Here is a 72089-nt window from a genome sequence, read left to right as displayed (position 1 = left end):
AAGTTGGATCCAACTAAAGCCGCTATTATAGCTCCCTTCCCCTTTTGATCAAAGGGAATAAAGCTAAAGCCATACCAAAATGGCCAGTCTTCAAGGTGCTACAGACTAACAGGGTTACCCAATGGGAATCTAAGCCATGAGTATTCATGGCCAACCTGGACTTAGATTTGCAGTTTGCAGAGGTATCCTTCTTGCGTTATGTTCTTGATGGCATGATAGTTACTGCAGCACAGCTCCATGAAGGAGTAATGACAGAACTCCTGAACACACAGGAGGATTCAAGTGATGTATCTTTTCCACAGTCTTTGGCCAGGCCCTATTTAAGACTCTGAAAGGGCCATGAGCAATGTTTAAGGAAGGACCCTCTTAGCACTATTTCACCATTTAAATGGGGCAGGGGGCGGGTGAGAGAGACAATGTGTATATAAGCCTCTCTCTCTCTCTCTCTCTCCAGACATTCCTTTTATCAGAAGAATTTGGTTTAAAAATCACAACCCATTGCCAATTAACTGCTTAAAATACCCAAATGTCCCATGTATTAAGCCCCCACCTGGAAGCATCCTTCAGATTTATTGATACATTCAAGCTTTTTTGAGATCTGGGATAGCTCACTCAGTAGAGCATGAGACTCTTAATCGCAGGGTTGTGGGTTTGAGCCTCACATTGGACTGGGGCATTGGACTAGGTGACACTCTCAGTCCCTTCCAACTCTACAGTTCTGTGATTCCATGACTGTAAAATATTGGTCTTTCACTTCAAGAAAATGCCAGAGGACACCTTGGGAAATAGTAATGCAGTAATAGTAATCAGTCTGTATTTAGCATTCAGATAAGTAGATTTCTCTTTTTAGTAAGCTTTTCTTAAATATAAATTCTGTGAAGCAGGCTGTCCAAGGGCAGCAGTATCTCAATTCCCCCAAATCTAGAAGAGTAAAGGTTAATCTTCTTTTGAGCAGTAATCATCTGTGCACCATGGTTCTTTAGAGACGGAGAGTAAATTTCTTATTGGTGTGTGGGGTGGCAATTTCAGCAATAAACAATACAAATATATTTGGTCATTTCAAAATTGTGCCACCCAGAGTTTATTTCTGTCTTTGATGGTTTCATGACCAGTATATATCAGTTGCACATACTCCAATCTTATAGCGCCAAGTACTATAGCATGAAATAGAGAAGAAATAGTTCAAGGCTTAAGTTACAAGTAATATATGGATGATGTTTTGAAATGCAATAAAACTTTATGCTGAAAATGTGATGTGATCCTTCACTGCCTACATCTTATTACAAAGACAGTAGGACAAATTGTGGAATCATTATAGGGCTGGAAGGGACGACGACAACAACAAAGTCCATCTGTTGCAACTTTCTACCTTAACTTGGCAGGACCACCTATCTGCTGATCTCCCACTGATCAGCCTACATAATATTCCCTGGGCCATGAGCAGCTGCACTGTCGCATGGTGCTTACAAAGGAAGGAGCTCTCATGGTGATCCATGCCACATTGCAAATAAGGCTGCAGTTTTAAAAAATGAACAATCCCTGTCCCCTGTGCTTTGATAGAGTAGATCACCTGCTATGCAGCCTGCAGATGCTGCAAGAGCACCAAGCTTAATCCCTGCCCTGCTGCTGCATGCATTCCCCATGCCTCCAGGCCAACAGGTGAGAGCTTACTCTGTATTTTTCCTTTCACTGTAGTAGGCTCTGTGAAACTTCATAGCGTAGCGGGGCCTTTTCATTAGTTGAGCCTACGCTGTGGGATGCTAATGGTGCTTCACTTGTTGATGCTATATAGCATGGGTAAGCAAACTAAGGCCCGGGGGCTGGATCCAGCCCAATCACCTTCTAAATCCGGCCCACGGACAGTCCAGGAATCAGCGTGTTTTTACATGAGTAGAATGTGTGCTTTTATTTAAAATGCATCTCTGGGTTATTTGTGGGGCATAGGAATTTTTTCAACCCCCCCCAAAAAAAATAGTCTGGCCCCCCACAAGGTCTGAGGGACAGTGGACCGGCCCCCTGCTGAAAAAGTTTGCTGACCCGTGCTATATAGCAAGGGTGGGCTCGGTTCTGTGTGATCTCCTGCCTAAATTCAAAAGCCCCCTCTGCAACCAATCAAATCCGACCTCTGGCAAGACTAATCTCTTCCTCTCCCAGTAGCCCACTGGGTGGGGGGGGGGAGAGAAAGTGAAATAAAGGTTCTGCTTGCTCTGGCCCTATCTATTGCTGTCTTGGCCCCAGAATTGACATGTAGCCCCCAACAGATTACACCAGAGGGGAGGAGGACCTTGAAAGAAAAGGAGTTTTCCACCCCTGCTGAATAGTTAGTGTGTCATTTAATATTTGTTATACTCTGTGGTGGTTGCTAGTTTTTCTTGAGCTTTGAATTCGATTTATGCTATGAAATGGTTTTACGATATATATTCAATGTGATTCAAACATATTATGAATAAACGGGTTTACTTCAGAGTAGACCCGCTGAAATTGATGGACAGGCCCTTTGATTTCAATGGGGCTACTCTGAGTACAGCTTAGTTGGGAAGCACCCAAAGATTCTAAACACTCACAATATGCACTTAGAAGTGGAGCAAGCTTAATCCATGTTTGGAAGATGCTTTCTGTGCAGGGGATAGCTCTGGTGGAATAACTGAGGCGAATGTGCTCCATTCATTACTTCTGCTTTGGGAGAGCACATCAGTGTTAATAGTGCCCATGTCTATGGAATGATTGCTATGCCACCCTCTGCAAGTCATTTGTTTTCCTCCACCTACAGGACTGTCACAGTCAAAGTAGCTTACTTATCTTATCTTGTGGATTATTCCCCCTCCCTTGTATTTATTCTGTCAACTGACACCTCTCTGCTAGCCTGGCTCATGAATGGCCTTTCATTTATTTTAAAGATTTGGTACAGCAAAGAAAAATATTGTGGTCTGAGGGAATTTAAACTGTGGTTGTTTTGTTTTTAGAACCCAGCATTCAACTGTAAATCTCCCTGTGCTAACTCCAGATCTAAACGGAAGAAGGGAAAATTATATACAGATTTGATTCAATGACTTTCAGATATTGGGTGATTTCCAGTGTTAGTCATACTCAGAGAAAGCTCATTGAAATCAATGGATGTACGTAAATTGTAGCTTATTTTCAATGGTTCTGCTCTGAGTAGGACTTGCTTGTCCACCCACTTGCAGAATGGAAATCCATTTGTATAGCAGGGCTTGCTCTTTTCTCCTCTACCTGGAAATGTGCCAGAGTGTTTTTTGGGTTTGTTTTGCTGTTTTTCATTATTATTTTGCAAAGCAGACACATGAAGTGTCATAAGGTAAGCAATTCTGTTTTTCTCTTTTTCTGCCTTGGGATTTGACCGCTCTTAACCAGAATAACAACATTGGATGTTGACTGTATGTGATAAAGTCACATGCACAGAGATTCTAGACATGTATGTTGACTCGCCACCAATAAGCTCTTCTAGCTTAAACACCTGTTTATAATGCTGTCCTGTGACATTTTCCATTGGGATGTTGCTTAACCGAATGCTTCAAAGTTCTCCCATTGGCTAACCCTTGTTTCAACATGCCCTTTGGAAACCAGGCATAATACAGTGAAGGTTCTGTTTGAGGTTGTGTTTGCTATGTGTGTGGAAGGCAGAAAGGGATGCTGATAACAAGACCTTGCCTTTAACCAAAACTGCGCTTCAAGCATTTGTTGCCAATGGGATCTTCAGCTAGTGGGAAAGTAAGTCAAAAGGTTTACAGCATACCCTCCAACATTTCTCTGATGAAAATAGGGATGCCTTATTATTATTATTATTATTATTATTATTATTATTATTATTAAATACCCTGCCCATCTGACTGGGTTGCCCCAGGCACTCTGGGCTGCTTCCAACATATACAAAAACATAATAGATCACTGAACATTTAAAAACTTCCCTATACAGTGCTGCCTTCAGATGTCTTCTAAAGGTTGTATAGTTACTTATCTTCTTGGCTTGGCAGGGTCTCAACCTCCAACATTTATCTGATGAAAATAGGGGCATCCTAAGGGAACATTGCAGGATCAAATAAGAAACCAGGATGGCTTCTATAAATCTGGGATAATCCCTGGAAAATAGGGGCGCTTGGAGGGTCTGTTACAGGGGTATCTCGGGCTGCAGTGCTTTTAGAATTGGTGGGGCCCAACTCCACACATGTATCCCCTGAGTGGGTTGCCAGGCAACTGAGATGAGAAGGCTGGACTTGGTGCATAAAGGTAAAGGTAAAGGGACCCCTGACCATTAGGTCCAGTCGTGACCGACTCTGGGGTTGCGGCGCTCATCTCACTTTATTGGCTGAGGGAGCTGGCGTACAGCTTCGAGGTCATGTGGCCAGCATGACTAAGCCACTTCTGGCGAACCAGAGCAGCGCACGGAAACGCCGTTTACCTTCCCACTGGAGCGGTACCTATTTATCTGCTTGCACTTTGACGTGCTTTCGAACTGCTAGGTTGGCAGGAGCAGGGACCGAGCGACGGGAGCTCACCCTATCACGGGGATTCGAACTGCCGACCTTCTGATCAGCAAGTCCTAGGCTCTGTGGTTTAACCCACAGCGCCATCCTGAATCTCCAGTCTTCCTATCTTCCCTCTCTGCATTGGCAGCTGGAAGACTACTGTGAACTTCTTTATACACCATGCTTGCCTCAAGCAAAATTTTAAAATGCAGTCTCCTTGACACTCATTTGTGGTTCAGGGTGAGATCATTCTAGGTTGGCTGACAGTTGGTCTGTGCAGTGCTCTAGTTTCTCTCAACCAGAGGTTATTTGTTTTCCCCAACATCAGGGCAGCCTGCAACACTGTGAAACATATCTAAGGATAAACTTGAAAAATATAATATGTAGAACATAAACATTACATTTTTACATTGAGATTTTACCCAGTAGCACTATCCTTATACTGTTAAAGAGGTTTTCCAAATAACTCAGCATGGAATACAGAAAGAAACTTTGTGGAGCCTATGGGACCCTTCATACAGAAAGTATACATGCTACAAAACAGAGAAATTAATCCAGAAACTCTTGGGATTCGGCTAAAAATCCAGGATAATATAATGTGGCTGGTTGACTTTAAACAGGCTAGTGTTGTGGTATTTCCTCCTGTAGGCACCAGCTAGGCTGTGGAAAGAGGAAAAGATTAAGAAAGAAATTTTAATGTAACATTATTACTTCTGCTTATTTAATGAGATCTGGAGTAACCAGTATTGAAGCATTGTAATAAGTTTCAGTAGTTCATAATTGAACTTAATTAGGATCCAGTGCATTTTCAGTTGACAGAGATAATGACAGAAAATTCAGTGTAATAATAAATGTAACAATATTGTATCTGGAATGACACACACCTTGACTTTATGCTTGAGTTTAGCTATGCTAAGTTATGAGGAGCAGAAAATTTTCCATTGCCCTGTTAATGGGCAGAAATGTCCTGTTTCATAAAATGACTGTATTTTTTCATGTATAAGGTGAGGTTTTGTTGCTTAAATTACTTTAGTAAAAAATTGGGGGTCGTCTTATACACGGAACATGGGGATACAGGGGAGAGATTTTTTCATATTCAAAGAAATGTCTGTGATTTTGGCTTGGGTGGGCTGAGGTCCCTCCTGCCAGTGTCCCCTCATTTTCTTCCCCCACCCTGGCCCACTCACTGCCTTCCTTGGCTCAGTTTACTCGACAGCATGGTCTGGCGCAGAGTGGCACTGCCTTCCCCATGCTCTGCCTCACTATCCTGCTTGGGAGCCTCCTGCCCATTGTTTACAAGCAATGGCTGCCGCCGCTGCTGAATAGGAGCAGCTTCCACACCACTGTGTGCTAGAAACTATGAGGGCGATCTTGCCCCCAAATAGCTCAACAACTTTCTGCCCCCACCACCGATTGTCTGGATTTTCACTTCTAATTTAGGGTTTTGTTTTTCTTAATTTTAGATTCAAGAAAATAGGGGTCATCTTATACGCAGGGGAGAATTACAGTAATTAGTTAATGAATGAATATAACCATAGTCAAAATTGGACACTTTCATATTTAAAATGTGCAGTAATGGCAATTGACTACACACTAGATGTCCTGATAATTCTTCTTTAAAGGTAAAGGGACCCCTGACCATTAGGTCCACTCGTGACCGACTCTGGGGTTGCGTCTTCCTTACACAACACATAAACTCTGGAGTTTGCTCCCAGAAGGAAGTTTGGTTGACCACTGTGAGAACAAGATGCTGGACCTGATGGGCCATTGGCCTGATCCAGCAGGCTCTTCTTATGTTCTTATATCAGATTTACTCTCTCAATCACATATGCCACCCATTTATTTGTATAAAGGAGTTAACCAGAGGGTTGAATTAAAGTCCCAAATATGTATCATTGAAACGTGCTAAATCAGATCCCAGTTTGGCCATCACCCTGATGATTTGATTTGATCCCCTGCTGCTGAAATACCCACATTGTTCTGTATACCTCATGACTGTGTTTTTGTGCATAAAATATGTACAAATGAGAACATATTTGTAATACGTACAAATTTTAAAATCACCAAGTGGAATTATTGGAGTACTGCGACATATTTTGCCAGAAGGTAAAATATGAAGCCCCATAGTGAGGCTACTTTCAGGCCTCTTGCCTGCCTCTTGCCATTTGCTTGAGGGCTTCAAATGGAAGTTATATGTCTGTAGTCTCTTAAATGTGTCCACATTATGCTCCATTGGAAAGGGAAAGAGTTCCTTTTTGAATCTAGCTATTTTCCTTTCTTATAAGATTGAGCTTGAGTAATTTTATTGTGTTTGAGCTGCTTAAGCCAGACCAGTTAAGCAAGTTCATATTTCGCTGCTTGTCATGCTTGTCATGCTTAATTTTTTTTAAAAGCAAGAGATTGAATTCTGTCAAGTATGTGCTGTCATTTGATGACTGTGAGATTTTTGCATTGTGGTCCCAAAACTCCACATTATCTTGAGATGCAATATCTGACTCACACTTAACTCTTATTCAATGTTTCACCCAAATGTTGGTGTTTTACTTGAAAAACATTCCAGTTTCATATTACTCCTTGCCGGGCCTTTTTTTTTCCACCCTTGGGCTAACGCTTTCGACAACATGAGAGTTTAAAACTTTCCAAGGTGGTCTGAGGAATCAGAAGAATTTTCAGTTTAATGCCTCAAGAAATCCCAGTTATTGTGTAATTTGCCCGATGTGTCTAATGCTATATAAGGTGAAGGGCTGTAGCTTAGTGTTTGAATCACCCTGAGATCTTATGATGAAGGCCGCTATATAGGTCTAATAAATAAAATAAAATAAAAGAGCACTTTCTATGCATGTGAAACTCAATCCCCTTCTTGTCTGAAACCCCAAAGAGCTTCTACAAGTCAATATAAACAATACTGCACTAGCTAGATGGGCCAATGGATGCTATATAAGACTGCTTCCCATGCCCTTTTACTAAGCAATGTAAATTCAGCCCCATTTCATTGTGCTTTCTGGTTAGTATAAATGAATAAGAAGCCACATTTTGTGCCATTTGTGGTAAGTATATTAATAATTAGATTGGGACTTTCATCTCATCCAGGCACTGGTGTGAATAATGTGTTTATCTCACACCCGGCACTTGACTCTGGTGAACTTCTACAGAGCTCTGTGAATGATTGCACAATTTGGGATAAGAAACTTTTGCCAAGTGACTGTTGCTGTGGTGATGGGAGAGCTGCACATGCCATTTTCATTCTGCTGTTAAAAGTACAGGACCGCCATACTGAAAATGGCATCATAGACTTCTGATTTATTTTTAGATTAATGTTGGAAATTTATGGGTCTTGCATTCTACTCAATGGGACTATGCCTGGCATGCTCCGGTCCATGGGGTCACGAAAAGTCAGACACGACTAAACGACTAAACAACAACAAAGATATAAAATAAATGTTCATAAATGTACCAGGCAAACACATACCTAAATATATAAACCACATGTCTGAAACAGTACAGGAAAATAGTCCTGAAACCATTTTGACTCTCCCAAATTGACCTCAAATGTTTCTCTGCAAGGAGGAAGGAAATGGGAAAACCTCCCCATTGTCTCTTTGCTCACAAATCCTGTCTTAAGGGCATATCTGTGTATGAATAGGGTGAGCCTGTGACCTGGATTCAGGAACTGAGTATTTACCATCACAAAAGAATGGCCAGACTGCTCAGGTAATGCAATCAGAGACCATTAATCAGGTACCCTGGCAAACAGGATTTCTGCTGTTGACCGCCTCCTTCTGTGATGTGGTCTTGGGGTGGTGGTCTTGGACTACAGGGTGGGCAATTTAAAAAGTCTATGTAAGAGCTTGCACACCAATGTTCTGGGTTCCTCCTCCCTCCTGCGTGGGGGTGTGAGCACCCTGTTGCAACAGTTTAATAAAGATCAGGCTTACTAGCCGCTTTGCTTCTCAATATTCTCTGTTATTTTCTCCTACCGATAGAGAACCTACATAAGGACTCTGTACGGGCTCTTGGGTACCCCATAAGGGAAAGGGAGCAGTTTTTTCTTATAACAATGTGAAATGTGTATTTTTTGCCCGAACAGGCATCACCTTACACTGAATTCTTTACATTAAACTGCATTTGCCATTTGACCTCCCCATTCACAGTTTCAAGAGGTCCTTTTGGAGCTTCGCTCAATCTCTTTTTGTTTTAATGAATGGTATCATCATCGGACTTGGCCACCTCATAGAATCATAGAATCATAGAGTTGGAAGAGACCACAAGGGCCATCGAGTCCAACCCCCTGCCAAGCAGGAAACACCATCAGAGCACTCCTGACATATGGTTGTCAAGCCTCTGCTTAAAGACCTCCAAAGAAGGAGACTCCACCACACTCCTTGGCAGCAAATTCCACTGTCGAACAGCTCTTACTGTCAGGAAGTTCTTCCTAATGTTTAGGTGGAATCTTCTTTCTTGTAGTTTGGAACCATTGCTCCGTGTCCGCTTCTCTGGAGCAGCAGAAAACAACCTTTCTCCCTCCTCTATGTGACATCCTTTTATATATTTGAACATGGCTATCATATCACCCCTTAACCTCCTTTTCTCCAGGCTAAACATGCCCAGCTCCCTTAGCCGTTCCTCATAAGGCATCGTTTCCAGGCCTTTGACCATTTTGGTTGCCCTCCTCTGGACAGTTCCAGTTTGTCAGTGTCCTCCTTGAACTGTGGTGCCCAGAACTGGACACAGTACTCCAGGTGAGGTCTGACCAGAGCAGAATACAGTGGCACTATTACTTCCCTTGATCTAGATGCTATACTCCTATTGATGCAGCCCAGAATTGCATTGGCTTTTTTAGCTGCCGCGTCACACTGTTGGCTCATGTCAAGTTTGTGGTCAACCAAGACTCCTAGATCCTTTTCACATGTACTGCTCTCAAGCCAGGTGTCACCCATCTTGTATTTGTGCCTCTCATTTTTTTTGCCCAAGTGCAATACTTTACATTTCTCCCTGTTAAAATTCATCTTGTTTGTTTTGGCCCAGTTCTCTAATCTGTTAAGGTCGTTTTGAAGTGTGATCCTGTCCTCTGGGGTGTTAGCCACCCCTCCCAGTTTGGTGTCATCTGCAAATTTGATCAGGATGCCCTTGAATCCATCATCCAAGTTGTTGATAAAGATGTTGAATAAGACTGGGCCCAAGACAGAACCCTGTGGCACCCCACTAGTCACTCTTCTCCAGGATGAAGAGGAACCATTGATGAGCACCCTTTGGGTTCGGTCAGTCAGCCAGTTACAAATCCACTGAGTGGTAGCATAGTCAAGAGCGCATTTTACCAGCTTCTTTACAAGAATATCATGGGGCACCTTGTCAAATGCCTTGCTGAAATCAAGGTAGGCTACATCCACTGCGTTCCCTTCATCTACCAGGCTTGTAATTCTGTCAAAAAACGAGATCAGGTTAGTCTGACATGACTTATTTTTCAGAAATCCATGCTGACTATTGGTGATCACAGCATTCCTTTCTAGGTGCTCACAGACTGTTTGCTTAATGATCTGCTCCAGAATCTTCCCTGGTATTGATGTCAGACTGACTGGGTGGTAATTATTTGGGTCCTCTCTTTCCCCCTTTTTGAAAATAGGGACAACATTTGCCCTCCTCCAGTCTGCCGGGACTTCGCCTGTTTTCCAGGAATTCTCAAAGATGACTGCCAGTGGTTCTGAGATCACACCTGCCAGTTCTTTTAATACTCTTGGATGCAGTTCATCTGGCCCTGGAGACTTGAATATATCTAAACTAGCCAAGTATTCTTGTACTATCTCCTTAGTTATTCTGGGCTGTGTTTCCTCTGCTGAATCATTTGCTCCAAATTCTTCAGGTTGGGCATTGTTTTCTTTATCGGAGAAGACTGAGGCAAAGAAGGCATTGAGGAGTTCAGCCCTTTCTGTATCCCCTGTTTGCATTTCACCATCTTCTCCTCTGAGTGACCCCACTGTTTCTTTGTTCTTCCTTTTGCTACGAACATACCTATAGAAGCCTTTTTTGTCGCTTTTAACCTCTCTAGCAAGCCTGAGTTCATTCTGTGCTTTAGCTTTTCTGACTTTGTGTCTACACGTGCTGGCTATTTGTTTGAATTCCTCTTTGGTGGTTTCCCCCCTTTTCCATGTTTTGTACACATCCTTTTTAAATCTTAACTCAGTTAAAAGTTCTTTAGATAGCCACCCTGGCTTCTTTAGGCACCTTCCATGTTTCCGTCTCATTGGTATTGCCTGAAGTTGTGCTTTTACTATCTCCCTCTTAATAAACTCCCAGCCATCATGAACTCCCTTTCCTTTTAGTATTACTGTCCATGGGATCTCACCCAGCACTTCCCTAATTTTTATGAAGTCGGCTTTCTTAAAGTCAAGAAATTGAGTCCTAGTATGCTTGGCTGCTCCTTTCCGCTGTATAGTAAACTTCAGAAGAGCATGATCACTCGCGCCTAATGATCCTTCCACTTCTACCCCACTAACCAGGTCATCAACATTGGTTAGGACCAGATCTAAAATGGCTGTTCCTCTTGTTGCTTCTCCCACTTTCTGGACAATGAAGTTGTCTGCAAGGCCAGTGAGGAATCTGTTTGACCTTATGCTCTTGGCTGAGTTTGACATCCAGTAAATATCCGGGTAATTGAAGTCCCCCATTACTACTATCTACCTTCCTTTTGCATGCTTGGCCATCTGTTCCAGGAAGGCATAATCTATGTCCTCCGTTTGGCTTGGGGATCTATAGTAAACTCCCACAATGAGGTCACTGTTATTCTTCTCTCCCTTAATTTTGACCCAAATGCTCTCACTTTGGCTTTGAGGTTCTAAATCTTGGATCTCTTCACAGGTATACACATCCCTGACATATAACGCCACTCCTCCTCCTTTCTTGTCTGGTATGTTTCTCTGAAATAAATTGTATCCCTCCATTATTACATTCCAATCGTGGGACTTATCCCACCAGGTTTCAGTGATGCCTATTATGTCATATTTAGTTTGCTGTACCAAGAGCTCAAGCTCATCTTGTTTATTTCCCATGCTTTGCGCATTAGTGTACAGACATTGAAGTCCATTAATCATTCCCCCATGTCTCTTATTTAAGGATTTTTTCCTCCCACCACTAGGTCTGCATGCTGTTTGCTCCATTTGGTCTATGACATTTGGATGATCATCTTCATCAATTGATAGACTCCTACCTTCAGGAGCACTGTCTCCCTCCCCCACATTAGTCAGTTTAAAGCCCTCCTGATGAGGTTTCTGAGATTTAACATTCCTCCCAACCGTTGTGAGGTGCAGCCCATCGCTTGCCAGAAGTCCATCTTCAAGAAACTGCAGTCCGTGATCTAAGAATCCAAACCGTTCCTGTTTACACCTTTTGCGAAGCCAGCTGTTCACTTCCACTATTTTTCCCTCTCTCCCTGGGCCACGTCATTCAACTGGGAGGACAGATGAGATGACAATTTGTGCATTTAATTGCTTCAATTTCCTGCCCAGAGCCTCGTAGTCTCTTTTGATCTTCTGGAGGCTATTGCTTGCAGTGTCATTGGTTCCCACATGAACCAAGAGGAAGGGGTATTTGTCAGTGGGTTTTATGATTCCTTGCAGTCGTTCAGTTACATCTTGGATCTTAGCCCCGGGGAGATAGCACACTTCCCGAGACATCTTGTCAGGCCCACAGATCACTGCTTCTGTTCCCCTCAGTAGGGAATCCCCTATCACCACTACACGCCTCCTCTTAGGTCTGGTCGGGGTTCTTCCGTGAGCTGTTCGTTCCAAGGTCGCCTGCACATTCCCTGAGGACTGACTTTGCTGCTCGTCTTCATATACCTGATCGACTGTAATGAGGGAGAGATCCTCAAATGGAGTCTGCTCTTCGTCTTCCATGTTCACTGCTCACTCCTAACTTCCATGCTCATTGTGTGTACCACCAGGAGCAGAGCAATGTGATGTGATTGTTCATGCATATATTTTGATCTGGGCTGTCTGGGTATTGGGGAAAACTGATGTATTTTCCCCCCTGTAATGCTTGCCTAATTTCAAGTTAATTATACATTTCCCATATAGCACAACTGTGTATGCGTCCATAGATTTTATTCCAAACATTATACAAAACACAAATGCAGTACACATGTACACACATGGAGTTGATATTCAGCTTTCATCCACATGCTTGCCAACACCTGTTTTGATGGAAGTGAGAAACAGGGAGGGATTTATTGATAAACTTGCGTTGCAAAGTTGAGCATCTCGTTTTTCTAGCTTTGCAATTGCAGCATTTTTATGTATTTATGTATGAATGAGGTGAAAAACATTCAGGCATTTAACAAAATACGACTCTGGATTGAGGCATTGATTATATAATGGTTATACACTGAATTTGCAGCAATATTTGGGGCAAAAAATAATTTTTCCTGGGGTCATAATGGAGCTTACCCTGACCTGAGCACCATTCACAATCTTAAGCAACAGCATTAAATAAGAGAGAGAGAGAGGGTAGCTGAAGAAGTGTGCATGCACACGAAAGCTCATACCAAGAACTAACTTAGTTGGTCTTTAAGGTGCTACTGGAAGGAAAAAAATTTTTAGCATTAAATAAGTGCACGGATGCCCCCCAGTGGTGAAAAAAAAGACAAATAATGACTTCTCTCCCCTCCTCATATTTGCTAGGGTTAGAAAGACCAGCTGTTTGATTTGTAGATGCTGAAAGAAGTCTTTCTAATTTTGACTGCTGTGATTGGCCACCGTCCAAAGGCAGGGGTTTTGACTTGTGTTTTTTTGCAGCAGAAGTATTCGTAGACAGGGAAATTTTCCTTGGCATAAGGAAAGTTAGTTAGAAGCAAAGGAAGAGATTTTTCTTTTTTTAAGGGAGGGAAATTAATAAGAACTATATAGTACCCTAGGTTTTTTCCCCTATTTACAGGATAAATGCCCTGTTTGGGCAGCCCTGTTTAGGGAAGCTTTTAATATCTGAAGAACTATTGTATTTTAATATTTTGTTGGAAGCCACCCAGAGTGGGTGGGGAAACCCAGCCAGATGGGCGGGGTATAAATAATAAATTATATTATTATTATTATTATTATTATTATTATGGCTCTCATTTTGGCAGAATACTCACTGAGTGCCCAGGATGGTTGGTTAGGAAGCAGCTAAGAACTGAAAACAAGGCAATAGCCATTGAATATATAACAACATACAAAGCTATATTATACCCAGGTAGTTCCATCTAGCTCACTGACTAGGCATTTGTTCTTCCAGCTCAATATTAACACTTACTGGTAACAGCTACCCAATGTTTCAGACCCCTTTTACAAGCCTACCTGGATATCCCAGGAGTTGAACTCAGTTGGGGAAGGCGACCTCTTCCTCCGTCCCTTATTAGCTTTGTGTGTAAGAAACTGCAGTTTGAAACAGAGGCAAAGAGAAGACTGTGAGCTGAAGACAGCTTGTAGGGGCAGACAACCCACTGGGGATCTGATAGGAGGTTGAGAATCCATTGCCTTGTAGAAGCCTCTGTACACCCCCTCCCCCACCAAATGTGAAATATACTCAGAGTCCTGTAGTGATTTCATGCTCTTTATTGCAGCTTGTAAAACAGTGATTGAATTGCCACCCCAAAAAACCTCAGGCTTTTATATGCATTATTTACATAATGAGTCCCGTCTGATTGGCTGATTCTGTTTCCCTCCTGGAGCCTGATTGGTCTTTTCCTGCTTGCCAATCAGCTGTTGCATTCTAGGATCCTGCAGTGGTACCTCAGGTGACATACACTTCAGGTTACATACGCTTCAGGTTACAGACTCCGCTAACCCAGAAATAGTGCTTCAGGTTAAGAACTTTGCTTCAGGATGAGAACAGAAATCGTGCTCTAGCGGCGTGGTGGCAGTAGGAGGCCCCATTAGCTAAAGTGGTGCTTCAGGTTAAGAACAGTTTGAGGTTAAGAATGGACCTCTGGACGAATTAAGTACGTAACCAGAGGTACCACTGTACTTGCGTATTGTTCTAGGATCCAAGCTTAGTACATAACAAAATGCCTGTTTCCACACAGTGGTGCCAAAATGTCTGCTTTCCAATCACGATGCATTATGCTTTCCTTCTTTGTTTATGTCTCACACATCCTGTACCTTGGCACAGTGCAGCCCCTGGAATGGGAAATACTAATACTAGAAGGGCATGCAGATGTGCTTATTTGTTGACCTGTGGCGAGGATTGTGTTGTGCTTTTTTGTTTGTGTGCCTTGTGCATGTGCGTTTCAGTCGATAAAACTAGCTCTAGAGGGAAGTTTTGTTTTGAGGTCACAACTTCATATGCATGGGGCTTTTCAGTTTAGAAGGCGAGTAAAGGTAAGGGACGCGGGTGGCGCTGTGGGTTAAACCACAGAGCCTAGGACTTGCCGATCAGAAGGTCGGCGGTTCGAATCCCCACGACAGGTTGAGCTCCCATTGCTTGGTCCCTGCTCCTGCCAACCCAGCAGTTCGAAAGCACGTCAAAGTGCAAGTAGATAAATAGGTACCGCTCCAGTGGGATGGTAAAAGGCGTTTCCGTGTGCTGCTCTGGTTCGCCAGAAGTGGCTTAGTCATGCTGGCCACATGAGCCGGAAGCTGTATGCCGGCTCCCTCGGCCAATAAAGCGAGATGAGCGCCACAACCCCAGAGTTGGTCACGACTGGACCTAATGGTCAGAGGTCCCTTTACCTTTACCTAAAGGTAAGAAAGGAAGGACATGATAGAGATCTATCTATAAAAATACAATTGACGTAGAGAATGTATAAGGAGGCATTTTTCTCTCCTTTGCTAGAGCCTGGGATCATCCAATGAAGTTGAATCCTGGGAGATTCAGGACAGACAAAAGGAAGTAGTTCTTCAGACAGTGCATAGTTAATCTATGGGATTTGCTACCACAAAAAGTAGTGATGACCAACAACCTGGACAGCTTTAAAAGGGAATGAGACAAATTCATATCCAGAGATCTGCTGCCTTTTATGTCCCCATTCAGAATTCAAGGAACATTATTAGTGGATTTCATAGCTGTACTTACACAATCAACAGCTTATTCACCTGCACATTTTCCAACTTAATACATGTGATCACCTACCCAAAATGCCTTTCCACTGTCTTCATACGACAAACAGATCAGTCTGTATGCAGAACACTGACATATGACGTCAAAAGAGAAACATTTAGAAGCCTGTGGGGAAATGTTTCAGTCTTCCAAGATCCTCGGCTGCTGACCTCAAAGATACCAAAGATATCTATCAGCAAATGTAATCCATATACTGTATACTCCATATATTATCCAGAGGGGGACTTGTCCACTGCAATCATTCAATCAGGATACCTCAAAAATAGTGATGCAGAAACTCCCCTTCACTCAAATCATATTTAGGTTATTAATTATGTGCTTCCTCTGTGAATGATTACCTCCAATCTCTCCTCCAGGAATTCTAAATTGGATCAAAATGTTTTGTCACCTGTAGATTCTTGCAGTCTTGCCTGGGGACTGTAGTGAGGGGACAGTTAGCAGTTTTCTCAGCATCTCGTTGCCACGAGTTTTGTAGCCTTGATCCCTGATTGGCTGGAAACACAAGCGGGTGCTCTTGTGCTCAAATCCTGATTGTGGGTTTCCCACAGGCAAATGGCTGGCCATTGTGAAAACAGGATGCTGAACTAAATGGACTATTGGGGTGATCCAACATTGTTTTCATATGCTCTTAGAATGTGGGGGCAGTGACATGATTAGTTTCAGTAACACTGACAACAGCACTCTTACCTGCTAGATGGTTGTTCCTGGGACATCCTCTACATTATCCCCTGGTTCTTCCCATGATTGCCCTCTGTGTGCGCGTGTATTTCTTATCTAGTTAGCAAGAACACTTCTTGTAACTGACAAACTAAGCTCCTTGCACACAAAAGCTTATGTTCCAATAAATATGCAGGTTTCAACATATTCTATGTTGTTCTTGCAAGAAAACTAATATGGCTCAGCTCCCCATTGGAACTTGTGAATTTGTCTTGACTTCAGCGGAAGAGTCAGGCCACGTAAGTGCAGCTCCTGTTTCAAAATGTAGAGTCATGCCCCAAATGGGAACAGATTTCAGCCTGCTGTGTCACAAAAAGGCCCTTTGCTTGCCTCCTATGCTGAGCCTTGTGGCCTGAACATCAGAGCGGAATTATAATTGCATGGACTCATTCATTTCTCAAAGCGCACATGGCACTGTAAGTGTATTCACAGGGTGATCAATGGGCCATGAATTAATTAGAATGGGGAGGGTGGACTCTGTGGATGTAAACACAGCTGCTCTTTTCTGGGTATGAATTCAATCAGTGACTGAACAAACTTGCAGGCAAATAGACTGCTCTCGTTGTTTTCATGCTGCCTTAATTTGACTTGACAGCAAATCATCTCAAGTGTGAGCCAAGGTCAATATAGTCTCACTTCCTGAAAAGCAGCACCAAGGATGGCTCCTTCCCAATCTATTTTTGCTCCCAAGATGAGTCCTAAATTTAACACCTGAAAGTCAAATTATGTATAAGAGCCCCCACAAACAACGTGCAATCGGACATTTTTTTGCTAGTCAGCTTCCTAAGAACTGTCACCTGTGTTTGATCATTTCTTCCCCCATTTAAAGTACCTCTTGCTGCTTACCTGGCAATCACTGCTAGCAAATGCCTAGCTTACATGATGGCTTAATTAGGCCATCTTGTCACAGTTGATCTCCCTGGCAGTGGAAAATCTGTTGGAACACTTAAAATATCTTCCCAGTTGGTGTACACCCTGAAACTAAACACATTTGCTTCAATCTGGCAGTGTGGAAGGAAACAGATTTCTGTGCATATATAATTTTTCTGGGTTGGATTTCTTACTTAGGCCACAAAGGTGGATGCTGGGCAAAACCTCACATCCAGCCTGGCCAGGAAAATACGCTCTTGAATGAAGGAGAGAGGAAATTCTCATGTATTGGAGTGAAGATGCAGCCAGATGCTACAAAAGACCAACTGTGGATTTTGTGCAAGTAAATTCTATTGAATATCCGTGAGTGTTAGCTCATGTCACACAACTCGCACTGGGAGAATATCACAGTACAGAAGCCGTACTAGAGTTAAACTCATCACAAGTACAACCAGTCTCTGAATGGATGACCTGCTGCCGAGGCACTGGGGTTGCCTCCTGGAGGGCAAAGCTGCCTGTGAAGCCTCAAGGATGAGGACTGCTGGGTGGTGTAAGCAGGCATTTAGCAGACCCTGGACTCCTTCCCATGATGGTGACAGCCCTGGCTCACAAAAGAACAAATTGGTGGTGCTTTAACATGCTGAATTGCCTCTCCACCGTCTAGCCGGAGGTGTCAGAAACTTCCACTAAGTGACATATTTATATTGCTGGAAGCTCTCCTGTGCAAAATAATACGTTCCAGACGCAAATTATTTTTCTGCGGAGCCAAATGGGAAAACAAGAAATGGGGAACCGGGAATTCAGGGACCCAGAAGTCTTTATTTAACCTAAGATGAAGAATGTGTATAGTGTAAAATTATACTCAGCTCTCAATGAGTAGTGCTGCATAGGAGGAATATGTTATATAGTGGTACTTTGGGTTAAGAACTTAATTTGTTCTGGAGGTCTGTTCTTAACCTGAAACTGTTCTTAACCTGAAGCACCACCTTAGCTAATGGGGCCTCCTGCTGCCGCTGCGCTGCGGCTGCCGCTGTATGATTTTTGTTCTCATCCTGAAGCAAAGTTCTTAACCCGAGGTACTATTTCTGGCTTAGTGGAGTCTGTAACCTGAAGCGTATGTAACCTGAGGTACCACTGTATTTATAGCACATAGGACTATACAGGGCAGGGATCGATAGCCTTTCCTGACCACACTCATCCTTTGGGGACCAGTTGGTGTTACCAAAGGTGGGGGGACATGGGTGGTGCCGTGGTCTAAACCACTGAGCCTCTTGGACTTGCCAATCAGAAGGTTGGCAGTTTAAATCCCTGCGACGGGCTGAACTCCCGTTGCTCTGTCCCAGCTCCTGCCAACCTAGCAGTTTGAAAGCATGCCAGTGCAAGTAGATAAACAGTTACTGCTGCGGCAGGAAGGTAAATGGAGTTTTTGTGAACTCTGGTTTCCATCACGGTGTCCCATTGCACTAGAAGCACCAGAAGCAGCGGGCCACCTGACCCAGAAAGCTGTCTGTAGACAAACACTGACTCCCTCGGCCTGAAAGTGAGATGAGTGCCACAACCCCATAGTCGCCTTTGACTGGACTTAACCGTCCAGGGGTCATTTACTTTTACCTTACCAAAAGTGGATGTAGCCACCCTGTGCACACACACCAGACACACATATTGGACACCCCTCCCAGCTGATCAATTCAGATCACCTGGGATGTGTATGTTGCCTCCTCCCTGCACATCAAACAACTGATCTGATGACTGGGATGGGGCAGATCCATATGTTCCCGACTAAGCATTGTAATAGCTGTACACCTGATCTCACCCAGGTTCTCTGAGCCTCACCATTGTGTCATTTAGGTGGAACCCTGCTTGGCACTACTGTATACTGAGTGGTATTATAGGAGGATAGCAGAACTACTGCAATTTTGTTAAAGAGAGTTTTGGACTCCAAAGGTAATATTAACAGGGATTATCTATCTATCTATCTATCATCTATCTATCTATCATCTATTTATCTATCTATCATCTATCTATCTATCTGTCTATCATCTATCATCTCCAGGTATAAAAGCCAATTCTTTCATGGGAGCTGGTAGCCCCACTGACCCAAAACATTGCCTTGGCTACGGCCAAGGCGCATGATACCAATCTGACTTCTCTGTGACATTTCACATTTACAGGTTGCAGCACAGTGTTAAATATTGACTTTTTCAGGCGTCAGTTTAACATCTTGTTCTTCCCACAAAGCTCAAATATTGTCAGGTAAGGTAAAAGGGTAATTTCTGTTGACCTTTCAACTGAACACCCATGTTTTTAAAGTGCAGCGGTCAACACTTCTTTGTGTGTGCAAATATCTGAGTTTGTTGACATAGCTTGAGCCTGAGAGAGGAGAATGGAGGCTGGTGTTGACATAGTTTCAGTCGCAGGAAAAGTTCCGACCTGCAGAGATAACATTTGACAAGAAAAATGACATTAAAATAGGGTTACTTAAAAAGAAAAAGTTGGACAACTAAAAGTGTGTTTTAATAAAAGAATACTCCATGGGTTCCTGTAAATGCCATCTAAACAAATCCAGTGACTGAGTAAAGAGATGGAAGATGAGGCAAAGTTCAACATTTAGGTCACCTTTCTAAAATATAAAGCAGGTATAAGCAGATAAAAGGGTTCATGTTTCCAGTCCTCTTTGTGTTGGGATAGTTCATTTATTTTTCTTCAGCCCTTTGCTTAGGAGCCAACCTGTTTCTAACGGCTGGGCTATCAGTGTTTGCTGAGGAAGCAGGAACAGCTAAGTAAATTTTGTTTCTAAGTGACAGGATGAACAGAGGCAAAATTGGGTTGCTTGGTCTCTTTAGTACAATCAGGGCCACCCCAGTCATGAAGGAAGGTGAGGCGACTGCCTCAGGCAATAGCACCCATGGGGAAAGCCATTCAAAAAATGCATCACCTGCTGCCACTGACATGGTGGCAGTGATGGCTCTGGCATGCTCCTTGGAGGCTGGCTCTGCCACCTCCTTGCCCCCCCCCCCCACAGAGGCCTCTTGGCAAATAGGAGGTTCTGCTGGTTCCCCCTCCCCGTTCCTCATGTAGATCTTTATTCCTACCTTGTTCCTGACATAGATTTTCACTCACGCTTTCTTCTCTGGCAGCGGGGGGGGGGGGGAGTGTTTTATGGTTTGCCTCAGGTCAGAGCTGCCAAGTTGAAGAAAATATTGGTGCGAGGCTGAACAACGATGGTGATAACAAACAATATAGCAAAAAAATGTTTTTGAACTTTTAAAATCCAAAGGTAAAGCTGTAGAAAAAAGAAAGCCACCACTGGTGGAACGTGCTATAGAAGATCTGTTTTCAAAGGCATCAAAGTGAGGTTAAATGTGTGATTGCATTTAACTTGTCTGTTTCAGTGGTGACCTGGTGCTGTGACTTTTGAGTGTTTAGAGGTCAAGAACCATATTGAGAAGTAGTGAAAATGCACTGGATAGCCTTGGAAACTATGCACAAAGGTGCAGTCACCCTGCTGATTTATTTCCTGTTTCTCCACTGCTCTGTATATGCCCTAGGTTAGATCCTTAAAACTGCAAATGGGGAAATAATTATCATGGCTAAGAGTTGTGCAGTGATTTGTATGGAGTAATCTACTTTTATGGTTCTGTAGATTAATGAGAAAATAAATTTCCTTTACTTTATTGCACAGGTTTCTATATTTTTTCTTTCTTTAATACCTTGACATTAATAGAAAACAAAGTGAAAATGGTAGTACTAAATATCCCATAGTCCTAAATAATGCTGTCTTTTGAAGGCCAGTGGAGATTTCCATACTAATTTCCATACTAATGGAAAATCTGGCTCATTTCAAATGTCTCAATGAGACCATGACTAAATACCTAGGATGTTCCATTTCTTTCGCCTTTGTGTGAATTTTCATTTGGTTTACATGGTGACATCCTCAAAGAAATCTGTAATGTTGTTGCCATGTTCTGAACAGCATGAGGTGTAATGAGCTGGTTCTTCTCTAGTTACTAATATTAGGGGTGTGAGAGAACATTTACTGATGCCATTTTAAGACTTGAGGGCTCTATGTAATACAAGAAAGATGGAAAAATTCAGCAGCACTGTACACCCTGTAGATCTCATAACTGCTGACGTGGCTTGTCTTTATCAAGAGGCTTCCTTCATTCATGCTGTATAAAGAAATCACCTTTACAACTGCAAGTAGCCAGTAGGTTCAGAAACAGGCAACCGAAATGACTGAAGAGTCAGAACAAGTCTCGTGTGAGAGAAAGGTTGCGGTATTTATGGCTTTTTTGTTCGGAAAGAAAAGCGAGTAAGGGTGGACATGCTAGAGATGTATAAGGTTATGCATGGTGTTTAGAAAATGGACAAGGAGACGCCTATCTCTACTTACCTCTCGTAACGCTAGATCCCAGGAACAATGGAGCTGACTGTTGTAATGGGAGGCAAAGCACTTGTTCACACAGAGCATAGACAAACTGAGGAATGTGCTCCCATTAGATGACTTTAAAGGATTAGACACATTCATGGAAGATGTCATAGGCAGGATGCGTCAGAAAACCAGTTACTGGGAGAAGTTGGGAGTGTGCTGTTGCAGTCAGGTCCTGCATGCAGGATTCCCATAGGCATCTGCTACTCTGTGTGTGTGTGTATGTGGATGGCAGCTTGGGCCTGATGCTGACTAGTGTCCATTGTGCAAACATCTTGGGGACCAGTTGACTCCTAGCCTGGCTCAGGTGCATCCTCAACCCACCCTCAGAATGCCCTGTTTGGGGGCTTTCCTCCAGACTGGGAGGGATACCACCAGTAGACCATCGGTCAGCAGGTGGAGGTCTGCACTGCTGGAAAGCCAGCTGAGCTGGGAGGGGTGAGCAGAGGGACAAGCTGAGCTTTGATTGCAGACGCACTTACTGGAACAAAAAGAGGATAAGTCAATGCACTTCTCTGCTCCCCCCTAGAAAAGAGGTGAGAAGGGGAAATAATTTTGCTCTTAAACTGCTTTGTTCCTCTGCAGAGACAGAGGAAGGGAGTAGTTATATAGCTCTCCACTTCCTTCGACACAGTAAAAGGAGAGTTAAGCTTTCTCTAGAGCCCCTCCACAGTTTCTTCACAGGTATCCTATAAATTGTGTACAATTACCTTAGGAAGCCACTAGATGGAAACCCTTCCTTGCCATTTACAAGCCCGAAGGATGGCAAAAGGCTAGCGCTGTATAGTACAAATACATGGGGTTAAGATCCAGGCATGTGTAGGATATTCAAAATGTTTTTATTATCAGTATTTTGGAAGCGTATTTATGCTGACAAGCATGAGTTGCACTCCTCAGAATGCTCCATGGAGATTCAGACTAAAGTTTAGGAAGAATTTGCAACTCAGTGGCATGATGGGAATAACAGAACAATTGCCACATTGAGTTCCCATTTGTGCATATACAAAATAGCATGGGAGCTGTTTGTCCGTGGTGCAATCCCAAACCCATGAGTACCATGACCATGTTGGGTATGGGGTCATTGCTTTGTGTCCCCAGTTTAAGATAGCAAAATGCTTCAGTTGCCTGGCTTGTCTAGTCATCGGGGTGTAGCAAGCTAGTTCTATGTATATTTCCATTCTGTTATTGTGATTTCACTTGAAAGAAGGGATGCATAGGGGCATAACCTGTGACTGGGTGTGGAGGTAACCAGGTGTGTGCTTTTGTGTGGAACAACTGTGAGCTCAGCTCAGTTCTGGTATCAAAACAAATTCCTGGGTTCATAATTTTTTTATTCTAAGTGTATCTATTCTGCACCTGGCTCCTGCTGGTGGATGTTAAAATTCTAGTTAAAAAACAAAGGAAATGCCTCAAGCCTGACGTCTGCCCTTCCCTGGGATATAAAATATCAAGACAGCTGCTTGTGGGAAGAACTGTGTGTCAAGAGAAACTGTGTCCTCCTGATCCAGACATTGCTATTTACTCTGCTCCTGAAACAACTACCAAATCAGAAGAATCTGGGAATGGGGGAAGAAATTCACTTCAGTTCCCATTCAGGGGTGAATCTACCTAATTCAGAGTTTCTGAACCCCAAACCCAACTAGCCTACAAAATTCACACCATGTTGTTGCTGTCATTGTTGACTAACTGGAAATCACAAATCCATTTACCTTAAATTACTTAGATTGACAAATGGGGGTAGGAGAGGATGTCCACAGGCAAATGCCACAGAGTAAATTTGCTTATCTATGCCATGAAGTATATGGAAAAACAGTCCTACTGCACTAACATTAGTAAGACCCACTCTGAAGGAACACCATTCTTACAACAGGGGATATCCTGCCAAAAGCAATCTTCTTATAGATTTGGCTGAGCCACAATTTCCCTTCATATAGCCAAGCAGCTTTCTGTTTAGAACAAATCAAAATCTTATCTCAGCAGTGCATATCTACAAGTTTAGCAAAAAGGCTTTCCATGATTACCTCTAAAGTAGTCTTCCTCCAGAATTATCTTCATTTTAGCATCTGTGCAAGGCACAATTATAGCAGGGAATGGGTTTTTGCAAGTAGGCAAGAATCCAATCGGATAACTGGTTCCAAAACTAAACTTTATTAATGCATAAACACACAACCAAGTGGTTTTCAGGAAGCTTTGGGGTTGAAAGGCTGAATCAAACTTAAGAATTTTTGGTTTTGCTGTAGGAAAGCACCATCTTAACACAGTAAACACAGGAAAGTTGACTTGCAGTTAAATGAGCAAGACCACTGGAAAATTGTTTTAATACACACAGATTAGAAAACATAAAACTGTTTGGATGGAAAATAAGAAAGGAATTAAGGGGATCGAGTAGCAATTAGAAGCCAATGTTTATGTTATGTCACATCAACTTGTGCTGTATTATATCAAACGCTAAAGTGATGCCAAAATTCAAAGCAGGAAGGAAAAGCCACTCTTTTGTGTTGCTTGGGGCTAAGCTTGCATTCTCAAATCCAGATTCCAGTGTAAATCTTAACTGTGACTTCAGCTCATTCTACTACGAAAAGGAGTGGGGAAATAATAGCATTTATTAAACCCAGTCTTGAAGTTCTCACATTTAGGAGAAGTCTTTTTGGGCTGGATAGATGCCTTACACTGCTGTTGGTTGTAATCAGCCACAGCTGTACTGCCAGGTGAATTCAGGTGAGTTTGCTCAATGCCCCATCACAGCAGCGGTGTGTCAAGGAAAGCAGGGTGCCAGTGGTGCCTTCTTGGTGGAGGCACTGCAATTACTGGGGTGGGGGTAAAGAAGATAAGGAGGCAGTGAGGTCAGGGGAGATTCGGGTTGGCATCATCATTTTCCTGCACATTCACATATACTTTTAGGATGTCACTATGCCACCAACACAGAGGTCCTCCAATTTTGCTGTTGTCTTGTTCCATCCGTCCTGATGAATGCAACATCTCCTCTGTTGAGAAGGCACTGCTACTTCTGCCGCTGCTCTGTCCCCATCCTTCCACCCCCCATCATGCACTGCTGCTATTCCATCAGGCTGAAAAAGACTGGGAGATGGAGAGCAATGCCATTCCACTGGCTCTGCTGAGAAACCAGCTCCTTTTGGCTCCTCCTCTCCCTCTAAGACAAGCTGTTGTCTGCTTGTTTTCCTCTTCCTATATCATGGGTGTCAAACACAAGGTCCGCGGGCCGAATCCGGCCCGCCAGACCTCGTCATGTGGCCTGTGTAGCCACCAGCGGCTGCCAACCTTCACCTTTTATTCTCCCCTTTTTTTTTTGACACAAGAAAGCCGCCTCTTCAGTGCATGCGCAGCAGCCTACAAGCCAGAGAACGTCTGCCCTCTAGCAGCGCCGGCTGTTCTACACAGGAAACCTCCACTTTACATGCATTCAGGAAACCTCCACTTTTTTTTATATTGAGCGCATATTGAGTCCTATAGATACAAGTGGCCCTTTGAGGGTGACCAAACTGCTGATGTGGCCCCCGATGAATTTGCGTTTGACACCCCTGTCCTATATCATCCCAAAGCCACTTTGACTTTGGTGTCAGGCCGTTTAGATTGATTTTATGGCGAAAGAGCAGGGCAAAAATGCTTTAAGACAATAAATGAAATAAACAGAGGAAGTGCAGCAGCAGTACTCAGTGGATCACAACGGGTTTTCATCTTTCTATTGAGTGAAACTGAGCCAAAATACACCCCCTGCTTTAATTTCAGTGATTTTTCAGGGAGGGAAACTGAGGCCTTCCCAGAAGTGGCAGTGTTTCTCTCGGTGGCTGACAGAGTGTCAACAAGGGGTTGTGTGTGTGGCCAATTTACAAAAGGCAGAACCTAAAAGAGGGACTGGATAGGGCTCTTTTTATGACAGAACCTCCGGCTGTTGGATGCCTCCATTATGCTGCATGAAGAAGTGCAGAGCCACTAAGGTGGCTGAGATGGAGGTGGTTGCCTGCCTTTTAAGAAGTAATGGAGAAGGAGACCAGTTTGGATTTGATATCCCGCCTTTCACTCCCTTTAAGGAGTCTCAAAGCGGCTAACATTCTCCTTTCCCTTTCTCCCCCACAACAAACACTCTGTGAGGTGAGTGGGGCTGAGAGACTTCAGAGAAGTGTGACTGGCCCAAGGTCACCCAGCATGTGGAGGAGCAGAGACGCGAACCTGGATCCCCAGATTACGAGACTACCGCTCTTAACCACTACACCACACTGGCAGTCCAACCAGGAATCTCCAAGCACATTACCATAGTAATGTCACAGACCTGCCTCCTGCCGGGAGTATCAGTTGTTATTTGCTAGTCTGTCCATAAAAGGCTAGCTCTTCAATTCTGTTACATGTTGGGGGGGGGGACCACTGCAAATCAGGCCTTAAAACTAAACCAGGAGGACCACTCAGAAAACATTGGCATGTAGTGGACTAGCAATGACATCATCTGGATGGCTCTGTTTTAAAAAAACAGAGTGAACAAGGGATTGCAATTCTGGACCAATATTGGTCAACAGGGCTAGAACGAAAACAACCAAAGTCAGTACAACAAAAACAATTCACCCTAATTCTTCTAAGTCCACTTCAGTAAGAAGGGCAAGGCACAAGCTCTCAGTTTCATCCAGCAAAGAAACATTAATACGAACTGGGCTTAAAAGAATGCCAGCATCACTGATGCAATAGTGAACTAGTTGAAGTGGGAAACATGGAAGAAAACAGTTGCCAGTTCTGTAAAGGTAAAGGTAAAGGTACCCCTGCCCGTACGGGCCAGTCTTGACAGACTCTAGGGTTGTGCGCTCATCTCACTCTATAGGCCGGGAGCCAGCGCTGTCCGCAGACACTTCTGGGTCACGTGGCCAGCGTGACAAGCTGCATCTGGCGAGCCAGCGCAGCACACGGAACGCTGTTTACCTTCCCGCTGGTAAGCGGTCCCTATTTATCTACTTGCACCCAGGGGTGCTTTCGAACTTCTAGGTTGGCAGGCGCTGGGACCGAACGATGGGAGCGCACCCCGCCGCAGGGATTCGAACCGCCGACCTTTTGATCGGCAAGTCCTAGGCACTGAGGCTTTTACCCACAGCGCCAGTTCTGTACGTCACAGGAATTCCATTATGGTAGCATAGCCAAACGGGAGACTAATGCAAGACATACACTTTTCACTGTCATACTTTCTGTATGGTTTGCAGTCCCTCTGTGCTTGTTTATTGTTACTATTTTAAAAGAAAAGTAGTATCAGTTTGCCTTTCAGATAATCTTTTGGGACTTGATTAGAAGATAAAACGTGTTGCTTTCCATGTAGCAGGCAAATGGGAGACCCACATATTTCTATTGTAAAAACCTGATAACTGGTGGTGGTGGTTGATACTGTTGTCATCAACACCATTTTTAGCCTGTCTTTCTGTCTGTAAGAAGTTTAGAATAATAATAAACAGTAAACTCTCGATAGCTAACACAAGAAAAATCAACGTTTATTTTTTTAAAAACCCACCCAAATCAATAAAAAGTATAAAAGATACAGCCAGATGAAAGCAGTGAACAGCACCCTTCAAAAGCCTGCTGAAACAAAACAGCTTTGCTTACAGACCAGCAGTGATATAACCATGTGGACTTAAATGGGGAGGGTATTCCACAAAGTAGACACCATTACCAGAAAGCCCCCTGCCCATTCTGGGTTCTTTGGCAACATCATTGGCGAAGCATAAACTTTCAGATGGGCTCCAATACTTGTTGCAAATTCTTCACCACTTCTGCCCGGTCATCCTAGTTGCTTCCTTGCCCATAAATCTCTGGGAAAAATAGGAAGTTTGGCCAGGCTGTTGTCAGCAGGAAAGGCCGTTTACATGATGTTATGTTAACCACTCACGTCAACCTTGTTTTAACAGGGGAGCAAGAGCTAAGACAGCCAGGAATTCCCTGAGAACACTGGAAACCTAGTGGATCCGTTGAAGGCTACCCCACACCTGCTCAGGCTGCAAGTCCCCAGTAGTCAAACTTTCAGGGGTTACTCTCTGCTCAGAACGTTCTTTTGCAAAATTCGGAGCCTTGACATCACCACATCCCAGTCTGCATAAGCCCCCTCAAGGTGACGGGATATCTCTGTTCCTGCTTCGTAACTCTGCCGACCGTGAAGTAAACGCCAGTTGTCAAACACTACTATTTCACCTATAAATATGACGAAGGGTGCGTTTTAGAATACAATTAGTAGTAAACATGTATAGAGTTTTTGAAAATGTGATAGACCAGGAGAAGTGAGAGACCAGGAGAAGCCCGGCCCAAGACATTTTGGCACCTGAGGTGAACCACAAAATGGTGCCTCCCTCTCTACCAGGGAAACAAGGGTGAGGGAAGATCTACATCAGGAACCGGGCGGCGGGGAGGAGGATATACATCTACATTGGGGTCTGCTGCCCCTGTGGATTCTGCCACCTGAAGCGATTACCTCATGAGTGGGTCAATCCTGCTCATAGCTGACAATGCTTTGTGTTAGTGAAGCCCCATCAAGGCATTTTTTTAAATGGATGTGGCAATGCATATATAAATAATACAAATTTATTGGTTTTTATTGCACTAGCCAAATAACATCCAAAGAAGGAAAAGAAAGGGGAACACACACACACACACACACACCAGTCGCTACATAGCTAGAGAGGAATGACAATAAAATTTTGAGCAGACCCAAGAGTAGGAATGTTGGAGAAATTCAGTGCAGTTCACATTTTTAAGGTGAATTTTCCCATTTCATGAAAAAAAATGCAAATTGGAAAAAAAATCTCTCTTTCAAAATTCACGCCTAACCTATTTTTGGTATTCAATTCTCTCATCAAGAGAATGTGTACAAAATTGTATATATTGCGGAAAATGACATAAAAATGCAAGAGAAATTCCTTGCAAAAAATGTACGTAAGTCAAAATTGCATGCAATGTGTATATTAGGAGAAATATGCACTAAAATGCTGGTGAATTCTTTTTTTTTAATTGCAACCTATTGAGGAAATGCAATGAACTGTATTTAAGACTTAAAAAAAAATGGTAAACTGAGAGAAACCACAATTGGCAGATTCTTCACTCCTGCATAAGAAATTTGCTATTCTTGCTACTGAAAGCATTTTGGCTTATTATGCAGTTACTTTACTTACCTGGTTTCATTTTGTAGATGCATTTATTATCCTTGCTGTTTAATAAATCAACATAGTCCTTGAGAGCAGCATAAAATGGCTTTACTTTCTCAGCAGGTATATCAAATACTGTGTCTCTGGTTGCATTGTTGAAGTTGATACGAATCACTTCACCTTTCTCATCCACACTGTTGAGATATATACATAGGGAGAAAAATGTGCTGTCCTGAAACTATTTCAACAGGTTTGGTGTAAGAAAACATAATTTGTATGTTATTTGAAATTGTTTCATCTTATAAGGCTCCCATAGCAGCAGTTCTTCACTACCATGCATTGCTTTACTAAGGGTTATGGTAACAAAAAGCAGAATTAAAGATATAAAGATAAATTTCTCCCCCCCCCCGCAACTCTCCCCACCAAAGTATATTACAACTTAATACATCTAATAGTACAGACTTTTTTTTTTGAAAAAGCTGTTGTTTTTTTCTTGTCCACAAGATGGCAAGCTCACTTTTTGTTACTGAAATGCTGCAAAATGATAGCTGTTGCCTGTAATTCAAGATTAAACAGCTAGGCAGTGCCATCAGTACAGGATGATATTGGTACGGTATAATCAGATGCTTCTTTGTTACTTACTCTATAATTTTTTGTTTGGACTGCATGGAGAAATCGCAGTAATCAACCCCAATATCTGTGAAGTCCACGTAGGTGGAGGTCAGGATTTGGAAGGCTTGAGGGTTTTGTTCCTTAAGCTGGTTTGCTACATGAAATCCATCCACAACTTCACTTTCTCCCCCAGTAGAAGTCTGTTTTATACAATGGAGTAACTGAATCTGTAACAAATTAATGCCACGTTATAACAGGCACCGATCTAGAAATGTCCCCTTTCATAGTCATCAGTTTATTGTTGTGGACTACATTTTTATTTTTAAAAAATCATTTCAACTCTGAATTAGCTTTGCTTTTACCTATTGCAAACACACCCTAGGCCTTCAGGGTGGGCTGGACTAGATTTTTTAAAAATTGAAAAAGATTCTGACTCAGTACAGCTTTATGCCTGTTTTCTACCAGTATTGCTCCAGTGGCAAATGGTTATAATACTTAAAATGAAATCTGGATCAGGCCTAGATCATCCATCATATGCACAGATAAGTATGTGCCATCACTTTATCTCTATTTCCTGGCAAGAGAAATGCCATTTCAGTGCAAACACAAAAACAAAAACAAAGCTGGCTAATAAAGGTAATGAATGGGCCTGCTGACCAATAGCCATTATACTGCTGCTTGATTCGATTTTTTGCAATTGCTCCTGAAAAATGTGGGGGCAATTGTATTCAGGTAGTTGCAATTACTCTAATTAAAACTGAGACACTGGGTATGTTTATGGTGCAAAAATTATGGGGAGCTTTATAAAAGACTCTTAAGTCTAATCATGCTGTAAAACGTTGGGTTAAGTGAATATAAAACTGCCTAAGCACTGATTTCTGCTCACTTGATGTTCCTACAGGTAACACTACTACCGTATTTTTCGCACCATAGGACGCACTTTTTCCCTCCTAAAAAGCAAGGGAAAATATGTGTGCGTCCTATGGAGCGAATGCAGGCTTTCGCTGAAGCCTGGAAAGTGAGAGGGGTCGGTGCGCACCGACCCCTCTCGCTCTCCAGGCTTCAGGAAGCTATCCGCTAGCCGTGGGAGACCCAGCTCTCCCACGGCTAGCGGAGCGCTGCATTAATCCCGAAGCTTGGGGCGTGCGGAGCTCAGCACGCCCCAAGCTTCTGGGTGCCGGCAAGGTCTCCGCTAGCCGTCTAGACCTTGCCGGCACCCAGAAGCTTGGGGCGCGCTGAGCTCCGCAGCCCCAAGCTTCGGGATTAGCGCTCCGCTAGCCGTGTCTAGGCTGCGGATAGCAGCCTGCTTCCCGGAGCGTCGGGCGCCCTGAAAGCAGAGCGCCCGGCGCTTCGGGAACACATCTGCAGCCTAGGCAACCCTGCGGGAGATCCCGCAGGGATGTCTAGGCTGCGGATAGCAGCCTGCTTCCCCGAGCGTCGGGCGCCCTGAAAGCAGAGCGCCCGGCGCTTCGGGAACACATCCGCAGCCTAGGCAACCCTGCGGGAGGTCCCGCAGGGATGTCTAGGCTGCGGATAGCAGCCTGCTTCCCGGAGCGTCGGGCGCCCTGAAAGCAGAGCGCCCGGCGCTTCGGGAACACATCCGCAGGGTGGGGAGCCCTGCAGGAGTTCCCCGCAAGGCTCCCCACGCTGCGGATAGCAGCCTGCCGCCCGGCAGGTGGGGCGCCCTGAAACAGAGCGCCCCTCACGCCGGGCATACACCCGCAGCGTGGGGAGCCCTGCAGGAGTTCCCCGCAAGGCTCCCCAAGCTGTGGATAGCAGCCTGCCGCCCGGTGGGCGGGGCACCCTGAATCAGAGCGCCCCGTGCGCCAGGCAGACATCAGCCGCCCCACAAGCTCGGGGGACAGCAGGGAGGCGCAGCGCCACTATCCCGCTGTTCCTCGACCTGGTTCGGTTTCCCTGACCTGCTTTTGGGGGGGAAATAAAGGGAAATTTTTCCCCTTTATTTCCCCCCCAAAAAACTAGGTGCGCCCTATGGTCCGGTGCGTCCAATCGTGCGAAAAATATGGTAATCACCTTTATCTGCAAGACTGTGGAAGGAAATCAGTGCTGTCTGCCCATGACTGCGTAATGACTGTGTGTGTCAGCTTTCATGGCTTCAATCCTTTCAAACCAGCAGGGATAGAACCCAGACCTGTCCAAATTTGGAGCTTTCCTGGAGTCCCCATTATTTACTAAGGTGGGGCATGGTATAGGAGGAAGGGGTCCAGAGGTAACAGAACCTCTGGTTAAGCCATGGAAAATGGAGTTCCATTTAGGTACTACTGTGAGAATGCACAGCAGCATCCAGCGACATGGGGAAAGTAGAGCTACGTTTTCCATTGTTCCTAGTGGCCATGCTCACTATTGCTTTCCTTGTGGCAAGGAGTTCCATGCGTGCTTTCCTCAAGAACTGACCTTTGCTCTCAAGATACTGTGACTCAGCCTTTGGGCAGAACTTGCTGATCCAGAGACTCTAAGTCAAGAAGGTTTTTAAAAATATATTTTCCTCCTTCTGAGCCCACCCCACTGTAATCACCTTCTGTAAATTCTTCTCCAGTTCTCTCTTCACACTCGGCTTATACTTTATTCCTCCTCCAGCTGCCAGTTTCTTTCATCCCTCCTCCCTATTCCTTTTACATTCACTTCTTCCCCCTATAACTGCTTTCCTTTCTTACCTCTTTCCTTTCAATACCCAGTTTATTGATTTATAACATTATTATTTGACTAATAACAATGAATGGTTAATATCTATTACATTACGTCACTTTCTAATTTCCTTCAGCACTTTCTCAGGCCCTTTCTTTCTCCTCAGAGGAGGGAGACCTCCCTTCCTCCCCTCCTTCCCAACTAGCTTTACTCAGTATGTAAGGAGTTCCTGGTGCTGGCATTGGCTCAGCCAAAAAGCCAAAGTACAGCAGGGCAGGGCAAGCAAGTGAGGAGGCACTGGGCAGGATGTGGCCCTGAGGCCCACCTTGCAGCAGCCCAAGGTTCACTGGTGAGTCTCAGCCCACCGTCTGAAAAAGACTGTTGTGAAGGTGGGGCGGGAGAAACGATATTTTTGGAGTCACTTTTTGCTACTCTTTGCAAAACATTTTGGCAACATTTCAGAAAGCATCGTAAAATTAGGCAGACTGAGAGAGTGTGTAGATGGCAGATTGCTTCCAAAAATGAAAAAAGGACAAAACAAAACACCATTTTTGTTTCCTAAAAGTATTTCTGAATTGAAAAAAGATTGTGGCTAACATCATATGGCAGTGTGTGATTCTTGGCACATGAGACAGTGAGCTAAGCTTCTCACATGAGGGATACCCCTCTGTTTCCACGCCATACCCGCTTGTACAGCATTGAAATGAATTTTCAAGGTAGCGCAGTGAAAGATCTGGCACCTCTTTAGAAGCACATGATGCTGGCCTGCTCCATTCATTAATAACATGATTGCTACAAATCGTCTGAGGGCCTTGAGCAAAAGTTTCCGACAGCATCTGTGGTCTGCACATTAATCTCCCGCCTGTGCTAATGCAGACAGAAAGGCAGAGCTTTTGTCACCATGTCATAAGTTCAGTAGGTTATTCAAGCGCTGGACAGACATGTTTTTTCCATGTTCTCCAGTGAAACGCCTTTGCTTCTCGACAAATGGATGCTTTCTTGTGGGCAAGGGAATTTGAAGGCTGTCCTGCCCCCACTGCACATTTCTCAAAGCTACAGGTGAATGCTGCGTAGCCTTTGATTTAGGAGAGTTGCTTTGTCTACATGAGCCTTCCACAACCTGGTGACGTCCAGATGTTTTGAAGTTTAACTCTCATCAGATCCCCTGGGAGACACCAGGTTGTGAAAGACTGGTCTACACCAGTGTTTCCCAAACCTGGGTCTCCAGCTGTTTTTGGACTACAACTCCCATCATCCCTAGCTAGCATGACCAGTGGTCAGGGATGATGGGAATTGTAGTACCAAAAATAGCTGGAGACCCAAGTTTGGGAAACACTGGTCTCAACACAGAGAACTTGTTGGAATCAGTATAAGCTCCACCAGAAGGTGTATTCACACTGTTCAAATTGCACTTCTGCAGACTTATTGGCAATCAACAGGGGATTATAAGACACTGTTGGATGTTGATTGTATGCAGTTGGCATGTGGCTGTGGGACCTGGTTAAGGTCACGTGAGACCACTCTAAAGATCTCTCACTTTTTCCTAGTGGGAAAGCAGTGTTCAGTGATGAAGGTGCTTGTTCCTCTGAAAACTTCTCTGCAAACAGAGCTCCATCTTCTTCTCAATCCTGTTCCAACATAGATACAGGACTACTGGCTTAGACGATATGAAGTTTCAGCTGTTGAAAAGATCTTGTAGTTGTTGCTATTGTGCAATTAATACTGTCCTCATTTTATTTACAGATGCCTCCCCATCTCTCGCAGTTTGTAAGATCTACCACCCACTATGGCATCAGAACACACAAAGCTGAATCATAATTATTTAGAATCTCAACTTCTGTTTTCTGAGGTTCTCATGGGTAGCTAACATAGTTGACCTCCAGATACGGGTGGAGTACAGTTTTCATAAGCCCAGCAAAAATGGCCAATTCTCAGGGATGATAAGAGTTTTAGTCCCTCAACATCTGGGGGCCTCATGCTGTCTACCCCTCTTGTAGATTGTTGAGAACCAACTGAAGCTGAATCCAGAAAGAATAACATAATGGGTGACAGGTTGTATGACAAACTGGTGGGATGGAATAGCATCTGGAAATAAACTTTGGTCACTGAGAATAAGGGAACAGCAGCTTGATCAATAGCTAAGTGATCTTTTCAACAACTAAATTCTGCCTGAGCTTACAAGATAATGATAGGTAGAAAAGTAAATAAAAAACATGGACAAACACAGGTTTCAGATAAGATGGTTTTGGATAGTTCCTAGTTCTCTCCTTGCCTCACTAGACAGCAACACTGCATATAGGAAAATTGCTTCCTCTTACCCCAGGTGGAAACTGAAGAACAGGGTAATCAGTATGAAAACTCAGCTTCTCAGTTGTGTAAGCCACATTGTTCGCGTCCGCTTTGTCTTGAACTTGCCATGTGGGCCTTTATAATGAGCAAGAAAGAAAAAACAGAGTGGTTGGAGAAAAATGTAATAATCTACCTGTAAATCTGGCTACTTAAAAAAATTGGCGGGTCATAAAATGTGAGTCACCATTTTTATGAGATGACTATTTTAGAACCACCGGGACAAGAGGGGAAAGGGTTAAAGCTCTCTTCCCTGCTAGCTATAATCTTGATAATTACCAGTTCCCCAGCAGCTCCTATTTGCATTTACGCAGTTAATGTCATGGCTAGAAGAGACATTCCTCAGTCTCTCTTGCATAGAAGGGAATACTTTTTAACATCACACTTGTTGATATGCTGTTTCTGGAAGTACTTATAAGTTCATTTTCATTAAGCGGTTAAAACTGATCAATCTAATCAATTGATTGTCTAAACACCAAAGCTTTAAGCATTATAAGCGCTCACTTGGAGTGTCTAGATGCCCTGCATTTTTCAGTGAAATTTAAGTTTTGATATTGCTTGGGACATCAAAGGGCTTCTTTACAAAACTTGCCTTTCAGGATAAAACAAATGCGCCAATCAAAAATATTGAGCTATATACACATCTCATTCATTCCCCTTCCAAGGTAAGAGCAGGCTGCACAATTTATGCTCCCTATTTCCCTCTGCATTTCCCAAGATTAATGAACTAACATGAACAAGAAAGAGTGCCTTTGCTGGCAACAGGGACAAGATTAAACAGGGTGAAATGGTTGAAATACAAGGGAACGCAGAAGACGACAACATATTGCAATGCAGCCAAAATATGAAGCAGAGGCCAAGACCGAAAACCACATTCTCTGGTTCAAATAAACTTTGGGTGATGGAATCCCGTCAATATCAAAAGCATAATACATAGATCAGACATTGTTTAGGAAGTGCCTGTCAATATATGCAACACATGTCGTAGCTCAAGAAAACAATTTAAAAGGAAATATTTAACATATATTTGGTGTAGAACCAATATTCAAGACATTGCCCACTGAAAACAGAGAGAATGTTTATTTTATATCACACCTCAACTAAATATCTGTTATTATTTATCTGTTGTTATGTGTTTAAGGATTTGAGTCAGACCTAAAATCTGCAAGCAGAAATTCTAGAAAGATGTGAATGGTAGTCACAAGACTATTTAAATGTCATGGGGAACGCCATATGATTGTATGGTACATTATGTACTCAAGAGAGTGTGAGCTCAATTCTGAAATATGACAACCTCAACCACATTTCCACCCTGCTCAATTTGTATTATGTCATCTGGGCTTGATGGTACGTTTGGCCTCTTTAATTAAAAAGGCTCCAAAACAATTTACTGGTTCCCAAGAAATTTAACCCTTGTGACTTGGTTGCTTCTGAGGAAAGCTATTTAAAGAGGGTGATAGCTTTCTTTTGTTTTGTTTAATCTGCTTGCATCCCGTGCAATTAATGCACTGGAACATTACACCCATGCTGGGGGATACAAAATCAAATGCAGCCCAATACAAACTTGGAAGATTAACAGAGGAAGCTGTAACTAAGAGGCAAGGAACCCAAAGTAAAGATGCTTGAAGAAAAGAGGAATGAAGTAATGGAGGATACAGGAGTTGAAGGAGGAGGTTGGAGGACCCAAGGAGAAAGGAAAACTCCATATTAGAGGGCTGAATAATGCTGGTTCGTCGTGGGTGAAACACCAAGATGTAATTCTGGGGGATATTTTCTTCCAAGGCAGTTGCTTTTTCCTGTATCCTAATGCTACTTATCATGGGTGCTGTAAGTCAGGATCATTTAAAGTCATCTAGTAGTGTTGTGTTGGGCATCATATGATCTCTCTCTCTCTTTGTGAGCAACAGATGATGATTATTATTTTTCTATCTTACAGGAGTAGCTCCAACAAGAAGGTACATGAATGCATCACTTATTGTACTTTCACCCTCTTCTGCACAGAATGAACTGGCTCTCAAGATGACCAATGATAAAGTGCAATATATAATGTGTCCCATATGTTTTTTTAAAAATACAAACAGCAGAAAGATCCACAGATATGCTTTGTTTATTGCCCTATTTGTATCATTGTTTACTTTTATATATGCTTCCAGAGTACATCATAGTTTATTTTTGTATCTGTGAGTCTGTTTTTTCTTGTCTAAAGATGATCAGCCAGATCTTCCTTGCAAGTATGATTTATTGTATAGCAACTTGTTTTGATTTTTGAAATTTAGGAACCCAAATCTTGGGTTTTGCTTAAGCATGCTATCAAACACAGGTCTTCAACTGGTGTTGGCCTGAAAAAAGGTGAATGGCAACAGGAGCACTGCCACTGTGCAAAAGTTGTCCACGGGTCTGCTAGGCTATAAAGGCAACATTTCACAGTTGGCTTCTATCTCTGTCCCTTTTCTTTGGCGCAGAGGGGCAAAGTCATCTCCAAGAACCAGCTTTTATTATCCACACAGGCCCCTGATTTCATCATGTATCCGGGACTCAAGTTCTCTGGCCTAACAATTACTTGTATCTAAAGTGCTTGTAAAATTTAACTACAATTCCACAGATCGGGAGGGTATGTTTTAAAATAATTCTTTAATTTTCCCCCTTTGACTTTTTTTCATTTTTAAAAAAGACAGTTCATTTGATCCACGTTGAAATTTGGCTGTGCTAAACTTTCCCTTTCTACAAATTTGCCAGCCTAATTAAATATGCAATTTATAGATTAGCAACTGCACAGTGGATGTGCCATAAAAGAGTGCATATCCATTGTCAATGTTTGTTTAGTTGGTCACCGGGACTAATTATCTGTTCTTTTTTCATACATTCTGGAAATGGCAACATCCCAGATTTTATTTGTTGTTGTCAATGAGCAGATAATTTCAGCCTAGCGAGAGGAAGGTTTTGTTGTTTTCCTTCAGTCATTCTCTTAGTACTTGGCTGAAACATTTACTTCCTCTGTCTTCATTAGCAAGCGACCGACTAACGAGAGAGAAGGATCTCCTCCACTCTTCTCAGCATCAGAGTTGGATGGCCCTATCTCCTCCATCCACACCATACTATGCTTAGCCAATCCTGCATACACCAATACAGTATTCATGTGGTCTTGTACAAAAACATTATCAGGGGGAAGCAAATCATTGCTGCTTCTGGAAGGAATGTAACTCTTCTAGCCAAGCCTTAGGAGTATTTTTCTTTCTTCTGTTTATTTTAAATAGCTTCATCCGTAGAAGGGAGAGACATTTGTTGTTTATCACACTGTTAACTCTCTAAAGGAGATGCTAAAAATAAAAGAGATGTTTAGCTGGAATTGTTATTATCCGAGAGGCGGAAAACATGAAAGGTATTCTTTGGCTCCTTCTCCCCGATGTTCTGGATTTTGTGGCTAAAATAGTAAAATCTTTAACTAACAGAAATGGCAAAATTACAGATGGTAACATTCAAATGTGGCATGCCTTTTCTCCTCTGCTTCCCCCCACCCTATTTACAAGTCATCAGAGAGAATCAATCATCAGAACTGTAGATATTAATGATGGTTGTACAAACGTTTGTGTTGCAACAGATTTGCCTTAGGATTTGTGCAACTTTTAATGCAAGCGTAACTCTGTGATCATCATCTGAGGTCCTTCTTCATGCACCTACTCCACAAAAGGGCTGGAGGGTGGCAACCTGAGAATGGGGCTTTGCGGTAGTGGCTTCTCGTTTGTAGAATGCTTTCTTCAGGGAGGCTGTGACGTTAACATATATGAGAGAGTGCTGGAGGGGAAATAGTTAAATAGGTTGCACAGACAGGACCCAGGGGGGTGGAGTCAGTGGGTCTATAAAGGAGTCCTGGGAGGAGTTCTGGGAGGAGTTCGTTGGGAGTTGTGGGTGGGTAGTTGGTTGGATTTCATGGGTTGGCTGGTTGGGAAAGGCAGTTGGTAATAGAGATACAGTTAGGGCAGTTGGTCCTTGAGTGTGGGGAGGTAGCAGAGATAAGAGAGAGGAACATAAGACTAAGAAAGTAAAGAGGAACACCGTTTGGTATGCTGTAAAAGTTTTGTTTTATGTCTGAAATAAAATACACTCTTCTTTATTAATTGAAATGCTGACTGAGACTGAAGTGATTTTACCAGGGAGGACCTGGTTGGTGGCAGTGGATTAGTGGTGTACGGGTCAATAGACTGTGAGACGACTGGGGGCTCCGTACGAATGCCACAGAGGCTGATCTGACACCTTTCTTACCTATCTTACAAGGGCCTGTTGATTGGCAAAAAGTAGACCATGACAACTGAATAGGCTAGGGCAGCTGCGGAGAACCTATGGCCTTTCAGATATTACTGAACTACAACTCCCATCCTCCTGGGCCACTGGCCATGGTAACTGTGGCTGATGGGAATTGCAGTTCAGCAACATTTGGAGGGCCAAATGTTCCCCGTTCCTGGCCTAGGGTCAGAAGGCCAAATTGTTGAGACTGTTAGGGATCCACTAGTCTGAATTAGGAATGTCTAAATGATAACATTTTCATGCCAACCATTTTCTAGTGTGGTAGAGAGCTTTGAGCTTAGGACAGTGTTTCACAAACTTTTCTCTCTGGGCCATTTTCAGAATAAAAATTTGCTCGCGACCACCAAATTTCTTGATAAGAAATACATTGGAAAACAAAAATAAGTAACTTCTAGCAGTGCTTGATTTATATCATAGAACACAGCTATGTTAGAATATGATCATGGGACATCCCAAAAGTATAAATTCAGCTACATGAATTATCTGCAAACTATAATTATACATATGTCTCTTACATGTGTACTTTAAGTATGTATACAAACTCAATGAGAGGTGTGAGCTTGCTTTTGCCAGGTAATCTCATTTATATTAGGTATAATTTGGGACAAACTGTCATCTCCTCACCAACAAAAGGAAGCCTTTCTCTTTTCTGATCTTTCATATTTGTCAAAATTGAAAATCCCTGTTCATAACAATACAACATGGAGAACTGTAGAAGAATAGCCAATGCTATTGAAGAGAGGCATGGATACTTTCTGGTTGTATATCCCCAAAAAATATTACTATACTATACCACACGGAAATGTTTAAATGTTTCTTTGATTGTCCATGAATCTTCCTGCCAAATAATTGCACTAGTTGCTGGTTCAGTTCAGGACCAGGCCCCATTTAAAGCACTCTGCTGAATTTTAAAGCAGTTTGGGACCAGGTTACCTGAAGGACACATTTATCTGCACTCTAAGTTCAACCTTCAAGGCCCTACTTGTATGTCCCTACTTGGGTAAGTGCAATCAGTTTGGTAGGCAAAAGGGACAGGACAGTGGTGTCCCCAGGACTGTGAGACTATATTTCAGCTGAAATTTGTAATGCCTTATCTTTTCAGGCCTTTAAATGGGCCCCTAAACTAAAGTTACCAGACGTCCCCGTTTCCCGGGGACAGTCCCTGGATTTACAAATCAGTCCCCTGACAAAATCCTATCATTCCTACTGAAGTTGAAAAGTGTCCCCGGATTCATTGAAAAAAAATCTGGTAACCTTACGGCCTAAACTGCCTTCTCTTAAATAAGGATTTCATTGGTTTGCTGCATAAATTTCCCTGAATTTCTGGAACTGCTATAAATTTGTATAATTTTATCATTCTAACCGGATTGAACGTTTTGTGATTAGATGATAGAATGGGGGGAAACAGTACACAACAGAAACTAAGGTGCAAAACCTTGCATTTCCGTCATCTCTGTAAAATATCTTGCTAGAATCTTGTACCACTGACTCTATCACTATGGAGAAAAATTAAAGCAAACTCATTCTGTGCCAGTGTATTGTATACTTGAAACAACTGGCAGGAAAGCTTTTGCACCACATAAATTTCTCTGGCTACATAACTATCACTAATGCAAAGAAAATGCTGAATTGATAGTAAAAGAATAAATTAATATCTCTCTACTCCCACCCCTGGAGTGATGTCAAGCAGCAATATGGGTCATAAATCTGACAAGAGCAAGCATATGTAAAAGCTTTAGCTTACCCATAAAATGTGAGGCGAAGGAATCCAATACGTTGCCCAAGTTTAAGCAGCTCTCCCTGTCTGCTGGCAGCTCCTGTTAAGAGCACGATCCCTGTCCTTTTAAGGGTGACCAGCCACTTGTATGCACTTTCATCACTGTGCAAGACCTCTTCAAAGGCCATAGTTGGCAGCTGAAGATCAGAACCCCAGTATTGACGTTCTGTAAAAGACACATTAAGAAAAGGAAACACATAAAGAAATATTAATGATTATTAGATTGTTAATGAGAAGTACTAATAGAGAGGTAGAGGGACCCCTGACCATTAGGTCCAGTCATGGCCGACTCTGGGGTTGCGGCGCTCGTCTCGCTTTATTGGCTGAGGGAGCCGGCATACAGCTTCCGGCTCATGTGGCCAGCATGACTAAGCCGCTTCTGGCAAACCAGAGCAGATCACGGAAACACCGTTTACCTTCCCGCCGGAGCAGTACCTATTTATCTACTTGCACTTTGATGTGCTTTCGAACTGCTAGGTGGGCAGGAGCTACTAATATAAGTACTAATTAATGAGAAGTATTAATAATATCTACTTATTACACTGTTACAAACTGGAGTCTATCATTAGGACACACAAAGCTGAACAACTCCATTTAAAAGAGGACTCTTTCAACCCCTCACAGTGCCGTTGTAGCATTTTGTTAGCCTTGCATGAAAACAATGCAGCCAATCTTTTTTTCTATGGCTTCCAAAGGGCATCTGCATCTGCCAAAGGGGAAAACGTTCCTCATTGTTAATGCATAGGGGATACTAAGTTCAAAAAGTAACCCCTGGGACATTTCCCAGGAAAGGACTTTGCTCTTTTACAGTGTGTACAGAATGCTGCCTATTGTATAAACAGACACAAGCTTTAAAAGCAATTCTAAGAAGCCATTTGCCTCTTGCGTTATGAACCCACCCAACTAAAACCCATCCAGTCTAGCTGAAGATATTTTTCTTTGTGTGTGCAGCACTCCAAATCTGCCTTGTCTCAGATGTTTGCAAGCTGAAGGTTTTCAAGCACTAAGTTAAGACGCAAGATGCTCCAGGTTCAGCCACTGTTACTGGAGCACAGGGAATGGAGGGGCTCAAAGAGCCTGTCTTCATGCTCTGCCTATATGCACCCCAAAGCATCTGGATTGTCATTGTTGCAGACAGGATGCTGGATTAAAAATGGACCCTTCACCTGATCAGGCAGTGCTCTTTTTATGCTCCCATGGAGCAAAACCCATGCACTTTCCCAGTTATTATTGTCTACTTTACTTTCAGCGATGCATGTGATGATCCAAGATTTCCACTGGAATTCTTGGTTTACCATCAGATGGTCTAAAATTACTACTGGATCATGAATGGAAGAAAAGAGCCTTTACTGCAACTATCTATACAGCAGTAGCATAATGCAAGCAAAGATACACAGACCCAACAGAAGCAAACAAGCTAATTATGAGCGCACTGTGTGTGGGTGTGCCAGCACATAAGTACATACAGACGCCCCAAATGACTTGACTTCATTGCAAATTTTTCTCTTTTCCATTTGAGGAATTGATCTATAATAAATTCAGGCAGCCAAGGAAACTTGCTAAGCATCCTTTGCCAATTACTTGATTGCTAAGCAGTTAGATTATGACAGGGGAAACATATTTCCTACTGGTCTTCAGGAGAAATGAAGGACAAATTAAGACATGGCAGGGCAGTTATAGTTGCCTTAGTCATGCATTGGGTGAAGATTAAGCCATTCTCCATTTACAGTGAAATCAAAGCACATGGACTCTCCCCACTCCCGTTGTGCTGGCTCCTCATGGTTTGTCAAGCCCAAATACCTCTTCTCTCAACCTGACTCTGATACCAGAACTGATCTTGATTGGGAGGAAAAGACTTGCATGGCAGACTGGAGGGGAAGTATGGGGTGGGCGATTCACTCCCCTGACTTGCACTCCCACCTCCTTCTTTATACATGAATGGAGCAGGCAATAATAATAATAATAATAATAATAATAATAATAATAATAATAATAATAATAATAATTATTTTATACTCCACCCATCTGTCTGGGTTTCCCCAGCCACTCTGGGCTGCTTCCAACAAAAGATTAAAAATAAATTAAACCATCAGTCGTTAAAAACTTCCCTAAACAGGGCTGCCTTCAGATGTCTTCTAAACGATGGGAGGGCCTTTCACAGGGCAGGCGCCACTACCGAAAAGGCCCTCTGCCTGGTTCCCTGTAACTTCGCTTCTCATAGTGAGGGAACCTCCTGAAAGCCCTCAGCGCTGGACCTCAGTGTCCAGGCAGGACGATGGGGGTGGAGATGCTCCTTTAGGTATACTAGGCTGAGGTTGTTTAGGGCTTTAAAGGTCAGCACCAGTACTCTGAATTGTGCTTGGAAACGTACTGGGAGCCAATGTAGGTCTTTCAAGACCTTTTAATTTAACTATTATGGCTGTCCCCAGGGGAAATGCTGATTGGCCCAGGATCCCCCCCACACATGGAAAAGCTCTGTGAGCATACATCAGAATGCATATAGACCTCTCTTTTGCAATTACTGAATATGTATCAGACGGGGAGTGTGGCACATAACCAGGCTTAGGAACACTTGCCCTGTCATATCGTGCAAAATAATAAGTATGAAAATGGTGTCTTCTGCTTCTTGTAAAAGTAAAAAAAAATTATTGAGTTAAACTAGTTGAAGCAGATGAAAGACTAAGGAAAAGGAAATTAATTAAAATGACCCCACTATTCATGGAAATTTCCCAAAGGATCATCTCAGAGCCGGTCACTGAAAAGATGATCCACAATGAAAAAAATGTGTTTCAAGGATGTAGGAAACTACCCTGGATTATTAAAAAAGAAAAGAAAAAACCCTTAAATGACAATGGCTGTCACTTTTGAAATAGCTATTCCAAGCTGCCATGTGGAAAAGCTAAAGGAAGGCTCTAAGAACCATCTGCTTAAAATTGCTTAAAAGTAGAACCTTTCTAATCACAAAATTAATAATTACCCCCTGCTAAAAAGCAGAGTTTGCACTGCACATACGAACACCTTGCAAAATATTATCTGCTTGTTATCATCACTATCCTCTTGCCAAGCCAAATAAGATTAAATAATTAAGGATATTCTGTGAGTTCATTCAACTAAACAACAAGGAAAGACATCATTTAACATTCCAACTGCTACTGAGAAGTTAGAGTTTGTGAGGACTCAGAGTGGTGGTTTGTAACCTACTGTGAATGGCTCCTCCCACTCCCTACTCCAGCTCCTACCCCTTGTGCTGGGGCAGGGGTGCCAACTTGAATAAAATATGGAGAGGGGCAGGTAAGGCCTGTCCAGCATAATCAATCACAAGATGTGGTGCACATATACCATTTGAATGGCAATACCCATCAACTGGGGTAGGAGGGCTCAAATATTTTATTGGGGGGGACACAAAGGGACCTTGGCCCCTAGGAGTTGGCTTCTAAGCTCTGGGGCAAGGGACCTTCTCTCAGCCCCTTGCCTGCCCTGGGATCTTCCCCAAACTCAGACCCAACAGCCCTCAATGCACTCAAACCACCTCCTTGGAACCTCAATCCAGTTCTCTGCCTTGCTTGCATGTTCAGAAGACAACCTACAGACAAGTGGAAAATCCACAGCTGAACTACGTGGCTGGACCTTTTCTGCAGAACATTCCTAAATCTACAAATGCTGTGGCAGAAGAAAATGGTCTCCAGTTCAATTATTAAAGGTAGCTATTAAACCCAAGTTCTGTTTGGGAAAACAGACCAGCAGCAATAACTCTGCAGGCGTTGTTCGAGCCCACCATAAACTTAAAAGTGGTGGGTACTCAAGATTTTAAAGTTAACTTGGTTATTTATTTCACATGCTGTTTCTTGTGGCAGGTATGCATCTCAGTGTAGTCAGCAAAAGCTGCCCCGAGCCGACGACTGCAAGTAGTAAGAACAATTTTCTCCATTTGCAAGGTTTGCACTTTCCAACCACAGCTAGCATGTCTGATTCCTCTGGCTTAAGCCTGTTAGAGGGAGAGTCCAAGAAACACAACACACACATCCTAATGTAAACCATCCACACAAACCATCTTTCTATCTGACTTTGTGTTTCTAAGAAGCTGCGGCATGACTGACAAGTTGCTGATTCCCCCCCAAAATATTCCTAAAATGAAGAAAACACAGTGTGGTCCCTGAGGAGAAATGTAATCACACCTTATTAAATTCCTTAGCAAATCTGCTCCACACACATTTTGCTTAGTGCTGGACTCAATAAACCGTGGTTGCTTCATTATAAACAAAGAATGGCTCTTCATGAGGGGAACAGAAAGTTGCTTCACAGATTAAGCCACCCTGACAGTAATAATTAAATTACAAAGCAAATCCAATAAAAGATAAATGTGTTTGCCTGATGCATAAGTCCTGTGAAAATTGATGGGTTCCACTGTATGCTTTATTTTCTAGTTTTTCTTGTCTTCCCTTATTTTTTTGATTTGGCTCCTAAGGTCCCAGGAGCAGAAGCCCATTCAATGGGATGCTTCCGCTGGTGGGAAGGGAAATTATTTTCATAGATTCCACCTTCTCCCTGCAGTTGCTTGAAGACTTACTCCAGAGCACTTGAGGACCCTCCAGAAGAGCATGTGTGGCTACAGGGAAAAGAGGAATGAGTGAAAATCACCTCCTTTCTCCTTCCATGAGATGGAGCCTTAGCTGGATCAAAGTCTCTTCCACAAAGCCATTGTAACAAGGAGAGTTGGTTAGGCTTAGATCTGTAGTCCTCTCCACTACTGAAAAGGGACCCAGCCCAAGACATTTTGTGGCCTGAGGTGAAGGACAAGATGGCCTCTTCTTCCAATCCATGTACAGAACCTGACAACTGGTAGCTGAATATTACTTTAACACCGATGACAGGTTAGCTTCCATTCTCTACACCAAAGGGTAGCAGGCTAGTTTAGAGATAGCAGGCACAAGCAGCTCTGTCTTTCAACACCTCACCTTACTACTACTTATTACCACCACCACTCTTGGGTAAAGTTGTATTCATTTTCTTGGCCATTCTTTGTTTGCAAGCGCTCTACAAAATGAAAAATTACTACCTGGAAATGAGGGAAGAAGTGGTTACATCATTATGTCCATACTGTGACATTTCTAACACTCATGTATTATCGCTTAGAATGTTTCTATAAAAAGGGGCATAATTTTCTTGACTGGTGACTGAAAGGCTCCCACACTGAGCACTGACTGTGATATACCAGGCATTGTTCACTCATTTTTAACAGGGAATCCGCATGTGTTTCTTCTCCATTTTTCCAGACTTCAGAAAATCCAACTTCATTTTTTAACTCTATGATCCCAAGTGTTGATGACCTTTTGCACTGTCATTCTGGCCTGTATTGATTCCTCTGGCCATTTGCTTCTCATTTAACTGTTTTTCCTCTTGAGGAACCTTTAATCATTCCTTTTCGAATTAGCATTATTTTTGTATCTGCTTCAGATACTGCTGTATTTTTGTATTTTCTGCCCCACCCCCAATGGCAGTGCAGGCATAACCATCACAGAAAGCGCATTGAAAGAAGATTGTACAACAAAATTATATCATCCCCTCCAAAAAAGCAACAACAGTTGGGGCTGGAGAAAGGGGACTGTCCATTTGGCTGCAAAGTGTTAGAAGCAGGAAACAGACTTACAATTCCACTTCCAGATTAAAGCAGAACAGTGATGACTGGAGGCTGCTAAATGGGTGCACATCTTGAACAAACATTAACAACAATAAAAATCATAATAGTTGAATCTGCAGCTATTTTCCAACAGCAGAGAAGAATAAAAAACACAGCTCACACAAACATCCATTGTAGCTAGCCTAAACAAAATGTCTCAACAGCATGCCTCAATGGGCCAAGCGCTTCAAAATCTGGCAAATGACAAATGTTAACCAATTCCATAGACACAGGCTGAATGCAACAGAAAGTCATGATAGCACCTGAGTGGCTGACAGGGTTCATAGGAATTCTGCAGATATTCTTCTAGAGAATGGAAATTCACCATCCAGCATGGAAAGCGTTAAAGATGATTATCTTTCAGATTTACAAACACTTTTATTGAAAATAACTCAGCAACTTTTTTTGAAAATAACTCTGTGCTCTGATGGTGTTTCCTGCTTGGCAGGGGGTTGGACTCGATGGCCCTTGTGGTCTCTTCCAACTCTATGATTCTATGATTCTATGAAATACCATATTTTTCGCTCTATAGGACGCACTTTTTCCCTTCCAAAAATGAAGGGGAAATGTGTGCGTGTCCTATGGAGCGAATGCAGGCTCCTTGGCTTCGCGGCGACGCGCCTGTCCTGGAAGCCGGAGGAGGAACAGAAGGGTCTCCTTCTGTTCCTTCTCCAGCTTCGCTGAAGGGCGCTGCCACTTCTCCCTCTCTGCGCAGCGCCTCTCCTGTGAAGGAGAGGCGCTGCGCAGAGAGAGAGAGAGAAGGCGCAGCGCCCCTTGAGCAACGCGCCTATCAAGCGAAGCCGGAGGAGGAACAGAAGGGTCTCCTTCTGTTCCTCCTCCCGCTTCGCAGCGACGCGCCTGTCCTGGAAGCCGGAGGAGGAACAGAAGGGTCTCCTTCTGTTCCTTCTACAGCTTCGCTGAAGGGCGCTGCCCCTTCTCCCTCTCTGCGCAGCGCCTCTCCTGTGAAGGAGGGGCGCTGCGCAGAGAGAGAGAAGGCGCAGTGCCCCTTCAGCGACGCGTCTATCCTGGCTTCTGCTTTAGCCCTGCGCAGCCTCTTTGGGCAGGGGGAGCCTTCATCCCGCTGCCCTGAAGAGGCTTGGCGTGGTTACCCCAGAAGCCAGAACAGCCACACGGTATCCCAGAAGCCGGATCCCTCTTGCTGTTCTGGCTTCTGGGGTTCAGAATAATTTTTTCTTGTTTTCCGCCTCCCAAAACTAGGTGTGCCCTATGGTCCAGTGCGCCCTATGGTGCGAAAAATGTTTTTTGTTACGAAAAATACGGTACCAGGTCAAAGCAGTATGTACAACATGCCTTTCCCTAAAATGTTGAAATAACTGGCTGTCCAAAAGAATAGCTTTGTCCCACAGAACACTATATGAGATGTAACAATAAAGTGTTTTCTAAAATGCTTAAATGCTGGAAAAACAGCATTTGTGCCTAGCTATGCACCATTCTGCCATAGGGCTTTTCTAAATGACAGACTGGATTTGACTTTACCCTTCAAACTGCTGCCAAATCATTAATATTTCAAAAGTTTATTATCTGCAATGAAATTAAAGAATTTACAAAAAACGAAGTCCTTATGTATGTATATGCATAGTTAATAAATACATTTGAAAGGTAATAAATAAATATATAACTTTACCCTAAATGTAAACTAACAGATAAACATATCATTATACGCACATTACGATATATCCTCAATAAAGTGTATGGCTTTAATGAATCCTGTGTTATACTGTTTCAATATTGAATAAATAAGCTTCATTTTTCAATAAACTTTTTGTCTTTTTGTCTTCCTTCTCTTATCCAGTTTCACTATATAAAGCATATCTCATACTCTAATCAGCCACAAGTCAATAGATGGTGAAGCAGAGTATTTAAACAGATGCCAAATTAAAAGGGCATTCCGTCTTCTGTCGCCAAGAAAGATTTCTGGAATATGGTTTGCATTCGCAAAGAAACACACAATTATGTTAGCTTTGTTCTGCAGATTTGCATAACAAGTGGAAAATAGTGTCACATAAATATGCAGTCACCACTTATTATTGTTCTGATAATTTTTGTTTCTGTTAACTTATGAAGCATCTAATGACTGGCATTGTATACCACCCAAGGGCTGTGTCAACTCAGCTTACACTTTGCTTTTTAATTCCCCCCCCCCAAGATTGCTATTCTAATCCTGATTATTACCCTCTCCCATACTCAAACAGACCTGTCTATCCATCAGCCTGTGGAATTTGATCTCAACAATTTTCCTTCCTTCAATGAAGAGAGCACATTATTCCATTAAAAAAAAAAAATCAAGAGTAGCTGCAGCTTGAAAATCTATTAAGCAGCAGCTCTAAACAGGGACTGTGTTCCATGCCAGCTTTCCCTGCTGGTAAACCACCCCATTCACATTATTCATTATTCTACCATTTCATCATGGTACATATATTGTTTCCACTACTTAACCACAATCAGTACAATTTCCACGTTGCTACTGTAGCTCAGGGTTGAAGGTTACAAATTGTGGCAATGGAGTTGCTCAGAAATGCTAAAAAGACAGGCCAGGAATGCTCTGACAAGCTTACTTCTCACGTCCAAAGCAGCCTTCAAATTGTTGCAGTGGGGAAAAACCTGTTTATTTTTCATACAATTTGCAGGAAACTTTAATAGCTTAGATTTCAGAAGGAAGTCCAATAGTGCTCATTCATGCCTTCAAAATTATTTTTTTTACCACTGCTGATGAAAAACAGATCTATGTGCTATGAACAAAAGGAACACACACTTTCCAGGAGACTGCATGGACCATAGACTTATCAATGAGCTATAACCGCTTTTCACATTTCTCAAGAATGTGTCATTCATTAGATGGACTGATAATATCAAGGTTTCCCCCTCTGGACACTATCAGCTTGATATTGATTGAAGTAGACATGCAAAGACTAGCATATTAAGCAGAAAAACTCTTTTACCCAGTAGTCTAACCATTAAAAAAAGAGAATTGGGAGTTTTTCATATGAAGAGTGCATTCAGACATTTGATTCTCCCACTCTATTATCTTTTTAGATGCCTTTACATTGTCCGAGTATCATATGTATGCAGTACAGACGGTACAGACACAATATACTGTAACTTTCTTTCTATGTTTATGTAAGCGGACAAAATGCAGTGTTGTAAGGCTGGAGAGGAAGGGCCCCGTGACTCCCAAGAGACAAGAAGTGTTTGGTTCTCTCCATCTTACAAAATAAAAAATAAAAAAAATCTCCCTTGAACTACATAATTCAAGCTTCCATCTGTGTATAAAATCGGAGCAAAATTCCAAAAAGCTGATCCCTTTCAGCAACGATTTCCTTTCCTGGAACTCATTTCAAGAACATTGTGCTAATGCACAGGTTAACAGAGGCAGTTTATATTATTCGATTAAAACATTTATGAACAGTTTTCTTCATCTCTCTCAGGAGAAATCCAGATTTCTGAATTGTGAACAGCTCTGTCTGGGGAACAAAATAGCTCCTGTGTTATGTATTTTCTCTGAGTCCTCCCCACCCCCATCTTTTGAGGATTGAGCAAAACAAGAATGCAGAACTGCCTCCAAATAACAGCATGGGATCTGTTTACTAATTGGAGCATAATTCTTTTTTTTAAAATATTTTTTATTAAGGATTTTCTTGTTTTACAGAAGTGTAGTGCCTCGTATTTTTCTTCTTCTTCCATGTAACATTTTTACAAATCCGTTTCATTTGTTGAGGCATTAGGGGGAGAAGAAAAAAGAAAAAAAAGGGGGGGTGGAGAGAGGGAAGATGGATGGGGGTGGGGTGGGGTGGCGGTGTTTCTATTATGTTTAATGTATGTAGAGTTTGGTGTCAGTGTTGCTTGTGTTGTTCACTTGTGTTCCTTTAGTGGTGAGAGAGGTTGGGGTTGGCCTAGGGTGTGATTGTTTGTTTGTGATTGGCTGTGGTAATCTTTGTTTTCGTGTGTGAGTGAGATGTGTGTGTGTTTTGGATCAGGTTAGCCATATTGATTTGTATGCTGTTGGTGGATTATTGTCATGGTCCTGTTGGGTTGTGTATGTGATAAAGGGGAGCCATACCGGGGTGAAGGCATCTTCTTCTGTTTGTCCCCGTGTCAGTTTCAGTTTATTAGTTAATTTTTCTAGTAGGGCTGTTTCCCATACTATTTGGTACCATTGGTCCATGCTTACTCCTGACAGGTTTCTCCAGTGTCTGGTTATGGTGTTTCTGGCTGCTGAGAGCAGGTGGGTTATGAGTTCTTTGTGGTGTAAATGGGCATTGTTGTCTTGGAAGATGTTTAGTAGGGCCAATTCTGGGGTGATGATTGGAGCATAATTCTGCGTAATGTGTGTGCACGCTGCCCAGAGCAGCAGCCTTGCACTTTTCTGAGAAATTTGCTTATTTCCGTACTAGCACTATTTTATGTAGTCTGCCTAGAGGTTTTCTTTGATTAAGTGATATATAAATCCTGTTACATTCATATAATGATGACATCCTAGCCAACTCTCTGTGTATAATAAAGTGCACAATGCAGTCCCTTGGTTAAATACTAGATCAAAAAGATAGGAGGAATGATCAAGTTAGATAAAATATGTGAAGACCTTTATCACTGATATATAAAATTCTGTTGTTATTAAAAATGGATTCCAGATCAATTGAGAATGGGGTTCCCTTAGTGCATTTACTACAGAAATGGTACGAATCTCTACCTGATAGAAATAATTCTTCCTGCATTTTTGCTCTTGCTTGTTCAGAAAAACATCTCTTCTTCAACCATTCAGCCTCAAATTCACTGGTGTGGTCATCTGGCCATACAATGCATACCTTAGTCCACAAAACAGAAAGAGACATACATTGAAAGCAGACCAGAATAATCCAACAAGCATTTTATTTGCTTTGCTGTTTTTTCTTCTTTGTTTTGTTGGATTGGACTTCTAACTCATAATGAAAGCAACTGGCATGTGGTCTTGTTATGTGTGTGCAATCCTCCACATGTTTAATTGGAAGGTGGTTCCATTAATTTAGCAGGCCTTTCTCCCTAGTAAGTGTGCTTAGGATTGAGGCCTAATAGCCTCTTTCACTCTGAAGAGTTTGTATAGTGCAATGCTATGCATGCTTATTCAAAACTAAGTCCCACTGTGTTCAGTGAGGCTTATTCCCAGGTAAGCAGCATTAAATCACTGCAACAAAATGGTTCTAAATATGGAGATTAATATATTATATGAAAACAGCTTATCTCTCCCTCCCTCTCTCTCTCTCTCTCTCTCTCTCTCTCACACACACACACACATATTACCTTTTTCTCCCTCTGTGCCAAAGTGACATTCTTGGCCCCAACATTGACATCCAGATTTTCAAGAAGCAGTTTGCGTGCTTTAGCAGAGTGCAGGAAGCACTCGGGGCACTGGCAATTGTCTCGCAGCCACACAGAAGGGTAAAGGCTCTTGCTCCCATCTTCCCAGTGGACACAGATAAACTGATTTGCCTCCAGAGCTTCCACTTTATGGATGGCTGCACTCATATTGAAGGCCTGAGCCGTCTGTGTTGTCCCCGGCATTGAATGCTGCCAAGGCCTCCTGCTCAGGGAGAAATGTTTTTGATGGCTGTGCTTGCCGTTTTGTGCTTGCAGCAGAGTTCGAGAACAGTCTTGGTGGACTTTGGTTCTTAACAAGTATTTAGCGATTGAAGTCCACATCTTTCCTTTTCCTTGTTTGATCTTCAGTACAGAAAGGCCTTTTCACCCTGTGAAATCTCTCTCCAGGTCAGTGCTGTAAGAATAAAGCATACTGATGAAAGGCAAGAAGGAAGAAAAGGGATTCTGTTCAAAAGAATGTTACTTCTGGTCCCTGTCACCCTTTCATTCTGGCACATAATGTCTCCATTTCCCCCAACCCCCTTGAAGTTCTGATCAAGTGGTTTTTTTGGGGGGGGGGAAAGAAAAAAGTTTTAGCTTTGTACTGTATGCCTCAAAATTTGGACCCCAATACAAAAAGTCTGACAGAACCATGGTTTTGGAGAGCTGCAGATGTTGCAATCCCAAACAATTTTAAAGGAAATATTATTGGCTGTTCCAAAAGAAATAACTTGCACCCATTGGTTCCTCTCCATGCCCATAATATTGGATCAGCTGACACATCTGGCAAGTGTGGGTCCCTCAACTATCTGTTGCAACCACTTTTCTCTCACAGATCTACAGATACTGCATTTGAACCTTAGAAAACGAGGCTCTGTTTATAGTGGGTGAGATTCAACTAATGAGCCATGTCAGCCAAAGCCCTATTCTAGGACTTCCACTTGCACAATGGGCTTTCTTTCCTCTCTTCCTCCTGTGCCCCTGAAATTGTCTTAGGGCGTGGGGTGGAGAGAACTCATGGGGAGTAACACACAGGGGTAAGAGAAGGGAGATAATCTGAAATGTTTGCTCTGATTGATCAATAGTACAACTATTGCTGCTCAGAGAAATTCTTAACCAGCAACACATTTGTCTATAGGTACTCTCACTCCTAACACCATTAGGCAAGTTAAATTCACCGACTCGCAAAGCCACAATTAATAGTGCTTCTGTGAGCTTACAGATACACAGACAGATTCATTTTTGAGACCAAAAAGCGATCCAATCTCATGAAGCATCATCCAAGTGCTTGTGGCCAGGGTCACGGTGAACATGCCATTTCAGCCATCCCTTATGACAGCCTCTGCTGACCTGCTGCCCTCCATCTGCAGAAGGCTACAACTCCCAGCAGCTCCAGCCAGGACAGCTGGAGTCTACAACAGCTGGAGGTTAGCACAGACTGCCTTATGAAATGGTTTAAAAGCACGGATTCGCTCAAGAAGTGGTCACAATCGACTTTATATATTCATTTATTTCATTTCATTTATGAATCACTTCCCATGAAACATCCCAAAGTGATTAGCAACAAAAACGTCAACAATAAAACACACACATCAAAACAATTCCAATTCCAATTCAGATGCAGACTGGGATAAGAAGGTCCACTTATATTTTTCCTTGCAACACCACAACATAACCACATACTATATTATTATAGTATATTACAATTATACCACTATTATCATAGTCAATATATTAAGCATCCAGAAAACAATCCCCTTGTACACATGTCCTTCCATACGGATGAACAGGTAGTCAAAACATGCACACATAGACACTCTCCCCCCCTTTCATATGCACATAGACAAGGACCATGCAGATGCAGACATGCACAAAGGATGCTCTCATCCCCAACCTGGCAACTGCAGCAGCTGTGGCTGGCAGTCGGTAGGTTGGAGCAAGGGAAGGAGCTGACCATCTGGGCACCTCCTTGCTTTTTTCAATAGGGTAGCCCAGGCTAGGAGACAACAAACACACATGGCATGCAGCAGCACGGAGCTACACACATCACTGCTGCTTCAGAGACTCCCCTGACAAAAACAATAGCAATACCTATATTGAGGGGGGAAATGAATGGAAAACAGGGCAAGGAAACCAACTTTCACTCCTCTCACCCTACAACTGGGGGATTGCAGTGGCAGCAGCAAAAGCCTCAAAACCAGTCAGGCCCATAGTTTTCCAGATGGCTGGCAACTCTCTCCTGCTGCTGGTTTCTCAATTAATAACAGATGGGGGAACACACATTTATAATGCTAGTCTGTCTAAGGTTCAAAGGAAGAACCATTTTTTCCTGGAAAAATCACAAGGTTGAACTTTCCAGTATCCCCTTACCCCAGTTAGCTGGGGTGACCAGGAGCTGCCAAAACTAAAGGATGGGGCGGGAGAGAGAGAAAAGCTTAAGAATGATGAGATCTGAAAACATAATAAATGTAAATTCCTATTGGCCTCATGGTTATGCAGCCTGTCGGAGCCAATAACTTTAATTTTTCATGCTTATCACTGCAAGCCGCAAAAGAGAACTGCTGACTGCATGTAAGTGGCATGTTGTTTACCCGCATCGTTCCATAACGAGGAAAGTATGCGCTAATATCTCTGCTCTCCCTGGGATGAAGCATTGCACCTGGTTGATTCTTTTTGCTGTTGTTCCCATCTGAAACCCTAAGCCAGCTCAGTCCAGTCATCTTCAACTTTTTGTGGCCTGAGCAAGATAGAACATGGCAGCTTCCTATGTTCCTAATGGAGAAAATACCTTTTCACAATACCAAAACAACAACCGTCTTGTGTTATGTAGGGGCCATTTTGTGTGTGTACAAGGGGTTCACTGGATCAGGGCCATTGTCTCAGATCCTCGGCTACCTTTTCACAGCAGCATAGTGCCTTGCATGTCCTTAGGTCCTGGGCAATACCCCAAAACCCACCTTTTCACTCAGCCTTGCCAAACCAATTCTCTGTTCTATCTCTGCCTCTTTTCTCCAGGCCTTTGCTTTCTCTGCTCCCCTTGTGTTTCCCAATATACTGCTTCCTTCTCCTGCAATGACTACTCAACATAACTGCCTATTTCCCCTTCCTTCTTTTAGCCTCTTGGGATCCCTGTATGCTGCTTCTCCAACCTCCCAGGCCTTCTCTACTTTCACGTTTCGTACCTCTGTGCTTCAGTTTGTAGTGACCGAAGAATCCCAACTTCTACTGCGGGGGTGAGGAAACTTTTTCAGCTTGAATGTCACATTCCCTTCTGGGTGGACACATGCCAAAGCTGGGTGGGGCCAGAGGCTAAAGGAGGTGGAGCAATGAATGTAAATTTTATCTTTGTACAGTAGGCTAGTTTCCATACACCTACATGCCACTTTCTAGCCTCCATCCAGGGAAGCAAGAGGCATTATCAGAATTCTAGGACACACATCAGCCATACAAAAAAAACCACACTCAAGAAGAGTGCAAAGCAAGGACAATGAAGGGTGTGTCATGGGAAGAGGGGCTGTGGCTGAAGAATCGAAGCCAGGGGAAGAGTCCCAAGGGCCTGATAGCAAGGCTTGAAGGGCCGCGTTACCAAGCAAAAGTCTTTAAAATGCTTTGTTTCCAGACCTTTGCAATAGACTTGGACCTAGGAGTATACCACGTTTCAGCTTTTTATTTGTGGCAGAAATACCAAGGCAGGAGCATCCTTGTACATGTAACTAGTCCAAAAAATATTGACATTTTTGCAGCTGTGAAAAGGAATAAAATCCAGCTCTCTGGACCACATTTCTATTGTGTCTTCCACTGAAACTGGGCGGAGTGAACATCAAAGGAAAACCATTGATTTATTCCAGCTGAGGAATGGCTCATCACACAGCAAGAAGATAATTTGTGACGGAATTTTATATTACATGTTTACCAGGCTATAAATTCTTAAAATATTCACTGATGCTTAGATAGTTACATTTGAAGCAAACCGCAAGTACATATTTTCATACTTTACCATAATCCTGCTTCAAATCGTTGCACAAAAATTTAAATCCTTTTAAGTGGGGCAAGCAATTAATGCTCCACCCACCTTCCTTGTCTATTTGACGCAAAGCAAATGCTCAGAACAAAATTAATCTACACCAGACACAAGAACTAGCTTCAACTAATGGCAGTTTCAAACAAACCAACACATTTAATTCTCCAGTGTGGTGTAGTGGTTAAGAGCGGTAGATTCGTAATCTGGGGAACCAGGTTCGCATCTCCGCTCCTCCACATGCAGCTGCTGGGTGACCTTGGGCTAGTCACACTTCTCTGAGGTCTCTCAGCCCCACTCACCTCACAGAGTGCTTGTTGTGGGGGAGGAAGGGAAAGGAGAATGTTAGCTGCTTTGAGACTCCTTCGGGAAGTGATAAAGTGGGATATCAAATCCAAACTCCTCCTCCTCCTCTTCTTCTTCTTCTTCTTCTTCTTCTTCTTCTTCTTCTTCTTCTTCTTCTTCATTTTCAATCCTGGTGCTGTGGCTTACTTCCAAGGAATAAGGACAGCTGCTTGCAGGTATGCAAAGGATGATTTTTGCAGATGAGGGATGGCTGGAGTACTACCACAAAGTTTCATTAGCAGCTCTTATTCAGGTATCTTTGGGGGGGGCATGCCAATTTTGGAGGGGTTGTTGTTGTTTTAATCCCTTTATCCACGGTCCAAATCCTGATCAGCTACTCACTAAAAAATAACAGTGCATTTAGCCTCAGGGTCCATAAAGAGAGAAGGAGCAGTGATGTGGAGTTGGGAATTTTTCCTGCAGAAAATTTTCCATTTCTTAAATTCATTAGTAGCAATAAATGGGTGTCAATTGCAAATGAATGGGGCTGTCAATATCTTAGTCAAGCTTAGCAGTTCCAAACTGTTTGTTTCAATTACTTAAAATACAGTTGTACCTTGGATCCCGAACGCCTTGGTACTCGGACATTTTGGCTCCCAAACGCCACAAACCCGGAAGTGAGTGTTCTGCTTAGTGAAAATTCTTTGGAACCCAAATGTCCGACAGGGCTTCTGTGGCTTCTGATTGGCTGCAGGAGCTTCCTGCAGCCAATCTTAAGCTGTGGTTTAGTTTCCAAACATTTTGGAAGTCGAACAGACTTCCGGAACGGATTCCATTTGACTTCCAAGGTACAACTGTACTGTTACAGGTTTGCAAGGGGGCAAGGATCCCCTCAAATTCCTGGGTGCCAGGTTCTCCCCATAATTTCTGAAATTAGTAAATTTGGGGTTTGATCAATGGATTTAGCAAGGCCTTAAAAAGTTAGTCAAACCAGCTTCCTCAGGAGCTGGGTTTAGAGAGGTGCCATTCAAGAACAAAGACAGGTAATAACAGAGTTATTACCTGGACAAAAGGTGAGAGATTCAGCATCAGGCAGCCTGGATTACAGGGGGTGAGATGTCACCACAGGAAAAAGTGACTTTTGAAGGAGACTTTTGAAACAGAGGTTGCCAGGACAACGGGGAGAGGATGCTTGAAGCTGAAGGGAAGGAATTGTTTTCTGCAAAGGCTGCTGTGAAGAAGGGAGGAAGCAGGCAAAACATGAATGCTGGCTAGGAGAGGCTGCACCAAGAGACCAGGGGCTATGTATGGTTGGCTGATGCTTTGGAACCAAGCTTACTGAAGCTATGAGACGAGCAATGAGAGACACTCTTGGGGTGTGATATTCTGCAACCCCCATACCAACATTCAGGTGTAAATATATATATAAACCATATTTTTTAAAGACACTACTCTCTGCCTTGATTTCCCAATGGATATACAATGCTGGTTAAGAGCCGTGACCCCTGGAATCTTGCTACCACTTGGCAAAGATTGGGGTGGCCTATAATGATCCATATAAAACAGACACACTCACCAAGATTACTCTAGAACAGGAATATCTAACCTGAAGCCTGTGCCAAACATATGGCCCCCAGTGTTTTCAGTTTCCCTTCCAAATCTGTCATTTAAAAAAGAAGTTTAAAAAAGGATTTTTTTAAATTTACTGTTCCAATGGGTCACCCACTGTGACACCCCTATGCCAAAAGGATCTTTGGGGGCTCCCAATTCCTTTTTAAAAGTTTTATTGATTGCTCCTATATGTGCCCCACTGTGACAATGTGATGTCAAAAGTTTAGGAATAAACTTGAAAAGTAGTCCTACAACTCTGCATTTCAATACATATTTTAGAAATACCCGTGAGATTGGATTGCACATATAAACACCCAAATCACCACACCATTCAACTTCCAATAGTATTATTTTGATCCCTTATGAATGATCACACAAGGTATTTTTAATACCTCTTTTGAATTATTAAAGGCTGAAAAGATAAACTTTGCAAGCTTACAGAAAAGAATGGTTGTGGCCTTAGCAATGCATCCAAGCAGTAAAGATGTTTTGCATTTTTGTCATGAAACACGCTCATGTAAGCATTCAGTTGATGGTATCGAAAGACAGCAGAACCAACAGGGTCACACTCCCCTTGCTTAGCTCTGGACTCTAGTTCCACCCACCAAAGCAACCAAGGCTATTTCAGTCCTAAAACCAGGCATAGCAAAATGTGCCTTAAACACAAAGAGCAGGCTTCACCTAACTAGTCCTACTAGTGGAAGCCCACACAAGGGCATGCACTAGTGCAACGGGGTTTTCTTCCCCTTTCCTTCCCCTGCACCCCCCACAATTGGCACAGGGTGGGGGTGGGAGAACCCCCAGCACAGCATGGGGGTGGTGTTCTGCTTGGTAAGCTGATGGAACAACTGCCATAGCACTACATTAAATTCATCTCAAAGTAAAATTAGAAGAAAGAGGACCGGGAGGGGGGTATGGGGAGAAAGCAAGGATGCCAAGATCTGACCATTAAAGGAAGTGGGAGTTCAAAATATATGAGGTGAGATTTAAAATGTCTAGCTGAAATATGCTTTAACTATTCCTTCTTTACAAGGCAATATTTGGCACACTTGCGCTATTACAGTATTTCATACTTTTACTAGATTAAAACCATACTGACCTGGAAGACCACCTATGCCTGGGATATGTAGAAGCAACCCTGTCAAATATTCTTTTATATAAGAGATCAGAGAAGGGTCAGTTTTGTTAAAAGGATGGGTAATTTTATTACCAGTAACTCTGTAGTTAAATACAAATAAACCAAATTATTGCATTCTAGGGGATTAGCCAATTGCTGATGAGGTCAGGAAAAAGAAAAATCTCTGTATTACAAAGCCAGTTACAATTCTCTTTCATTAAAAGTTTTTGGAAGAGAAACTTAGGCTATGTACACATTACCATTTAATTCGGATCAAGTGTGCTACCATCCCCGGTGTTTGAAGCTGAGTAAATGTAACATTATAGCCACAATCCATATGTATCCTGTAGTGTCTTGTTGCAAGGATATGGAAACAAATTAGGTAATGTACATTGGGTGAAAATGTGCTAAATACCCCGTGATCCTAGTAATATCCTGTATGGATATAATGCAAGCTTCAGCCCACTTATTCTGGAACACTAACATAGACATTGGCAGAATTCCTGTTGAGGAAAAGGGTTGTGCATCACAACCTCACTTTGTAAAGAACTCACCTTAAGCAACCTCTCGTCCTAAGAAGACACCAAACCCAGAGTCTACGAGAAATCCCTTCATATTAAAACATAACCGGCAGTAAACACATTCCATGCATTTTATTCTGATAACCATGTTTACCAAGGAATAGATGAATTCATGGTGGCTGGAAAGTTTTTAAGACCTGACACAGACAGCTTGTTCCCAGTCCTGCCCTGTCCTGCCATATTTCTACCCAATTCAGTGCTAAGGAACAGCTCTGTAAGATGCTAATGCTGTTTCAGGCACAGGAGGAAATTCTGAACTGCCACAAACATCCAGTGTTGAGATGTTGTGGTGGGCTAGTGGTAGTGATGCCCCATCAACCGTCCTCAAAGAAGCATTTCAGAATCCGAAATTTAATTTATAATTTGAGAGGTGCAGAGGGCTTGCTCAAATTTGATTAGACGTCACACCTCATGACCTGGAAGCCTTGATCTCTGATTCTCAGTAACTGAAATGATGAGATTCCTGAGAGGTGAAGAAAAGCTACTTGAAGATGTTCATTTATAGTGCAATCTTAAGTACAGGAAGCTGGCGGGGCAGACACCAGTTCAAGTTAAGTCAGCATCCCTGCAGTGAAATAATTTTGATCTACACATTTCTCAAAAAACCTTTCACAGATCAGTTACATGACCTGGCAAACCAGGTGAAATGTACACTGCCAAAAGGTTTTGTAAGTCTCTCCTTGTCCTGACCACAACTCTGAAACACTTGTATTGGGGAACTTACCCTGGCATGTGCTCTGGTGGCTTAAGTTCCATTGGCTGAGACCCAGCTCAGCCAGAATGAGGGAGATACACAGATGTATCCCTGGCAGAGTTGGGATGGGTGAGTTATGCTGGCGTAGCTGAGCCAGGACAGCTGAAGATCCACCTTTTCCAAACTTGCTCATCCTGACAGGTCTTGGGTTTGGATTGCACTGTTATTTATAATTGCATTGCATGTTCCAGGTTGGATCCATGACAATGATTCAAAACAAACACACATGAAAACAAGGCCCCACCATTTCCCACAGCTATCATACCATATGGCTCTCTCGCACAAGGGTCATTTGGCTACCTGCATCATTGTGCAAAATGGAGAGGCGTTTACCATACACCACATACGTGCAGCATAAGCCTGAATACGGGACTCATTGTTTTAGTCTGAAAATGACTCACTTGCTTCCTATCATCTTGCTTACTGAATGCAAATATGTTCACATAGTGTGGTTCCTTATGCACCTGCACACAAGTAGCATCAAGTCTGGGACAGCCCAAAAGTTTGCGTAAGTGCAAAAAAGGGAGGGGCACTGAGGAACCTAAGTGTGGAAGGGGGGACACCCAAAAGCAGAACAGAGAGTACTGAAAAAGTTTTGTATGGGCTGGCTGACTAGGACAGGGGGAATGGAAAAGGGGGGAACGTAATGGTGTGTGATAAAAGGCAAGGTTGGAAGCTGGCCAGGCCCCTGAGCATGCACACTCCATTTGCAACACTTTGCGCCACCCCATACCTCTTCTACGGCTCCCTCTGTATATGGAGTGGGTTTGTACCAGGGAAATGCCCATGGCTGCCTCAGCCCAGGCTCACCCAAGGGAGGTTCCTATCACCTCAGTAGCTTTTCTACAAGGTCTGTTGTACAAGGTTTTCCTCTACATGCAGGTTCCGATGCCCCCGAAAGAACCCAATAGTGGAGGGGGGGGGTTTCCACGGGTTCCCCCACCCCTTTCACAGGAGTTAAGACTGCAAGCCCAGCTGCACTTTATTTGGGAATAGGTCCCCGTTGAATTCTGCAGGACTTAACTTCTGCAGGAGTTAACTTTCGGAGAGGACCGTGCTAGCAAGCAGTTGAGGAATAGGATCCTCCTCTCTCTCTCCCTCCCTCCCCCCACCCGCGACGAGGCCAAAAAGGAGGAGCCACCCATGAACTCTGCCCGAAAGCGCCTGCCAGCGGCGACGCAGCCACCTTCGGCCTCCCGAGCCACAGGCTGGGCTTTCCAAACGGCCCGCGCGGGCTGCGGCGGGTGGGAGGGCTCCTTACCTGCCTGGCGCTACAGCTGGGCAAAGCCGGCCAACTGGGTCCTCCCACCGCCGCCGGCTTCGGCTGAGGCAGGGAAGGAACGGCGCAGGCAGGCAGGCAGGCAAGCAAGCCGCGGCAGAGGAGGCGAAGGTCAGTTCGCCGGCTCGCCCTCAAAGAGCAGCTGCAAAGGCGGTAGGCGGTGATTCAGTTGCGCGCGCGCACCCCTTCTCGTTTGGGAAGGTATGCGCGCCGGGGAGAGAAACTCAAAGCGCAGGGCATGCCGGGATATATTTTTTTAGGGCTGCCCCCAAACCTGTTGCTTGGAAGGAGGTGCCGTCAGCGACGATAGGGTTAAAGATAGACACCCTTCGAGGTCGCATCCCGCGAGCCAGGAAAGGCCGCGGGCGACTGGCTGGAGGAATAGCAATCTCTCCGTTCCTTGAGAGGGCTTTTCAGGCCCGGGGCCGCATTGCCTTCTAAGCAACCTTCCTCGGGCCATATACCAGTGGTGGGTGAAGCCAGAGGCAAAAAAGAGAGGGGCAGGGTGGTGTAGTGGTTAGAGCATCGGATTAGGATGTGGGATCCCCACTAGGCCGTGGGGTGACCTTGAGCCAGTCCCTGCCTCTCTGCTTAATCTGCCTCGCAGGGTTTGTTTGCGAGGATAAAATGGGGAAGGGGGAAACCATGCGCACCACCTTGAGCTCATTGGAGAAAAAGGTAGGATATAAATGTAATAAATAAAGGAAAGGGGGCATTTTTATCTCTGTACAATAGACTGGTTTTACACCCACACCCCTCTGTTTCTGGACAAGCAAGAATCCATCCCGTTGAAGCACATAGAGGGGTGTGTGGAGAGCCAGATAGAGAGGCTTGAGATTTGGCCTTGGGAAGGTCCCCCCCCCCTTTGTACAGCAAGAGCACCTCATCTCACTCTGGGTGGCACTGAACAGGCTTGTGAGTGTGGGGAACATAAAATGATTGCAGGAAACAGCTGCCCTCTCACTTTTCCTCTGGAAAGGGAGAATTGGGTCTGTTGTAGTGCTCAGAGGAAAAGCGCAGCTCACAAGTCAGCAAGAAGTAGGCTGCAAATGTGGAAGTGGGCAAAATTAGTTGCTTGGGGAATGCATAGCTGCCTAACCTTGTTGCTGGTGTTCATGTTGTAGCACCAACTACCCCGCTTCCTGCTCTCCTGGAGCTTGCCTGTGCTCTCACATTCAGCATCCCAACATGAAAGGTTGATATCCCCCCACTGCCATACTTCCCAGTAGTAGAGGCAACCTCTACAACTTTCTCTTGTTATGTCTTTATACCTGTATTCAGATTGCACCATGTGTTTAACTAGTAAAGGTAAAGGGACTCCTGACCATTAGGTCCAGTTGTAGCCGACTCTGGGGTTGTGGCGCTCATCTCGCTTTACTGGCCGAGGGAGCCGGCGTACAGCTTCCAGGTCATGTGGCCAGCATGAGTAAGCCGCTTCTGGCGAACCAGAGCAGCTCACGGAAACGCTGTTTACCTTCCCGCCGGAGCAGTACCTATTTATCTACTTGAACTTGACGTGCTTTTGAACTGCTAGGTGGGCAGGAGCAGGGACTAGGCAACGGGAGCTCACCCGTCGTGGGGATTTGAACTGCCAACCTTCTGATCGGCAAGTCCTAGGCTCTGTGGTTTAACCGAAAGTGCCACCTGCTAGATAGGATCTAAATTTCCAATGTAATTTCTATGTAGAATTGCAGAGCCTTCTAGGTTACTCACTCTTCCCCTGCTAGAGGAAGGTAATCCAGAACTAGAACAACCCCCATAGATTACCATCTATTCAGCTTGAAGAAATGTAATGATGATAACCCATAAGATCCCTAAGTTCTATTGTTCAGAAGTTTCTCCTAACATTCAGCCATAATCTAGCCTAAGTTCATATAGTAGAGCTATAGATGTGCAGAGCAAATCTTCAGTAGATGTCACAAAATTGGAAAGTGCAAAAACTGTCTTCTCTTTTTAACACAATACAGCCAAGATAAAGAAACTGGTAATTGCACAACTTTGCAATTCAATGTTCAGCTCTTGCAAATTCATAATTCATTGCTCCTCAGACGTACACTAGTTGATTTCACAGCCAATAAGACAAACTATTATGGCTTTGCATAAGTGCAGAATTAAGGAACAGCACACTGTGGAGTTGCAAGTAGTGAAATCAAGCTCCAAGTATCAACACCACCAAGTGTAAAGCCTATTCATCAGTGTTACTCCAGAAATAACGTATGGAATATCTCCAGTGTTTTAATACTGTCAAGCCAATGTATTTATCAAAGGCTGCAACATTTTACTTGGATTTAAGAATGGGTAGTGTGATTGATGGAAACAGGAGCAGATGTAGTAGAGAACTTAAAAGACTGTTTTGTGAATTAGATTTTAACAGCCATTTTGGCAACAAGACTGGAAAATTAATTCATACTCAGTTTTGTTACGTATAGGAAATTAAATATTTGGGTTGGTAGCTCTATTCTATAAGACTCAGTGTTGTAATCTGTTCATAATATGTCTTAATTCTGTGCTGTAAGTCACAAATAAAAAAAGGTAACTTTATAAAAAAAGTTGACTTTACCTAAGTCACATATAGGTGAAAGACCTCTGGATGGTTAAGTCCAGTCAAATGTGACTGTGGGGTGTGGCGCTCATCTCACTTCAGGCTGAGGGAGCCAGCATTTGCCCACAGACAGCTTTCTGGGTCATGTGGCCAGCATCACTAAACTGCTTCTGGTGCAACAGAACACAGCAGAAGCCAGAGCGCATGAAAATGCTGTTTACCTTCCCGCCACAGTGGTACATATTTTTCTATTTGCGCTGGTATGCTTTTGAACTTCTAGGTTGGTAGAAGCTGGACAGAGCAACGAGAGCACACCCCATCACACGGATTTGAACTGCCGACCTTCTGATTGGCAAGCCCAAGAGGCTCTGTGGTTTAGACAACAGCACCACCCACATCCCTCTAAGTCACATATATAGATGGGAAAATGCACTGGAAAATGTGGGTTAATGCTTGCTTTGATTCAACATCATCTAACCTCCCCACAACCAAATCTAAATGAATGGTCATTAAATAGCCGGTGTCATCCCATCTAGCAAATAAACTGGAATGAATGCTCAGTAATCAGGTCGTATGGAAGTGCCCTGCCTTTCTATATACCATGTTTCCTATAGCACACAGACTACACAAATTGTCTACTTATAGGGGTGGAGGCAGTGATAATGAAACAGCAAGGAGGGAATTCAACCCATTCCGGTCTAATGAAGTATTGCCAGCATTTCGTTTTAAATTCTCATGAAATACACTCTCAAATTGTAGTAATTAATTCTGAAAAAAAATATGAAAGAAAATATTTCAAAACGAACGGAGTGAAGATAGAAATCTTGGAGTTAAACATTTCTGCAGCTGCAGATGTAATTCTGAAACAAATTTAAGTCAGCAGTGTTTGCTTGATTGATGCATCCTATGGAATGTATAATGGGTGTTGCATGAGATCCAAGTGGAAAAGAATCTTATCCAACTGAAATAAAGCACACTCCTTTCTAGATTACATAATAACTCAGCAAAACTATGACTCATTACCATTATCCTTCTATTTTCTGAATGCTTGTAAAATGGAACTTTAAAATAGAAATATCCAAAGTAATGTGTAATGAAAATCTGGAACTTGTTTCCTTTACAGTGCACTACGTGTTTTTGTTACTGTCACAATATCATTTTACAGAAAGGTTAATTTACTTATTCCATCCAGCCCCACGTTGGCCATCATAACAACCCAATTAAGCGGGAGTGCTTCAACATAAGGTTTTGTCCCATGTGCCTGCTACAGTTGCATGTAGCAACTATTTATTATATTTTTATACTGCTGTTTCTTCAGGGGTCTCAGGGCAGTGCACATGGCTTCATGCCATGTAGTAGTAGATTAAGCAGGGACATGGCCCTGCCATGACTGAGCAGGGATCTGAAAACAGTTCCCCTAGTCCAGCATTCCTCAACCTTGTGTCCTCCAGATGTTTTGGACTGCAACTGCCATTAGCCCCAGCTAGCATATGTTGAGTGGGACTGATGGGAGATGTAGTCCAAGGCATCTGGAGGGCACTAGGCTGGTGAGTACTGCTCTGGTCCCTATCTGACACTCTACATCACACTGGCTCTCATGACAACTTACCTGGCATTACTTGCCTCAGTTTCCTACTCACACATTTTCAAGCTGTGGAAATTATGAAAATTGCCACCTAGAAGCTGCAGCTGTATCTGGAGTTATGTGTCGCAGAGGAGCCTTAGACCATGTGACCTGTCCCATGGGAGAAATAAGTAGGCGATTAATGTTAATCATCTGCTACACAGGGCATTTCTTAAGAATGTGCTCCTGCATGGTCACAACTGGATGGAATTTACTGTGCCGGAAAGTTCTGCTTCTAAAGGAACAAGTGCCACCCTGCTGGGACACATTTAGAAGAAAATTGTTTCATATGAAGACTTGGATGGAAAAACCATCTTATGATAACTTGGCTTTGTAATCACACCTGAGTATTGTCCACTAGTGTTGCAACAGCTTTGGTAAAGCAGTCAGTTGCCATGGATGAGCAAAGGATTCATTTTGGAGCATGATTATTCTTACAGTTGACCTTTTTAGAACTATTCTGTGTATGATGGATCTTGAAACTTTGAAAACAAACAAAAATTGGTTAAGTATTAGGAAAGTACCATAAGATTATGTGATCTCTGAATTATGCTGTGATTTGGCGAATAGAGATAAAGAACTTGCTAAATTATGAGATATATGTAGGTGCTGTTTCTGTATAGCTCTATTCCACTTTCCCTGGCTTATGTAGGACTCATATGGGAGGAATCATGCCAAAGGCATTCCCCTCAGCAATGCTAGGATGCTGGTGTGGTTCTTGCTCTGTGATCTTCCCCTTTCCAAGCAGTTTCTACATTCATATGTTGTCACAGTAACATGGAATAGAATAAGAGGAGATTAGTTATTCAGGCACTTCCATGGCATAAGAATCAGATGAATAAGACAAGATTTGCAGGGAAGGTTTGCAGTATCCACAATCTAGCAAAGTGAAGCACATATCAATCAGCTCCACTGATTTCTCTCTACCTGAAATCTATGGAACAATGGTGTTTAACTTGCCCAGAATTAATGGTTTCCATATATGAAGCAGTCTTGAAAAACACTGTCTGGTCCACAGTTTTTGGAAATGAGGTATCTCCATGTTTCAAGAAATAAATTCAGGCCCAGTTTTCTTCTTTGGTTGAATAAAGATCAAAGTAGGGAAAGAGACTGAAGAAATAGTTTTCTTTAACTGTCTTCAGGCCCAGGCACATTTTTCCCGTTTGAAAAACACCAGACATATCTGTCAGACTTTAAGAACAGCACTCTTGCTTCATTGTTCAAGATCATAGCTTCTATTTGTACAGACTAATAATCCTTCAGAGCTGCATGAAAATACATGTATGTTTGTTTGTATGTATTTAGTATGTTTGTTGTAAAAGAAAGTTCAAAATTAGATGTCATGGGAAGAGTTATAAAAAAAAAACCCCACCAGGAGTGACATTTAGGGGATGTTAAAATAAAGATAAGGTTCTCACATAAAACCCAGCATGAAAATACTGTACAGAGTTAATAAGATTCAGAATTTTGGGCCTCTTTTTACTGCCCAGTAAATGATATGTAATCTGTAGCACATGGTTTAGAACAAGTATCTACAACTTTTCAGACCGATGACCCACTTTTAACCCAGACATGCATTTTGGGATCCATTTCTTAATCTTTTATCATATACTTGCATGGTAGTAGTGCTCCTGTTGTGACCCAACTTGGATCGGGCCACAGCCCACTGATCATAGCTGTCAACTTTTCCCTTTTCTTGGAAGGAATCCTATTCGGAATAAGGTAATTTCCCTTAAAAAAGGGAGGAAGTTGACAGCTATGCCACTGATCTACCAGTTGAAGACCAGTGGTTTACAACATATTTTACTATAACTATGTGGGGTGGGAGGGTAGCTAGCTAGCTAGCTAGCTAAATAGACACACACACACACACACACACACACACATGTATATGTATAGATACACACACATATATTTGCAGTTTAGCTTTCTAAGTAGACACCTATTCCTTTCCAGACAACCTTTCCAGGAATAGGAGTCCTTTCTAGACATCCAAGCATTTTTTAAAATGACAACAAGATTTCGTTGCATGTTAAATAACTAATCTGAAGCTAGTAACAATTTTGATGGGTCATTAATTCATTAGGACATTGCCTGTATGGTTGAGTCAGCCTTCAATATGATTTCTTGCAGCACCTGATAAAACATCCCTGCTTGCTTTTGAGCATTCTGTTCATAAGCCTTTCTTTTAATATGAAAATGGCTAAGCCACGAAAAAGTTGAAGTTGAACTGCTTACTGGAGAAGAGTCTTTTCAGATCCCAGAATGACTTCAGTGACAACCCAATGCACGTTTTGCTTTTAAATATGCAGATAGAGTGATATGGAAATGCACCTTTATGTGGAGGAAAACTTGAGGAACCCAATGTGTTTTGTGTGATATATGGATTTATGTGACAATAATGGGGAGTGGAGCACTGAATCATTTGCAACTTCCATAAGGTCACCACCTTATGAAATCCTGCGCCTTGATAGATACGATTGCTAAGCCTCTGAGGATACTCCCCCCCCACCCCCCAACCTGTAGAGCTGTGGCTGACTTGGTCATCCCATTACACAGGGTAATCAGCAGGGAGAAAAATGAAGCACCTAGATTTCCCAACAAACAAAGGATTCATCATGTCCCCACTGATGACAAGGGGAAGTCCCCAAGCCTGCCTTGGCTGCCACCTTGAGCATAGCAAAATGTAAAGAGTGGTAGATGGATCAGGGATCACATTTAAATCAAGCAGACAGATGAGGACTCAGATATAGTATGAAATGATGAAAACTAGCTTTCACTATATCACAATCTTTAAACAGGACGTGACACTTATTGTCAAAAGATGTTAAAGGTGATGTTTCTCCACCCCCCTTTCTCCACTAGCATTTGAACCCATCTGCTTTTAAATGTTTTTTTTAAAATAGCACCAATATTAAAGGTGCTGCCATCCTTGATGCCCAGATGTTAAAAGGCAACTTTGTTCTGTTTGCCAATGGACATTTTCATATGTGAAATTTAAAAACGTCCAACCAATTTGTCCTTTAAAGACATATGTCCCGTACAATTCTGCTTGATAGCATGAAGTCAAGCGCTGTAAAGATCCCCAGCTCTTTGTTTAGAATGTTCAAAGTGCTTTGTTCCTTTGAAAGGCTGGAAAGTGCCTGTTCACTCCTGAACAGGGAAAATAAACACAGCTGCAGTGCTCACGGCATTTGTTCCAGAGTACGTTCCACTGGAAAGAATGAGATTACCCCAGAGCAAGTGCCTAGGTCTTATGTTGGCACTGACATGGTTTTAAATGGACATCAGTTGTTTTAAAAACTTCTAAAATATGAACTTGGGGTTTTCGCCCACTTCCTTGTTGTGTATGTAACATAAGATGGGGAAGGCATTAGAGAGAAATGTTCTTGAGGAAAGGCACTGGGAATTAAAGGTTGGCAACTTTCAACCATCCATTGTAGCTTGATCTGCAGACATTGGCAGCTGAGAAGGTCTCTCTGCTTTACTTTCTGTAGATCAAGTTGCTAGGGCCTTTCTTTCTGGTGAATTCACAACCTTTGTTGAGAAACAAATCCACTTTGAGTTTTATCAAATGTTGATGCTTGTGACTTTTTCATGCTGCTGATTTAAGAGGGCAAAGAGCTAATTTATTTTTCATTTCATGCACCTGTTCTTTTACAGTATGACATTTCTGTTGAACATTCATTCTGATTTGTTTGCACAAAGCTTGCATGGAGGATAAATGATGTCTGTTTACTGAGCATGCATTCTGATTTGTTTGTACAGAGGTTATACAACTTCCTGGCGATTGACTATCTTAAGCTTTCAAGTGCATGTTCCCATCAATTTCCTTACTGCAAAATTTCCCATGTTTTTAAAGTGTGTTCCTTGCACAAAAGTACATGAGCACTTTAATCCAGTTTCATTGAGGAAGCCTAAATTTGTCCATATTTCATTGACAACCTCCCACAAAAGTTTGGAAGTGGTCTGAATGACAAGGACAGAAAAATTACCAATATGACATTTTCTTTGGAATGTTACTTCGCAATCTGCCATCATAGTTATATTGAGCTCTTTCCTAACTACATGTCACAGTTAGATATATTTACTGCTTCCCATTGAAGTCATTGGCATTTCCAAGAAGGTATTTGAGAGTGTGAAACCTATAATGCACCTTACTGTGTTATTTTAATGGTAGCAACTGCCAAGTATGGTATCTCTACATCTCCCTTTTCTATTCTGTGTAAACTTGAAAAGATTACAGACCATGGTCCTGATATCAATATGACCTAACAATGGAATGGCACTATGATCAGGTTTGCTTGGAAGCATCTCAGAATGCCATTTTATATGGGTGATGCTGAATGTGTGCCTTTGGCATAGGAAGAAAGGGTTAAGTAGGCTGCAGAATATTGGGCTTAAGGAGCAATTTGCTAGAGAAGATCCACATAGAGGACCATCTTCTTGCTGTATCAAAGCTAGCCCAGCTTCCAGCATAGTTAAACCAAAAATGGTGGTCACTATTGGAATTAAGGGTTAAACATGCACTTAAATTTCTCTAAAACATACATAGGTTTTAAGTGTGCTTGACTTTGGCTGAATCATATCAGGGGTTTCTGTAGGATTTGAATAAACTTTGGCTTTTTAAAGAAACCATTGGATGGATTCAAGCCAAGAGTTCAACATTATTTTCTTTAAATAGAATTTACAAGTTACATTTTGGCCAGAGTCCTGACACTTAAGTAAATTGACACTCATGTTTTACCACTGTTTTTCAGGAAGCTGAAAGAAAAAAGTTCATGCTCTGAGCTCTGAACTTTTAAAAAAAGAAGTCTGATACTTTTATAACCAAAGGAATGGCAAAATTCATTATCATTGTAACAGAACTGTAAATGTTTGTAATCAATCAATTTTATTACAGTGTACTATTATTGCAGAAGGATTAGCCAAAGGAGGCAAAGTATAATGGAATGCTGTACTCTAATTATAACTGTCAGCAGAAAACTTTCAAGTGCACTTTGTCTTGGTCTGCTGGATCCTTGGTAACTCATCTTCCAAAACAAAATGTTGACTTTTGAGACAAGGTGCTCATCAGTGAACACAAATGTAGGTGGAACAGTGCTGTTTGGCAATACAGTGGTACCTCGGGTTACATATGCTTCATGTTACATACTCTTCAGGTTACAGACTCCGCTAACCCAGAAATAGTGCTTCAGGTTAAGAACTTTGCTTCAAGATAAGAACAGAAATCGTGCTCCGGTGGTGTGGCAGCAGCAGGAGGCCCCATTAGCTAAAGTGGTGCTTCAGATTAAGAACAGTTTCAGGTTAAGAACAGACCTCCGGAATGAATTAAGTACTTAACCCGAGGTACCACTGTACCATCATGTCCTACTGAAATAAAGGAAACAGTAGTCATGACAAAACTAAGTTTGAGAGGTTATAGCATAGCAAAAAAAGGTAAAGGACCTCTGGACAGTTAAGTCCAGCCAAAGGCGACTATGGGGTGCAGCACTCATCTCACTTCAGGCCGAGGCAGCAGACAACTTTTCAGGTCATGTGACCAGCATGACTAAGCTGCTTCTGGCGCAACTGGACACGGTGACGAGTACCAGAGTGCACGGAAATGCCGTTTACCTTCCCATGGCAGTGGTACCTATTTATTTACTTGTGTTGGTATGCTTTCGAACTGCTAGGTTGGCAGAAGCTGGGTTAGAGCAACGGGAGCTAGTGTTATTCAACACTTTCCAATTCATTTTACCATCATTTTCATTACCACAAATGATGGGTTGGGAACAGTGGGTTTGTTGCACTAGAGAACCAAATCCACTTTAATTTTGCAATCTGAATTTGCTGGTATGTAATTGAATCCCAGCGCCAAAATACTGAGTCTGGAAGCGACCTGTATTTTTAAAGCACTCCTTTATAAAAAAAACTTTATTGGCTTGGAAACTTTTACATTCAAATTGAATTAAATCTTATGTTAAATGAAAGAAACCCCTTGATGGGTTGCTGCTCAGATTTTTGCAGTGCTGTCGAAGGGGCAAAGGAAACTACTAGAATGACATAATTAAAATGCCCTCCAAAACAGGACTTCAACATGTTTCTTTAAATATTTATTAGAACCATACAAAGACAGTATTCCTTCTTAAATGTAGCTCATATTAACTTTGATTCTGAATTAAATAGAACAGTTGAAATTAAAATCAAATCGAAACCAATTCTCCACCATGCTCTTTTGCTATTGTCTAGGGGCACAAATGATTCTTTTGATAAAAAAAAGCTAGCAAAAGTATGGCAACATGAAAGTTACTGGTGTATTAGAACAAAAAAACTTAACCAGGTCTAGGCTGCAATACTAAGCATGCTTACATGACAGTTTCACAAGGAAATAAGTTTAGAAGGAGGAGGAGAAATATATTTAGGAGCTGATGTTGTTATAAAAGAAGAAATAAGATTATGGAATAAAAAGAAATGTGTCCTTACACTGTGAACAGAACAATGGGATAAATAATCCTTATTCAGGTGGTCACACACATAGATAATTGCTGGCTCCAGCTTCTGCATGCATTTCACATGTCCTTTGTGGGTACTGATGGTTTACAGCAGGGTGGGGAATTTTTTTTCAGCCCAGGGACACACTGCCTTCTGGGCAACCTGCCATGGGCCATGGGCCAGTGGTGGGTGGCGGCAAGATGAAAGTGGGTGGTGGCTACACATGCCCTTCTCCACCCAGACAAGCAAGAGGCATTATTGGAGCTCAAGGGCAACCCGCCCCTCCATCAGAAAGGGGTAGGGTCTTGGGAGAGTTCCATAGATAGAAAGTCCTCGAGGGCCACATTTGGCCCCCATGGGTGTTTCCTCATTACTGGTTTGCAGGT

General features: G+C 42.8%; 1 protein-coding gene across 2 annotated transcripts; it reads right to left on the bottom strand.

Moving 5' to 3' along the window:
• Window positions 1-27100: 27100 nt before the first annotated feature.
• On the bottom strand, window positions 27101-65384 carry BBOX1 (gamma-butyrobetaine hydroxylase 1). Of its 2 annotated transcripts, none has more exons than XM_053389480.1 (8): window positions 65215-65384; window positions 51362-51833; window positions 50775-50889; window positions 40357-40555; window positions 34283-34388; window positions 29349-29545; window positions 28734-28900; window positions 27101-27759 (listed from the first exon to the last, which is right to left on the bottom strand). In XM_053389480.1, the coding sequence occupies exons 2-8, from the start codon at window positions 51758-51760 to the stop codon at window positions 27599-27601; spliced, it is 1344 nt and encodes a 447-aa protein (XP_053245455.1). In that variant the 5' UTR covers window positions 51761-51833; window positions 65215-65384; the 3' UTR covers window positions 27101-27598. The 2 variants fall into 2 exon arrangements, with proteins under 2 accessions (XP_053245455.1, XP_053245446.1); XM_053389471.1 differs by lacking the exon at window positions 65215-65384 and adding an exon at window positions 61046-61151.
• Between the last annotated feature and the right edge of the window lie 6705 nt (window positions 65385-72089).

This window comes from Podarcis raffonei, chromosome 1 (genome assembly GCF_027172205.1).
Source record: "Podarcis raffonei isolate rPodRaf1 chromosome 1, rPodRaf1.pri, whole genome shotgun sequence".
In the NCBI taxonomy this organism is placed as follows: domain Eukaryota; kingdom Metazoa; phylum Chordata; class Lepidosauria; order Squamata; family Lacertidae; genus Podarcis; species Podarcis raffonei.
The sequence above is the reverse complement of the archived record's forward strand: the minus strand, read 5'-3'. Positions and strand labels throughout refer to the sequence as shown.

Excerpts from the sequence above, each read along its gene's own strand:
- BBOX1 (XM_053389480.1), bottom strand. The coding sequence starts at position 51,760 with ATGTGGACTTCAATCGCTAAATACTTGTTAAGAACCAAAGTCCACCAA. Across the intron at positions 50,890-51,361 it reads TGGCACAGAGGGAGAAAAAG|GTATGCATTGTATGGCCAGA; the intron begins GTAATATGTGTG and ends TTGTGGACTAAG. Across the intron at positions 29,546-34,282 it reads TTCTTCAGTTTCCACCTGGG|ATTCAGTTACTCCATTGTAT; the intron begins GTAAGAGGAAGC and ends AATTTGTTACAG.